This window comes from Sciurus carolinensis, chromosome 17 (genome assembly GCF_902686445.1).
Source record: "Sciurus carolinensis chromosome 17, mSciCar1.2, whole genome shotgun sequence".
NCBI classification, from domain to species: domain Eukaryota; kingdom Metazoa; phylum Chordata; class Mammalia; order Rodentia; family Sciuridae; genus Sciurus; species Sciurus carolinensis.
This window is the reverse complement of record NC_062229.1, coordinates 18,926,248-18,998,336: the sequence shown is the minus strand read 5'-3', so window position 1 is coordinate 18,998,336 and position 72,089 is coordinate 18,926,248. Positions and strand designations below refer to the sequence as shown.

The window sequence follows — 72,089 nt, the reverse complement described above, 5'->3', positions numbered from 1 at the left end:
TAGAGAAACAAACCAAAGAAATGAACAATCTATTTGAAGAAATAATATCAGAAAATTTCCCAAATCTGAAGAATGAAATGGAAAATCAAGTCCAAGAGGCTTATAGGACTCCAAATACACAAAATTACAACAGACCCACACCAAGGTACATTATAATGAAAATACCTAACATACAAAATAAAGACAGAATTTTAAAGGCTGTGAGAGAAAAGAACCAAATTACATTCAGGGGGAAGCCAATACGGATATCAGCAGATTTTTCAATCCAGACCCTAAAAGCTAGAAGGGCCTGGAACAACATTTTTCAAGCTCTGAAAGAAAATGGATGCCAACCAAGAATCTTATACCCAGCAAAACTTACCTTCAAATTTGACGATGAAATAAGATCCTTCCATGATAAACAAAAGCTAAAAGAATTTACAAAAAGAAAGCCAGCATTACAGAACATTCTCAGCAAAATATTCCATGAGGAAGAGATAAAAAACAAAGAAGCAAATCAGCAAAGGGAGGAATTATCCTAAAGGAACTATCAAATAAAGGAGGAACCAAGATGTGTCAAAAATTTTAAATATGAACCAAATGACTGGGAATACAAATCATATCTCAATAATAACCCTGAATGTTAATGGCGTGAATTCATCAATCAAAAGACATAGACTGGCAGATTGGATTAAAAAGAAAGATCCAACAATATGTTGCCTGCAAGAGACTCACCTCATAGAAAGAGATACCCATAGACTAAAGGTGAAAGGATGGGGAAAAACATACCATGCACATGGGCTCAGCAAAAAAGCTGGAGTATCCATCCTCATTTCAGATAAAGTGGACTTCAAGCCAATGTTAGTTAGAAGGGATAAAGAAGGACATTTCATACTGCTTAAGGGAAGCATAAATCAGCAAGATATAACAATCATAAACATCTATGCCCCAAACAGTGGCTCATCCATATATGTTAACAAATCCTTCTCAATTTTAGAAACCAAATAGACCATAACACAATAATACTAGGTGATTTTAACACGCCTCTTTCACCACTGGACAGATCTTCCAAACAAAAATTGAACAAAGAAACCATAGATCTCAATAACACAATCAATAATTTAGACTTAACAGACATTTATAGAATATACCATCCAACCAAGAGCGAATACACTTTCTTCTCAGCAGCACATGGATCCTTCTCTAAAATAGACCATATATTATGCCACAAAGCTAATGTCAGCAAATACAAGAAGATAGAGACACTACCTTGTATTCTATCAGATCATAATGGATTGAAGTTACAAATTAATGAAAGAGTAAAAAACAGAAACTACTCCAACACCTGGAGATTAAACAATATGCTACTATATGATGAATGGATAACAGAAGATATTAGGAAGGAAATTAAAAAATTCTTAGAGGTAAACGAGAACAAAGAAACAACATATCAAAATCTCTGGGACACTATGAAAGCGGTACTTAGAGGAAGATTTATTTCATGGAGCGCATTTAATAAAAGAAGTAAAACTCAAAAAATAAATGACCTAACACTACAGCTCAAAGCCCTAGAAAAAGAAGAACAGACCAACACCAAAAGTAGTAGAAGACAGGAAATAGTTAAACTGAGAGCTGAAATCAACGAAATTGAAACGAAAGAAACAATACAAAAAATTGACAAAATAAATAGTTGGTTCTTCGAAAAAATAAACAAAATTGATAAACCTTTAGCCACACTAACAAAGAGAAGACGAGAGAAAACCCAAATCACTAAAATTCGGAATGAACAAGGAAATATCACAACAGACACGACCGAAATACAAAACATAATTAGAAGCTATTTTGAAAATCTATACTCCAACAAAATAGAAAATTTCGAAGACATCAACAGGTTTCTAGAGACATATGAATTGCCTAAACTGAACGAGGAGGACATACACAATTTAAATAGACCAATTTCAAGTAATGAAATAGAAGAAGTCATCAAAAGCCTTCCAACAAAGAAAAGTCCAGGACCAGATGGGTTCTCAGCCGAGTTCTACAAAACTTTTAAAGAAGAACTCATTCCAATACTTCTCAAAGTATTCCAGAAAATAGAAGAGGAGGGAACTCTCCCAAACTCATTCTATGAAGCCAATATTACCCTGATTCCTAAACCAGACAGAGACACATCGAGGAAAGAAAATTTCAGACCAATATCCTTAATGAACATCGACGCAAAAATTCTCAACAAAATTTTAGCAAATCGCATACAAAAACATATTAAAAAGATAGTGCACCATGATCAAGTGGGTTTCATCCCAGGGATGCAAGGTTGGTTCAACATCAGGAAATCAATAAATGTCATTCACCATATCAATAGACTTAAAGTCAAGAATCACATGATTATTTCAATAGATGCAGAAAAAGCATTTGATAAAATACAGCACCCCTTCATGCTCAAAACACTAGAAAAAATAGGGATAGTGGGAACATTCCTTAACATTGTAAAGGCCATCTATGCTAAACCCATGGCTAATATCATTCTTAATGGTAAAAAACTGAAAGCATTCCCTCTAAAAACTGGAACAAGGCAGGGATGCCCTCTTTCACCACTTCTATTCAATATCGTCCTTGAAACTCTAGCCAGAGCAATTAGACAGACCAAAGAAATTAAAGGGATACGAATAGGAAAAGAAGAACTCAAACTATCCCTATTTGCTGATGATATGATGGTATACTTAGAGGAACCAGGAAATTCCACCAGAAAACTTTTAGATCTCATAAGTGAATTCAGTAAAGTAGCGGGATATAAGATCAATGCACATAAATCTAAGGCATTTTTATACATAAGCAATGAATCTTCAGAAAGAGAAATTAGGAAAACTACCCCATTCACAATAGCTTCGAAAAAAATAAAGTATTTGGGAATCAATCTCACAAAAGAGGTGAAAGACCTCTACAATGAGAACTACAGAACACTAAAGAAAGAAATTCAAGAAAACCTTAGAAGATGGAAAGATCTCCCATGTTCTTGGATAGGAAGAATTAATATTGTCAAAATGGCCATACTACCAAAAGTGCTATACAGATTCAATGCAATTCCAATTAAAATCCCAATGATGTACCTTACAGAAATAGAGCAAGCAATTATGAAATTCATCTGGAAGAATAAAAAACCCAGAATAGCTAAAGCAATCCTTGGCAGAAAGAGTGAAGCAGGGGGTATCGCAATACCAGATCTTCAACTCTACTACAAAGCAATAGTAACAAAAACGGCATGGTATTGGTACCAAAATAGAAAGGTGGATCAATGGTACAGAATAGAGGACACGGACACAAACCCAAATAAATACAATTTTCTCATACTAGACAAAGGGGCCAAAAATATGCAATGGAGAAAAGATAGCCTCTTCAACAAATGGTGCTGGGAGAATTGGAAATCCATATGCAACAGAATGAAACTAAACCCATATCTCTCACCATGCACAAAACTAAACTCAAAATGGATTAAGGATCTCGGAATCAGACCAGAGACCTTGCATCTTATAGAAGAAAAAGTAGGTCCAGAGCTTCAACATGTCGGCTTAGGACCAGACTTCCTCAACAGGACTCCCATAGCACAAGAAATAAAAGCAAGAATTAATAACTGGGATAGATTCAAACTAAAAAGCTTTCTCTCAGCAAAGGAAACTATCAGCAATGCAAAGAAAGAGCCTACAGAGTGGGAGAAAATCTTTGCCAATCATACTTCAGATAGAGCGCTAATCTCCAGAATCTATAAAGAACTCAAAAAACTCTACACCAAGAATGTAAGTAATCCAATTGACAAATGGGCTAAGGAAATGAATAGACACTTCACAGAAGAAGATCTACAAGCAATCAACAAACATATGGAAAAATGTTCAACATCTCTAGTAATAAGAGAAATGCAAATCAAAACCACCCTAAGATTCCATCTCACCCCAATTAGAATGGCAATTATCAAGAATACAACCAACAACAGGTGTTGGCGAGGATGTGGGGAGAAAGGTACACTCTTACATTGCTGGTGGGGCTGCAAATTAGTGCAGCCACTCTGGAAAGCAGTGTGGAGATTCCTTAGAAAACTTGGAATGGAAACACCATTTGACCCAGCTATCCCACTCCTTGGCCTATACCCAAAGGACTTAAAATCAGCATATTACAGAGATACAGCCACATCAATGTTCATAGCTGCTCAGTTCACAATAGCCAGATTGTGGAACCAACCTAGATGTCCTTCAATTGATGAATGGATAAAGAAAATGTGGTATATATATACAATGGAATATTACTCAGCCATAAAGAATGATAAAATTATGGCATTTGCAGGCAAATGGATGAAACTGGAGAATATCATGCTAAGTGAGATAAGCCAATCTCAAAAAACCAAAGGACGAATGATATCGCTAATAAGTGGATGATGACACATAATGGGGGGGGGGAGGGGTTAGTTTTAGGGTTAGAGTTGGGTTTAGGGAGGGGGGCAGGAATGGAGGAAGGAAGGACTGTATAGATGGAGGGGAGGGGTGGGAGGGGTGGGGGGGAAGGGAAAAAATAACAGAATGAATCAAACAACATTACCCTATGTAAATTTATGATTACACAAATGGTATGCCTTTACGCCATGTACAGACAGAGAAACAACATGTATCCCATTTGTTTACAATAATAAAAAAAAAGTATCCGTCTTCATCATGTATTTAAGAGTAGACAGTGTCACCTAGCAGTATTTCCCTCAGAGTTTTATTCCTAATTCCAGTTTATTCTTGTAGATGAATCTTAGAATCAGGCTACTTTTAAGGAAAATAGTATTATTACTTTATTGGAAATGTCCTTAAAATTTTAAACTAAGTTGAAAAGTTGTGAATCTGCACAACATTCAGATTCTCATATCAGTAATGGGAATTTACCTATAGGTAGTTCAATCCCTTTGTGGTAAAATTTCCCAGTTTTGAAGAGAAAATGTGGATTATGTTCATTTCTTTTTAATCATGTTGTGTGTATTTTAGGTTTAATGCTGTTAATAATTATTGTCCCTACATTATATCTACTGTTGGGATTATATCCAGAAAGTGTTTGGGTTTTATTTTGTGGTTGTTGATGAGGTAGCATATAGTTTTTCTGGACTGTCGCACTAATTTCATGATTTTTTTGTAATAGTGTACTTTAACTAAATAATATTAACTTATAACATCCAACATTTTTTTGGTTTTATTTTATTGCTTTGACATTGCAGATCCTTGTTAAGGTTTTGTGTAAGATATGGAATTACTTATATTGCCATGTAATATTGATGCTGAACTCATATTGTATTGCATGATATTAAGTATGTGATATTAGTCCTGGTAATGTATATTGCTTATTCCTGCATACTTTGGGAGAGCTTTTTAATATTTTTAGTAAGATTGTAATGACTTATTAACCATTTTAAATACATAATGTTAAAACCAGTCTCCATGTTCCCAAATAAATATCAAGCCTTCGCTGTGGGATGAGAGACAAAGCAGCTATAAAAAGAAAGCATAATATAAAAATAAAATAAACTTATACTTGGGCATAAATAATCTCTAAAAGTAATGGAATATTTTTTAACTACAATTTTTTTTGGTACAAGTAAAACAGAAACTTCAGTAATTAGAATTTTATATTGAAAATATCTGCAGGAAATATATACCACATAGAAAACTGCAAAATATTCTATTTGGTTAGTCAAAGTTAATGTATTTCAATCATAAGCATTCACTTATGAATATTAGAAATATTAATGCATTGCTGGGAAAGGGGTTGAGGGAGTTAAAGACTCATTAAAGGAAATGTAAAAAGGTATTAAATGTTTGAGAGGAATATCATTCTTACCATTGATTTGAAAAGGTGAAAAAAAATAAGATTCCATTTTCTTTGAAGTATTCAAGAAGCCCTTTTTGAAAAACAGTAACCATGCTAAATTCCGTGATGGGCAAAGGAAGTGACATTTCAGGTACTGATATGAGTGGATACTTGGTTGTCTATTCTGGGCTGGAGAAATTAAATTCACGAATAGCCCTTTTACAAATTCTGCTAGAGTCACCAGTAGATGACTGGGAATCTCCTTGAGCAGTGACATCATTGTTTCCTTTTGGAGTTGTTTCTTGGTATATCATATAAAAAACTGCAAATGAAAACATATGTCATCCATGCTTAAGAAATAGAAACTTCAAAATTTGAAACTATTGGGAATGAAAACACCATTAGGCAAAACTAAAGCATAAAATAAAGTTCATAGGAGAGCTACAGAACTAAAAAGGAGAAAGACCCTAGAATTGAAAAATGAATTCCAGAATGAATTCTATATCTTCCACATCTAGAAATGGTTAGATGTTATTTAGAATGAAAGGGAGAAAAACAGACCAGCAGAGGAAGGACCGGGGTCTGAGGTGCAGCAAATAAAATTCCACACATGTATGATTATGTCAAAAAGATCCTGATATAATATAAAAGTAAAATGCCTACTAAAACCCTTCAAAAAGACAAAAGGTAAACTGAAATGTCTAGGATGAGGAATGAGAAGAATGTGCACAGACATAAGGAAAAGTTGAATCTTACAATGTCATATTTCTTACATGTATGAAGCTATCCCAGAGTACATAGTATGAAGCTATCCCACAGTAGAACTTATTTTTGGAATTTGTCCAAAATTGATGGAGGACAACAAATCAACAACCAAGGAAAGAATTTTAAAAATTACAAGATTTACCACCAAAAAATGCTCCCGTAGGACCTTGAGGTTGGAGCAGAAGCAGAATAAAGTAAAGAAAAAAACACTAAGTTTCTCATTGCTAATTATTGTTCAGTGCCCTGGAGGTTCAGAGCAATCCAATAGATGGAGCAAAAGACACCAGACACCCGAGTATGGAAAAGGCAAGGTATCTATTTGGGGACTGGTATTGGTCAAATTCCATTGTTATATCAAGTGCATGTACAACGATGTACCAAGAAATCCCACCTATGTACAACCACAAAGCACAGTAAAAATCAGAGAAAAGGCAAGATATCATTGTTGATGGAGGATGAACTGGTTGCTGATGACAAATCGGTAGCTGTAAACCTATTTTAACTCAGGATGACTTTTTAGAGGCTGTTCATACAAAGCCAACGTGTAAAAAGTTGAAGCCATTCCAGTTGGCAACAGGGTGGATAGCACATTGAGATCTTTGGCAAATATTGCTTCTCTCTTGTTCTGAATTTCCATCTTTAGCTCTAACAGGGAAATTTTAGTATTCCCTGTAACCTTTCTACTCATCTAACTTATTCAAAAAATAAAACAGTTGGAAGAAAGGGGCAAAACTTGCATTTTGACATGCTGGTGAATTTATTAGAAAATAGATCTCCAAGATTCCAAATATTCATCACATTTACAACTCCTGGAACGGGGACTGGAATCTTACTAACACACAACAAGTGAGAGTTTTAATATGTATAATTACTTGAGGACCTGTCTGTGTTCACCCTTGTGTTATGTTTTATATACATTAATTAATTTTATCATCAGACTGTTTTTATAATTTGTCAACAAATGTGTTATAATAGTGGAATGATAATAATGAGTAAGAGGAGGCCGTACCACCTGATAGAGAGTGTTATTATTTTCTTCTGCTTGATTTGCTTTAACTTCACCCCAATACGATTCCTATGAAGTGGACCCTATTATGATCCTTACTTTATAAATATGGAAGCAGATACAAAAGCCATTCAATAACTTGATGTCAGAGGTTTTATGGATGGGCTTGTGTTAACTACAGAAGATACAAAAGGAGGTACCTTGAGTGAATGAAGGTGAAGTTGTATACATATAAGGAAAGAAGCTTCTCTGATACAGGAGAACAAAGTTACTTCTAGTGGCTCCAGAAAAGTGGTGGAGATGGCTGTGCAGGAAACACTTGAGAGATGGTCAATTCCATTATGAAGGCAAGACATCCTCAGAATGGGCTTCCAGGAAAGAGAAGTAAGATGGGAAGGAGCTGAGAGGGAGAGAAGTGGAGAGACACAGGAGCTGACTGCGCAGACTCCTCTAAGTGAGGGGCTCTCCTCACTGCACTGTCCGCACCTGGGCCACCAAGGCTCTTCCTGTGAGCACTGTGCTGCCTCCTACCTGCTCCCACACCAGCAGCCCAAGGGGTGGTGAGCTCCTGCTCTTCCTTCCCTGGGTGATGAGGGTCAGCTCAGCTCTGATGAAGGGCAGGAGGTGGTGTCAGGCAAGAGTGCTCTTTATGGTACAGGTGAAGCCACTCGTTTCTGGCTGGGCAGAACTCTGGTGAGAGGTTCAAGGGCATATTTACTATTTCCAGAACCTCAGGTTGAATTCTCATGAATGCTCATTAAATTAATTGTTGCATTGTTACTCTACTCTCCGAGCAATTGAGTTTCCATGAGTGAGGATACTGAACTATGTAGTTGTGCATACAGCTAGTTTTGCACCCCTGGGAAAAATTGTTTTGCCTGCTATGTCTGTCCTTCCCCTGGGCCTGTTTGCTTGTGATGTCATTTTGTCTCTGTACTTGATCTCTACTGTTTATTGTCCTTGCTCATGTGTATTTCTTCAACTTGCAAGATGGAGTTTCTTGGTCTCTCTCAGGCCTGAGCAGGCAGTGTCCAATCCCAAGTGTGTCCTGCACCTTAAGTAGGAGTTGTGCGCAGGACCACATCCAACTTTACAAACAACTCTTTCAATGACCTTGCCAATGCTTCTATATTCATTATTGGAAGTTTAGTGCAGATGAAGTTCCAGGCATTAGTTAAGGAGGTATATTGAGAGGTCGTTTGGCTGCAGAAGATGGAGTTTGTAGTTATCTAGAGATTTACAGTTTTCAAATAAGCTGGATGCATGGTCCTCAGTACTCCAGTGCAGAGAGTATGGACCATCTTTAACAATTCAAGGGCACTGATCTTTAAACCACGAATCAAGCATTGTAAAAGCAATTCCAGAAAAACGATAACAATAGGACAGAGAGCATTTTTTATGGGTGACTCTTTATTGTGAAGCAATATTTAACAGGTGAGTCCTTCTCACCAGAAGGGAAGACCTACCATTGGGGTCCTGATGCCCATGTGTTCCAGGGTTTCTATACACTTGGTCCATACCATGTTCCTTGATCCACTTCTCATTTTCCTCTTCCTAAGAATGAAGCCATCCCTTGCTCACACTTGTACAGACACAACAGTCTCTGTAGGAAAGAACTTGTTGAAATCTAATGTTGGATTCAAAGAAAGAAAACCATGGGAGAACTTCACAGATGGAGTGCAATGTGCAGTGACCCTTGTTTGGAAACAACGTGGCCAAGTCTTTTCATTGTCCATCTATCAGTGATGGTTCTTCTAGGGAGAACTACTATGTACTCATTTTAGCAATGTCCTGAGTATTGTGACACATAGTCCCTCTTCTCCCTTCTGATGTTGTAGTTCACAGGGCCAAGTCTGTGGTTCCAACTTAATGGCTGTGAAGGGATTTATGGTCCATCAATGTCACGTGTGCACATGATTTGGGTTAAAGAATTTGGATATGATTCAGAGTGGGAGGCAGGAACTTCTCAGGTGGACTATTAGGTGACTTTAATTGTAAGTTATTCTGGGTTTTTGAGTGGAGGAATCAGTGGACAGCCTTTTATTTTGTGAATTCCTTTCAGGCATGACGTCATCAAGATGGAGTAGCAGGAGACCCCCTCTTCAGCAGCTCACCTAAGCCAGGCAGAGACTGCTATGTACAAAGCAGGAAAGTGCAAGGTGGATCCAAGAGCCCATTTAGAAATGGGAGCCACATGGTGAGTAAAAGATGACAATATTTAATTAGAAAGGATCATGGAAATGTGAGTAGATGGCTAGGAAGAAAGAAGAAAAGTAGAGGCTATTTGTTTCACCCATGTAGTAGGATCCATGGTGATTGCTAGCAGCCTGCCCCACAGAGGACATCAGAACCTCTGCTCATGACATCACCAATGCTTATTTCTCCTGGGGAACTCCAGAGAGGGAAATGTGGCTCTAATATTCTCATCCTCTCAGGAACTAACTGCTATGGAATCTCTTTGGAAAAGATGCCATGTCCTCCTACACCCTACTGTAGTCCTGACTCCCATTCTGTTTCTGCCACCAGTTAGGAATCTGGTACATTTCAGGTACTGGACTTTTGTTATTGTGAGGTAGTTTGCACTCTCATATGCAGAATGCACATCTCAGGGCATGTGACCATGGGCAGTACAGTGGATCAGTTGCTGCAGAAAAGTATTCCTTAAGGGATCCTAAAGCTTCTCTAAGTCTGTGGAGGCCTGGATCTGCAATACCTGGATTATTCAGGCTTCAAAACATCCACATCTGACACATGTTACCAATGTATCATGGAGGTGGCTGCACCCTGTACCAACACCATTACTGTCCTGGATTCTAGAGCTCTATGCCCTCCATATATGCCTATTTTCATATCTCATGAACATGGCCACTACCTTGGTCCCCCTCAACTCATATCTTCCCAGTGTCACCATTAGTCAGACTGTAAGTCAGATCAGTGCCACAAGGAATATGCTCAACCCTATCATGATGGTCAGAGTATTCAGTTCATTGCTAGCTCCTCCATGGAGAGGCATGATGGAAGGATGTGGCCGAGGAAAGCTACTCAGCAAATGGTGGCTGGGAGGAAATAGAGAGAGGGAGAATGAAAGGGGATGGGGAGAGGATGAACCCTTCCAAGTCACACACCTGCAGTTACCTACTTCCACCATCTAAGTCCCTCCTCCATGTAGCCTATTCACTTACCAATGAATTATTTCATCAAATGCAGTGATCAACTGCTTTAGTTAGATTTTCTGCTGCTTTGAGCAAAAGATGTGACAGGAACCATTTTAGAGGAGGACATATTTGTACTGGATCTCACGATTTCAGAGGTTTCAATCCATAGTGGTCTCCATTGCCTTGGGCTCAAGGTGTGGTGGAACACCATGGCCAAAGAGCATAGTGGAGAAATGTGGCTCAGGACGTGGCAGTAGGAAGTAGAGACAGAGCCCTGCTCATCAAGAGCAAATTATATGACCGAAAGGTGCACCTCCAATGTCTTATGGCTACTACACCATACCTGCCTGCAGACACCACCCTGTTAGTTCCCAGTAGGAAATAAATGCACTGATTAGGTTCAAACTGTCACAACCCAATCATTTCACCTCTAAACCTTCTTGCATTGTCTCACATGTGAGCCTTTGGGGGGCACATCATAGCTTAACCATAATATCAGTGATGAGGTCAGAGACCCTGGGTCCAGTTGCTGCCTAAAAGGTGAACCTCTGAATCTTGCTACACTGGGGATCCTGCTTCCAACATATGTGCTTTTGGTGATACTCTATGTGCAAACCATAACGACACATCAGACTGTCCTGCAGAACACAGCCAAGTAGACACCTTGATTTTATCCCAGTGATACCCGCTCAGGACTACCCAGCTTCTGAACTTTAACATAATTCATTGGTGCACTTTTAACCTCCCAAACTTGTAATTGGTTCCAGCAGCAAGAGGTAATGACCTACCTGGCATTTCCCATGTTCTTGTTTTAAGTTGGTAAAACACTGCCCCTGGCCAATTTATGGTGTCTATGAAGCAGAGTTGGGAATGCATGTTGGAATGGCAGCTCAGGTGTGCTTTTCACCACAAAAAATTGGGGAAGATACTATTTAAGCAAAGAAGCACAATGAACCATTTTCCATCTTTTTTTTTACCATATGTAAATATATGATTACGCAAATGATATGCTGTTACTCCATGTACAAACAGAAACAACATGTACCCCATTTGTTTACAATAAAAATAAATAAAAAAAATAGAACTGGAGATACAGTTCAGTGGTTGAGTGCCCCCAAGTTCAATTTGCAGTACCCCCCAACCCCACGCCCCCCTCACAAAATGATTGTTCTGGATGACCTCGGGGTAGGGCCTACATAATTATAAGGGTCCTTAAACAGGGAAGAGAGGCAGATGGTTCAGAACCAAGACCTCTGCTGGGAGCCTCTATGGACTACTGCTAGCTTTGAGGATGTTTTGAGGCCAAAAGCCAAGCAATCTTTGTGAGCAGCTTTCAGAAGCCATGCAAGGATTTCCCCTAGGACTTCCGGAAAAGAACACGGCCCTGCCAACACCTTGAATTTAGCTCAGGGAAATCCATTTGGGACCTCTGACTTCTAGAACTGTAAAATAATAAACCACAACATTTGTGGCAATTTGTTACAGGAGCAAATAGGAAATTCATATAAGGACTGAGAAGAAGGAATCATCTCTTTGAGACTCAGTTTCTTCATCTGAAAAAGCCATCTTTTTATAAAATTACATAAATCTGTATTCATCTAGATATTGTAAATTAAGCCTCTTTCTATATAAATATATCAATTCCACAGAAAAAGAAAATACAAATCCGCTGAAATTAGGAGTCAAGTAAGTGGTATCAAATAAGTGCTGAGGAAAAGATTTTGAAATAAATGGAGCTTGGATAATTATTCATTGATTGTTTCAAAATGAGCTGAATTTCTGTCTAAATGCCAAAAATCATAATAAAAGGAAGTTGTAGTAAAGAGTTTAAATTGTAGTGGATTTTAGAAGAGAATATAGATGAACCCTCTGAGCCCATATGCACATGGAAAAGAAATGAGTAGCACTGAGAACATAACCGATGAATTCAAGCACATTAAAAAAGTGTAGGTCAAGAAATCAGAAAAGAAAAAGCAAATGCAAACCTAGGGAATCTATTTAGAACACGTTAAGCCTTATAAATCATGGCTGTGTAGATACATAAACTGCTTAAATTAAATTAGAATTGAAATACATATTATGCCACATGATTCAAGGAGGTGAGCCAAAATACAGAAAGAATAAATGCAAGGAGCTTATGATGCACTGTACATGTCTGTCAAGCCATCACCTGTCACCTGAATATGTGCCACCATGCTGGCTGTACTTCAGTAAGGCAGAAATGCAGATTAGCACAAAAGCTTGAAAAGGTGCTCATCTTCAGTAAGGATCCGAGGCAGTGCTGTGGTTTGGATATGTGGTGTTCCCCAGAGCTCAGGTGTGGGACAAGGTAGGAATGTTCAGAGGTGAAGTGATTTGATCATGGATCTGTAACATAATGGGTGGATTAGTCCCCTTAAAATGGATCAACTGGGTGACAACTGTAGGCAGGTGGGGTGTGACTGGAGGAGATAGGAATGTGCTTTTGGGTTTGTATTTTGTCCCTGGTGAGCGGAGCTCTCTCTCCTTCCTGGTTGCCCTGCTCTGAGCTGCTTGCCTTCTGCTCACCCTTCTGCCATGATGTCTTGTCTCATCTCAGGCCCAGAGCTGTGGAGTCAACTGACCATGGACCAAAACTCTTAAACTGAGAGCCAAATAAACTTTCCCTTCTCCAGATCTTCTTCTCAGTGCAAGGAAAAGCTGATTACAACAGGAAGTGAAATTAGAATCCTGTTGTGCCCTACATAACAACATTTTGGTCCCTCGGCAACCACACATAAGATGGTTATCTCATGAGTTTTCATCCCCTGGTGACACTGTACCAATCTTAGCTTGTGTACGTGGCTGTGATAAAGGAGCAGGGCTGTCCTCCCCCACATCTCTCTGGCTTCCCGTCTCTCCATGTGATCTCTCCCACTTGGGTGTGCTCCTGGCACAGCTCCATGCGGCTGGACGGGATGAAGTCAGAGGCTCCCTCACCAGAGCTGGAGTCATGCTAATCGGACTTGATAGCCTCCAACTGTGAGAATAATGGACTTCTTTATAATATACTCCATCCCTGGCACTTCGTTATAGTAATGCAAATGGACGAATATGTCACATTCGAGATATTTGGAAACTTAGTGATGTGATGTGTATAAAATATAGAAATAGTGCTGGCACCTATGGAGTGTTGTTATTAATATCAGCATTAATTACTCTGAATGTCTTCACCAGTTCCAAACCCTTTATTCATTTTATACCTTTATATTTTTGGTCCAGATTCTATTTTACATTTAATCATCTGTCCTGCTAATTTTCACTACATTCTAAAAATATTCACTGAGAAGAAACTCCTTTACAGCAACAGGATGAGGGATTGTGGCTGCAAAGGCGGAAAAGAGTCAGTTCTGAAATTGGAGGAATCTCTATAAAGGATGACTAGATAAATTCAATATAGTTGGTGTGATTGGAAGCACTTTAGTCTTCCAATTAACAAGATCTTGTCTTCCACAAGATGGGGTTAATTTATGCACACCCTCTCAGAAAACATTCCTGTAAATGAGTTTTCAAGACTACATGTACTCAATACGATAGGTACACATCCCATCATTTTGAGGATATATGTAAATCCAAAACACCAGAAACAAGGGCTGCAGGTTCTTGCTTTTTGGGGGAAGGGGGTAATGTTGATGTCACAGAAGTCAAGGGTGCAACAGTGGTCCCTGGAAGTCAGACAGGGTGAGGAGGACGTTGGGTAGAGGGTGTGAAGTCTTGTTTTATATGAGAAATAAAATCTAAAGTTCTACAACATTTTAGAGGACAATAGTTCATAACGATTGGTTTTATAATTTTAGAAAACTTGAAGAGAGGAATGTGAGATTTCCCAGTTAAAAGAAATGATAAATGTTTCAGGAGATGGAAATGCCAATTGTCTTGGTTTGATCAGAATATGTTGCAAACGTGCATGGAGATATCACCCTGTGCCCCCCATCAACATATGCAAGTATCATGTATCAATAAAAACACAAATGCCCATACCTCAGTATAAGTAATTGCAAATGAAAAGGATCAGTTGTATTTACACAAAATTACAATGACTGGTAAGATAGTGTACAGGTGATCCAATTTGTTGCATTATGAACAGTTCCTAGGTGGGAATAAACCCAAAGGAGGATGCAAAAAATGAATGTCTTAAAATACACCAAGCAGAGGTAACCACAGTGTTGGATGGAGAGGGTGAGGCTCTCTTGTCTCCAGTATGGCCCACATTGTGATTCATGAGAGAAGTGCATTCACTCTTTCCCTGAGAGGCAACACCTTGCTGAGGACTGTCCTCAGGGTCACCTTGATGTCCCTGTTCCTCAGACTGTAGAAAGGGTTCGGCATGGGGGTGACCATGGTGTACATCACTGAGACCATCAGACTCATCCTAGAAGGCAGTATGGCTACAGAACTGAGATAGACACCAAGGCCAGTGCCATAAAACAAGGAGACCACCAAGAGGTGAGACCCACAGATGGAAGAGGCTTTGTACTTGCCTCTGTCTGATGAGATCCTCAGGATGGATGAGAATATTTGAGAGTAGGAGAGGAGGATGCCAGTGAGAGGGAAAACACCCAGGATGATGGCCACAGAGTACACCACTATGTTATTGATGAGGGTGTCAGAGCAGGCAAGCTTCAGAACTTCAGGAAGATCACAGAAAAATGATATATCTCCAGTTTTGCACAGAGTGACTGCCTCAAGATGGTCATGCTCTCTGGACGGGCACCCAGGACACTGATCAACCAGGACCCGATAGCCATGATCTGACAGAGTCGTGGGTTCATGATGTCCATGTAGTTCAGGGGGTGACAGATGGCCTATGACCACTGTAATTTCTACATGTCCTATCTTGTGGGCCTTTATTGCTCCTTCTGCTAGAAATAGCAATAATCACCATGAGTGTTCATCACTTCCATTTCACTTTTACTATTTTTATGTGTATATTAGTACATTATAGACATAAGTAATATTGGGTTTCATTTTGGCATAATCACACAAGCAGGGAATATAATTTGCACTCCACTCCTCTGTTCTACCACTTTCACTACATAAATCCAATGAATATGGATTTGTCAAATACAGAAATGCTAAGCCATGTGTGGTGGGCACACCTGCAACCCCAGTGACTCAGGAGACTGAGGAAGGAGGATCATCAATTTGAGGTCAGCTTCAGAAACAGAGTGAGGCCCTAAGCAACTTAGTAAGAGCCTGTTTCAAAAGAAAAAAAGAAAAAAAGAAAAAAAGAAAAAGAAAGTAAAGAAAAGGCCTGGGGATGTACTGAGTGGTAAAGTGCTCCTGGGTTAAATCCCCAGTACCAATCTAAATAAATAAACAAACAAATAAATACAGAAATTCCAGGGTTTGTAAATACAAAAGTGAATCTTATGCACATTTTTCATCACCTGACACCATATTGAAATATTTTAGCACATGGAAATGGCTCTCTCAACCTTGCCTACTTGGACCATTTATATTATTTCTTTCTGAGTTTTCTTTCTGACAAATACAGTTTGGATTTATTTTATTTTTGTATTTTCTCTTCTTAGGATAACCTATAAATGACCTTCTTCAGTTTTAAAAAAATCAGGTATATCCTGTGTTATATTCATATAAATAACTATTAAAATGGACATTTGTCAGGCTATCAGATTCAGATTAAAAAAAATCTCTCTTTGTTAAATACTTAAATGATGAATAGGAAATGTTAGCCAGTATTATTTTCTTCATAATTTTGCTCCTGCTATTAGCTTATATACATAAATGGATTTTTAGAATAATCCCTGTTGGAAGGAAAAAAGGAAGTTACTTATCGATCCCTTAAAATTTGGAATTAATTTGGAATAATCTGATATCATTACAATGTTCCTATTCTCATTCCAGTGACAAGACGTTCCCTCTAGAATTTCCAGTCCCTTTTTGGGTAAACTTTCTTGAAGTTTTCTTCTAAACAAAATGTAAATTACTTTCTATTCTTGTTAGTAACATTTGACGTATTTTAGGTGTAATGCTGTTAAGAATGATTGTCCACATGGGTTTTTCAAGATGGCGGACTAGAGTGCGGTTGCATTTCACGTTGCTCCAGGATGCAAGATTCAAAAGAGGAGATAGTGAGAGACTTAGGACCAACTCAAAGCCGCCGGGTGAGTCTCTCCCGTTGGGGAGGCATCCTGGATGGGGCGGTAGCCCCGGAACGCAGGGAACTTTGTGAAGTAGGGTTGCTCGGAGAGACGCCCCTCCCCCGCTGGAGCGGTAAACACGGACAACTGGGATCATCGTAGAGGAGGCAGCTCAGCACAGCGCTTGGACTTGGAGCAACCACTGGGGCTCTGGGCGGCTACCTGAGGAGGAGCTGCGTGGCGAGCTGTTTGAACTCAGAACGACCTCTTCTGAACACCGGGGGACTTCCCGGAGAAAGAGGAGGAGCATGGCGGGTCGCTTGGCCTAGGAGTGACTGCATCAGAGCCACAGGCAGTTGCCAGAGGAGGAGCTGCGTGGCGAGCTGTTTGAACTCAGAACGACTGCTCCTGAACACTGGTGGCCTGCCTGGAGGAGGAGAGCGGCGGGTCGACTGTTCTAGGAGTGACTGCATCAGAGCCACAGGCGGTTGCCAGAGGAGGAGGCGAGTGGTGAGTTGATTGGACTAAAAGCGACCGCTCCTGAACACCGGTGGCCTGCCTGGAGGAGGAGCGCGGTGGGTCACTTGGTCTCGGAGCCACCGCTCCTGAACACCTGGGGGGCTACCCCGAGGAGGAGGAGGAGGAACAGGGCGGGTCACTTGGACTTGGAGTGACTGCCTAGGGCTACGGGCGGTTGGCGGGAGGAGGAGACGTGAAGTGAGTTGCTTGGACTCCTAGTGACTGCGTTGGAAACCTGGCGGCTGTCCGGAGGAGGAGGTGTGTGGAGGGTCTCTGGGTCTCGGAGCTATTGTACAGGAATCCAGGTGGCGGCTCAGAGGAGGGGCCGCATAGCCAGGCGATTAGGCGCAGAGGAGGGTCCCAGGAGCTAGGTGGCTTCTTGCTGGAAGAGCCGCACAGAGACACACCTAGGGGTGGAGCGAAGTTTCCAGGACTGCGGGCAGATTCTCTGGGAGAGGCAGCTTAAGGAGACACGTCTGCGAAGGGTGAGGCTCCAAGGCCCAGAAGGCAGGTCCGGGCCCCTGGGAACGTTGCAGAGGAAGACAGCCCAGCCCAGGCGGTAGTTGTAGATTGAGGGGAACCTGTAGGAGGGCAACTGACCAGCGAGACCTCCCCACCGGGTGAGTCTTCCCTGCCGGGTGAGGTTTTCCCACAGGGACGGTAAAACCAGAGACACAGGCACAAACAGGCCTTGCCTCAGCCCGCAGCCTAGTTCCCCGTTGGATGACCATTGGTCATCAAGTGGAGGCACCTCTGCCCACTAGCAGGGAATATATCCCACCTGAGGGTCACCACCCCTAGAGAGGCAGCTTCTTCGTGGACCTCCGCATTATCAACTTCCTCCAAGACTTCAGGCTACTGAAGGATAAGAGGGGATATACTAGCAATCTTCAGGGACATTATAAGTTGATAGAGGAAATCTGCAATATCTTAATGACCCACTGATTCCTGAACAATATGAGAAAACAAGGGAAGAAAATGCCCCAAACAAATCTAGATGTTACATCAATAAAATCCAATGACAGCATGGCAGAAGAAATTACAGAAAGGGAGTTCAGAATGTACATAATTAAAATGATCAGAGAAGCAAACGATGAGATGAAAGAACAAATGCAGGCATTGAATGATCGCACCAATCGACAGTTAACAGAGCAAATTCAGGAAGCAAAAGATCATTTCAATAAAGAGTTAGAGATATTGAAAAATAACCAAACAGAAATCCTTGAAATGAAGGAAACAATAAACCAAATTAAGAACTCCATAGAAAGCATAACCAATAGGATAGAACAGCTGGAAGACAGAACTTCAGATATTGAAGACAAAATATTTAACCTCGAAAACAAAGTTGAACAAACAGAGAAGATGGTAAGAAATCATGAACAGAATCTGCAAGAACTATGGGATATCATGAAAAGGCCAAATTTGAGAATTATTGGTATTGAGGAAGGCTTAGAGAAACAAACCAAAAAAATGAACAATCTATTTGAAGAAATAATATCAGAAAATTTCCCAAATCTGAAGAATGAAATGGAAAATCAAGTCCAAGAGGCTTATAGGACTCCAAATACACAAAATTACAACAGACCCACACCAAGGCACATTATAATGAAAATACCTAACATACAAAATAAAGACAGAATTTTAAAGGCTGTGAGAGAAAAGAACCAAATTACATTCAGGGGGAAACCAATACGGATATCAGCAGATTTTTCAATCCAGACTCTAATAGCTAGAAGGGCCTGGAACAACATTTTTCAAGCTCTGAAAGAAAATGGATGCCAACCAAGAATCTTATACCCAGCAAAACTTACCTTCAAATTTGACGATGAAATAAAATCATTCCATGATAAACAAAAGCTAAAAGAATTTACAAAAAGAAAGCCAGCATTACAGAACATTCTCAGCAAAATATTTCATGAGGAAGAGATAAAAAACAAAGAAGCAAATCAGCAAAGGGAGGAATTATCCTAAAGGAACTGTCAAATAAAGGAGGAACCAAGATGTGTCAAAAAAATGAATACATAAATAAATAAAATTTTAAATATGAACCAAATGACTGGGAATACAAATCATATCTCAATAATAACCCTGAATGTTAATGGCCTGAATTCATCAATCAAAAGACATAGACTGGCAGATTGGATTAAAAAGAAAGATCCAACAATATGTTGCCTGCAAGAGACTCACCTCATAGAAAGAGATACCCATAGACTAAAGGTGAAAGGATGGGGAAAAACATACCATGCACATGGACTCAGCAAAAAAGCTGGAGTATCCATCCTCATTTCAGATAATGTGGACTTCAAGCCAATGTTAGTCAGAAGGGATAAAGAAGGACATTTCATACTGCTTAAGGGAAGCATAAATCAGCAAGATATAACAATCATAAACATCTATGCCCCAAACAGTGGCTCATCCATGTATGTCAAACAAATCCTTCTCAATTTTACAAACCAAATAGACCATAACACAATAATACTAGGTGATTTTAACACACCTCTCTCACCACTGGACAGATCTTCCAAACAAAAATTGAACAAGGAGACCATAGATCTCAATAACACAATCAATAATTTAGACTTAACAGACATTTATAGAATATACCATCCAACCAAGAGTGAATACACTTTCTTCTCAGCAGCACATGGATCCTTCTCTAAAATAGACCATATATTATGCCACAAAGCTAATGTCAGCAAATACAAGAAGATAGAGACACTACCTTGTATTCTATCAGATCATAATGGATTGAAGTTACAAATTAATGAAAGAGTAAAAAACAGAAACTACTCCAACACCTGGAGATTAAACAATATGCTATTATATGATGAATGGATAACAGAAGATATTAGGAAGGAAATTAAAAAATTCTTAGAGGTAAATGAGAACAAACAAAGATCATATCAAAATCTCTGGGACACTATGAAAGCAGTACTTAGAGGAAAATTTATTTCATGGAGCGCATTTAATAAAAGAAGTAAAACTCAACAAATCAACGACCTAACACTACAGCTCAAAGCCCTAGAAAAAGAAGAACAGACCAACACCAAAAGTAGTAGAAGACAGGAAATACTTAAACTCAGAGCTGAAATCAATGAAATTGAAACAAAAGAAACAATACAAAAAATTGACAAAATAAATAGTTGGTTCTTCGAAAAAATAAACAAAATTGATAAACCTTTAGCTACACTAACAAAGAGAAGATGAGAGAAATCCCAAATCACTAAAATTCGGAATGAACAAGGAAATATCACAACAGACACGACTGAAATACAAAACATAATTAGAAGCTATTTTGAAAATCTATACTCCAACAAAATAGAAAATTTCGAAGACATCAACAGGTTTCTAGAGACATATGAATTGCCTAAACTGAACAAGGAGGACATACACAATTTAAATAGACCAATTTCAAGTAATGAAATAGAAGAAGTCATCAAAAGTCTACCAACAAAGAAAAGTCCAGGACCAGATGGGTTCTCAGCTGAGTTCTACAAAACCTTTAAAGAAGAGCTCATTCCAATACTTCTCAAAGTATTCCATAAAATAGAAGAGGAGTGAACCCTCCCAAATTCATTCTATGAAGCCAATATTTCCCTGATACCTAAACCAGACAGAGACACATTGAGGAAAGAAAATTTCAGACCAATATCCTTAATGAACATTGACGCAAAAATTCTCAACAAAATTTTAGCAAATCGCATACAAAAACATATTAAAAAGATAGTGCACCATGATCAAATGGGTTTCATCCTAGGGATGCAAGGTTGGTTCAACATCAGGAAATCAATAAATGTCATTCACCATATCAAAAGACTTAAAGTCAAGAATCACATGATTATTTCAATAGATGCAGAGAAAGCATTTGATAAAATACAGCACCCCTTCATGCTCAAAACACTAGAAAAAATAGGGATAATGGGAAAGTTTCTTAACATGGTAAAGGCCATCTATGCTAAGCCCATGGATAATATCATTCTAAATGGTGAAAAACTGAAAGCATTCCCTCTAAAAACTGGAACAAGGCAGAGATGCCCTCTTTCACCACTTCTTTTTAATATCGTCCTTGAAACTCTAGCCAGAGCAATTAGACAGACCAAAGAAATTAAAGGGATACGAATAGGAAAAGAAGAACTCAAACTATCCCTATTTGCTGATGATATGATTATATACTTAGAGGAACCAGGAAATTCCACCAGAAAACTTTTAGATCTCATTAGTGAATTCAGTAAAGTAGCAGGATATAAGATCAATGCACATAAATCTAAGACATTTTTATACATAAGCAATGAATCTTCAGAAAGAGAAATTAGGAAAACTACCCCATTCACAGTAGCTTCGAAAAAAATAAAATACTTAGGAATCAATCTCACAAAAGAGGTGAAAGACCTCTACAATGAGAACTACAGAACACTAAGGAAAGAAATTAAAGAAAATCTTAGAAGATGGAAAGATCTCCCATGTTCTTGGATAGGAAGAATTATTATTGTCAAAATGGCCATACTACCAAAAGTGCTATACAGATTCAATGCAATTCCAATTAAAATCCCAATGATGTACCTTACAGAAATAGAGCAAGCAATTATGAAATTCATCTGGAAGAATAAAAAACCCAGAATAGCTAAAGCAATCCTTGGCAGAAAGAGTGAAGCAGGGGGTATCGCAATCCCAGATCTTCAACTCTACTACAAAGCAATAGTAACAAAAACGGCATGGTATTGGTACCAAAATAGAAAGGTGGATCAATGGTACAGAATAGAGGACACGGATACGAACCCAAATAAATACAATTTTCTCATACTAGACAAAGGGATCAAAAATATGCAATGGAGAAAAGATAGCATCTTCAACAAATGGTGCTGGGAGAATTGGAAATCCATATGCAACAGAATGAAACCAAACCCATATCTCTCACCATGCACGAAACTAAACTCAAAATGGATTAAGGATCTCGGAATCAGACCAGAGACCTTGCATCTTATAGAAGAAAAAGTAGGTCCAGAGCTTCAACATGTCGGCTTAGGACCAGACTTCCTCAACAGGACTCCCATAGCACAAGAAATAAAAGCAAGAATTAATAACTGGGATAGATTCAAACTAAAAAGCTTTCTCTCAGCAAAGGAAACTATCAGCAATGAGAAGAAAGAGCCTACAGAGTGGGAGAAAATCTTTGCCAATCATACTTCAGATAGAGGCCTAATCTCCAGAATCTATAAAGAACTCAAAAAACTCTACACCAAGAATGTAAATAATCCAATCTGACAAATGGGCTAAGGAAATGAATAGACACTTCACAGAAGAAGATCTACAAGCAATCAACAAACATATGGAAAAATGTTCAACATCTCTAGTAATAAGAGAAATGCAAATCAAAACCACCCTAAGATTCCATCTCACCCCAATTAGAATGGCGATTATCAAGAATACAAGCAACAACAGGTGTTGGCGAGGATGTGGCGAGGAAGGTACACTCATACATTGCTGGTGGGGCTGCAAATTGGTGCAGCCACTCTGGAAAGCAGTATGGAGATTCCTTAGAAAACTTGGAATGGAACCACCATTTGACCCAGCTATCCCACTCCTTGGCCTATACCCAAAGGACTTAAAATCAGCATATTACAGAGATACAGCCACATCAATGTTCATAGCTGCTCAGTTCACAATAGCCAGATTGTGGAACCAACCTAGATGTCCTTCAATTGATGAATGGATAAAGAAACTGTGGTATATATATACAATGGAATATTACTCAGCCATAAAGAATGATAAAATTATGGCATTTGCAGGCAAATGGTTGAAACTAGAGAATATCATGCTAAGTGAGATAAGCCAATCTCAAAAAACAAAGGAAGAATGATATCACTAATAAGTGGATGATGACACATAATGGGGGGTGGGAGGGGTTAGTTTTAGGGTTAGAGTTGGGTTTAGGGAGGGGGGCAGGAATGGAGGAAGGAAGGACTGTATAGAGGGAAAAGAGGGGTGGGAGCGGTGGGGGGGAAGGGAAAAAATAACAGAATGAATCAAACAACATTACTCTACATAAATTTATGATTACACAAATGGTATGCCTTTACGCCATGTACAGAGAAACAACATGTATCCCATTTGTTTACAATAAAAAAAAAAGAAATGATACATGTCTGAGGTGATAATTAAGTTGAAATTCATTTAAACATTGCAAAATGTATACATGTATTGAAACATCAGCATTTACCTCATTGATATGTACATATATATTTATCATTTCCAGTTTTATATGTTTAAAAATAAATTTAATTTTAGAAGTTAAAAAAAAAAAAAGAATGATTGTCCTGGTGATATAACTCAAACATGGCAGTAGGAAGGTCAGAGTTCCTCAGAACTGGGTTCCAGCAGAGAAAAGAAGCTTTTTCATTTGAAATTACTTACACTGAGGTATGGACATTTGTATTTCTATTGACACATGATACTGCCATATGTTTATGGGGTACAGTGTGATATCTCCATGCGTGTGTGAAACATATACTGATCAAATCAAGGCAATTGTCATTTCCATCTCCTGAAACATTTATCATTACTTTTCATGGGACACCTCACTTTCTCTCTTCAAGTTTTCTAAAATTATATAATCAATTGTTATGAATTATGGCCCTCTATGAGCTGTAGAGCTTTATAAATCATTTCTCTTATAAAACTGAATTTCATGCCCTCTACCCAACATCCTCCTCACCCCACCTGAGTTCTAGGGACCACTGTTGTACTCTCAACTCCTGTGACATCAACTTCACCCCCATCCTCACGTGAGCAAGAACTTGCAGTCTTTGCTTTCTGTTCTTTTGGACTGACATATATCAGAAGTGATGGGATGTGTACTTCTAGTGTTGAGTTAATGTTGTCTGAAAAATTCATATACAACAACATTTCTTAGAGGGAGTGGAAAAATTCACCCTATCATATCAAATTACTGTGCTTCCCATCACAGGTTCTTCAAATTCAGAAAAGGCTCTTTCCCAACTTTGAAGACAAATGCTTCAACCTGTTGTTGGAAAGAACTTTTTTCCTCAGGGAATATTTGTCAAATGTAGTGAAAATGGCAGGGCAGAGAGTTAAATGTAAAATGGAATCAAGAACAGGAAATACAAAGTTTTAATATGAATAAAAGATTTTGAGCTGGAAAAGAAATTTGGAGTAATTTATGCTGATATTAATAACAACAGACATAAAGAGGCACAGGAGCTGACTGCACAGACTGCTGTAAGTGAGGGGCTCTCTCACTGCAATGTCCCCACCTGGGCCACCATGGCTGGTCCTGTGAGCACTGTGCTGCCTCCTACCTGCTCCCACATCAGCACCCCAGGCGTGGTGAGCTCCTGCTCTTCCTTCCCTGGGTGATGAGGGTCAGCTCAGCTCTGATGAAGGACAGGAGCTGGTGTCAGGGAGGACGGCTCTTCAAGGTCCAGGTGAAGTCACTCATTCCTGGCAGAGCTGAGCTGTGGCTGAGTGGATCACGGGGCATATTTACTATTTCCAAGACCTCAGAGGTTGACTTCTCATGAATGCTCATTAAATTAATTATTGCATTGTTACTCAATCGACTTTTCATAAGTGAGAAAACCAAACTAGGAAGGTAATTGTGCATGCCGTCAATTTTACATCCCTGGGGACCATCTATTTTGCCAGATATGCACATTCTTTCTCCCCGGGGTTTCTGGCTCATGGTGTTGCTTACTCCCTGGACTTGATCTCAATGGATGATTGTCTTTCCCCATGAACATTTCCTCAAGAAGTGATTCGGAGCGTGTCTGTCACAAACAAGAGCAGACATCTTTCCAAGCCCACAAATAGCTTTCCTAGAACTCACACACACTTTGTCACAGCTTCTGTTCTCACCACCTAGGGACAGTGTAGCAATGTTTCAGCTGTGTTGTTAGAGATGTATGAGAAGAACTTGTGCAGGCAGGCATCTGCATGAATCCACAACTTCCTTTACAAGCTCACATCAAGTCCATTGTTTGGTCCTCAATATTCCAAGTCAGAGATTGAGGACCATCTTTAACAAATTATAAGGTATGCCTTTTACAGGTCAAGTCAAACATTACTAGAAACCAGTTCAGAACAATAGTACACCAAGCATGACTTTCATGTCCTGGAGTTTAGCATGAAGGAGTAGGCAGCAGGTGAGGCCTTCAGAAGATGCTACATCCTGTGGGGATCCCAGTGCTCAGGTGTTCGAGAATTGCAGCACTTACCTGGTTCACGCTGTATTCCTGGGTTTGCTTCCCATTCTCTTCCTCTCAAGAGGGGTGCCATTCCTCACTCTCATGACATGTAGGCATCAGCCTCTAAAAAGGTGTATTATAGGAAACAGCCCTGTGAAATCCTATTTTGGAGCCAAACAAAGAACATCAGTGTAGTTTTGAGGACAAGGTGCAGCGATTTCTGTTTGAAAACCATGTGGCTAAGTGTTTTCATTGTCTACGTACATGGAATGATTTTTTCTTGAGGACTGGTATGTGCTGATCTTAACCATGTCCTTTAACTTGTTATTAATACACTCTCTCATTCTTCTTCAGAATGTGGTAGATCATTCTATGAAATCTGGGCTCCACTTTCACCTTTGGGAAAGGACACACATTCCATTATTTTCATTTGTAAAACTGTCTTTGGGAAAAGAAGCAGGAGAGAAATTAGAAAAGAAGGCCAAATGTCTTAGGTAGACTCCCACACGGCCCTGGGACTCTGACACTTTCTGTAAGTGATGCTGGGTTTTTGAATGTAATCACTGAACAGACTTTTCTTCTTCGAAGATCATTCAGGAATGACATGATCAGACTAGTGGAGGAGTTAACAACTTCATCATACCACTGAAACCAAGTAGAGACAACTCTCTACAAACCATAAAATCCCAGAGAACATCCAGAACAATAGAGTGTAGGTGGAAGAAAAAAAAAAAAAAAAGAAGAGGGTACTATTTACATGGAAAGGATTGCTGATGATATTGACATACTTAAAATGCCAACAGAGGCTGGGAACAAAGAAAAGCAGAGACTACTGGGATGGTATTAAGGCAATGTTCATTGGGTGAGAACTTCTCACCAGAAGGGAAGATCTACCGTGTGGCTCCCTATGCCCACGCGTTTCAGGGTTTCTACACACCTGGTCCATACTGTGTTCTTGGACCCAATTGCCATTCTCCTCTTCCTAGGAATGAAGCCATCCCTTGTTCACACTTGGTACAGAGACACCAGTCTCTACAAAGTCATACTATAAGAAACAGACTGTTGAAATCTAATGGCAAACTCAAAGAAAGAAAATCATGATAGAACTTCAGAGAGTGCAATATTCAGTGACCCTGTTTGGGAGCAATGTGGCCAAGTCTTTTTATTGTTCATGTATCTTGAATGGTTGCTCTAGTGAGAACTCGTATGTGCTCATTTTAGCAATGTCCTGAGTATTGTAGCACATAGTCCCCCTTCTCCTTTCTGTTGTAGTAGAGCACAGGTCCAAGTCTGTAGTTCTACCTTAACAGCTGTGCAAGGTCCTAAGGTCCATCACTGTCATGTTCATACATGATTTGGTTTAAAGGATTAGGAAGTGAATAAAAATGGAGGAAGGCATTCCTCAGGTGACTGGGAGGGTGTGACTTTAATTGTTATTGATGCTAGGTTTTTGAGTGGAGGAATCACTGGACAGCCTTTAATTTTGTGAATACCTTTCAGGCATTACATCATCAAGGTGGTGTAGCAGGAGACCCCCAGCTTCAACAGCTCAGCCAAGCCAGGTGGAGACTATGATCTCCAAAACAGGAAAACCCAGGGTGGAACCAAGAGCCCATTAAGAATTTGGAACCACATGGTGGGTAAAAAAAGAAGAGTGTTTATTTAGAAAGGATAATGGAAATGCCAGCAGATGGCTAGAAACCAAGAAGAAAAGTAGAGGGTATTGATTTCACTCATGTAGTAGGACACATGGTGATTGATAGCAGCCTGCCCCACAGAGAACATCAGTACCTTCAGCCCATGACATCACCAATGACTATTTCCCTTGGAGAACTCCAGAGAGGGAGATGTGGCTCCAAGGTTCTCTTCTCCTCAGGAATTGACTGCTTTGGATTCACTTTGGAAAAGATGTCATATCATTCCACACCCTGCAGAGTCTTGACTCCTATGCTGTTACTGCTGTCCACTAGAATTCCATTGTCCAAACCCTGCCCTGTGGCTGACCTGGGCATGACTACATTTCAGGTACTGTACTCTATTCATGAGGAGGTAGTGTGCACTCACATATCCAGAGCTGAGATATCACTGCATGTGACCATATGCTGGACAGTGGGTCAGTTTCTGCAGTGAGATATTCCCCAGGGGATCCCAAAGCTTCTTCAAAGTTGTGGAGGAGGCCTGGGTCCTCCAGTCCTGGATCATTGACTGCTTCTGAACATCCACATCTGGCACAGTGTTACCAATGTGTCAGTGGAGGTGGCTGCATCCTGCACCAGCACCATTACTATTCTGGATTCCGGAGCTGTATGCCCTCCATATATGCCTATGATTCAGGTCTCAGGTACATGACCACTACCCATGTTCTCCTCATCTGACATCCATCCATTGTCACCATGAGTCAAACCATAAGCCAGATCAGTGCCAAGAGGATTATGCTCAACACTAACACCATGGTTCAGAGGTATCAGGTCTTTGCTAGATTCTCTAGGGAGAGACATGGTGGAAGGTTGTGGCAGATGGAAGCTACTCAGCACATGGTAACTGGGAAGCAGAGAGAGAACGGGAGCATGAAGAGGACAAGGAGAGGATGAACACTTTGAGATCACACCCCAGTGACCTACTTCCTTCACTAGGTCCCACTTCCAAGTAGCCCATTCATTAATCAACTGTTTTAGTTAGCTTTATTGCTGCTCTGAGTCGAAGAGCTGACAAGATTAGTTTTAGAGAAAGAAAATTTATGATTTCAGAGGTGTCAGGCCAAAGACAGCAGCTTCATTGCCCTGGGCCCAAGGTGTGGTGGAATACCATGGCAGAAGAGTGTGATGGAGGAAAGTGGCTCACGACATGGCATTAAGTAGCAGAGAGAGAGAGAGTCCTGCTCATCAAAAGCAAAATATGTGCCCTAAAGCCACACCTCCAATGACTCATCTTCTCCAGCCACACCCTACCTGCCTACAGAACCTCTCTGTTAGTTCCCACTAGGGGATTAATGCCCTGAGTATATTCAAACTGTCACAACCCAATCATTTCACCTCTAAACTTTCTTGCATTTTCTGACATGTGAGTCATTGGGGCCAACATATCGCTAAACCAGAACATCCAGTGATGAGGTCAGAGCTCCCACAACCAGATGCTGACTAATAGCTGTACCTCTGAACCTTGCTGCACTGGGGATCCTGCTTCCAATACATGTACTTCTGGGGATACTGCAGATGCAAACCATAACAACACCTCACACCCTCCTGAAGGAACACAGCTAAGAAGACAGCTTGATTTTATCCCAGTGATACCCATTCTGGACTACGAGTCTTCTCAACTATAACATAATTAACCGGTGCTCTTTTAATTAACCAAGCTTTTCATTGGTTCCAGCAGCAAGAGGAAATGTCCATACCTGGCAATCCCCATGTTCTTGTTTTAAGCTGGTCAGCCACTACCCCTGGCCAACTCATGGTGTCTATGAAGCAGAGTTGAGAAGGCATGTTGGAATGGTAGTTCAGATGTGCTTTTCACAAGGATAAATTGGGTAAGGTAGTTTTTAAGCAAAGGAGCACAATGGACCATTTTTTATCTTTTTATGAAACTATGTATAAATCTGTATTCATTTAGACTTTATGAATTTGTCTTTTCTCTAAATACATCAATTCAGAATATGAATAGAATATGAAAATACAAATTCAATAAAATCAAAAGTTATATTAGTGGTATAAAAATAAGTGCAGAAGAAAAAGATTTTGAAATAAAGGTCGCTCAGATTTTTTAAAAGTAATTGGATCAAAATAAAGTAGATTACTGCTTTAATGCCCAAAATAAGGAAGTTGTAGGAAAGATCTTCAACTGTACTGGGCTGTAGAAGACAGTGTCAATGAACACTCTGAGCATACTCAGGTGGAAGAAAAGGAAATAAGTAGAACTGAGAACATAACAGATTAATTCTATTTTGTTAAATAAACAGGAAAGAAAAAAACAAATGGAATCCTAGGGAATGTATTTAGAACATGTTATGCATTATAAAACAGAACCTTGTAGATGTATACACTGCTTAGTCAATTAGAGTAAAAATACATATTATGCTATATGATCCAATGAGGTGAGCCAAAAATAGAGAAAGAATCAATGCAAGGAGCTCATGCCTCACTGATCGTGTCTGTCAAGCCATCACCTGTCACCTGAATGTGTGCCACCATGCTGACTGTACTTCAGTAAAGCAGGAATGCAGAATAACACAAAATCACGAAAAGGTGCTCATCTTCCCTAAGGATCCAAGGCAGTGCTGTGGTTTGGATATGAGGTATCTCCCAGAGACCAGGTGTGGGACAAGGCAGAAATGTTCAGAGCTGAAGTGAGTAGGTCACAGAGCTGTAACCCAATGGGTGAATTGTCCCTTAAATGGATCAACCGGGTGATACTGTAGGCAGGTAGGGTGTGGTGGAGGAACTAGGTCATCAGGGGCATGCCTTTGGGTTTGTACTTTGCTCCTGGGAGTGGAGCTCTCTCTGCTTCCTGGTTACCCTGCTTTGAGCTGATTTCCTCCTGCTCACCCATCTCCATGATGTCTGGCCTCATCTCAGGCCCAGAGGTGTGGAGTCAGCTGTCCATTGACTGAAACTCTGAAAGTGAGAGCCAAAATAAACTCATCCTTCTCTAAATATTCTTGTCAGTACTTTAGTTCAGAGCAAGGAAAAGCTGACTAAATCAGGAATTGAAATTAGAATACAGTTGTGCCTGTATAACAGCATTTTGGTCCCTCACGAACCTCACTTAAGATGGTGATCTCATGAGTTTGCATCCCCTGGTGACACCACGCCAACATTAAATTGTGTATGTAGCTATGATAAAGGAGCAGGACTGTCCTCCCCACATCTCTCTTGCTTCCCGTCTCTCCATGTGATCTCTCCCACTTGGGTGTGCTCCTGGCACAGCTCCAGCCAGTAGAATGAGATGAAGTCAGAGGCTCTCTCACCAGAGCTGGAGTCATGCCAATTGGACTTGATAGACTCCAAACTGTGAGAATAAAGAACTTCTTTTTTTTTTTTTCTTCTTAAACCAAAAATTTTATTGGAACAATTAAATAAGGATGTACTGTATTTGTTTTATCTTGTAAACAGAATACAACTTCTCCCTTGATCCACTCAGTCTATGTATGCAAAACTAGCTAGTCTTCCTGATATCATGTTCTCTTTTTTTTTTTAATTTTTTTAATTTTTTTACATTTACATAGGGTAATGATGTTTATTTTATTTTTCCCCTCCCCCCACCCCTCCCACCCCTCTTTTCCCTCTACACAGTCCTTCTTTCCTTCATTCTTGCCGCTGTCCTTAGCCTAACTCTAAACCTAACCCTAAACCTAATGCTAGCCCCTCCCACCCCCCATTATATATCCTCATCCGCTTATCAGCGAGATCATTCGACCTTTAGTTTTTTGAGATTGGCTTATCTCACTTAGCATGATATTCTCCAATTTCGACCATTTGCCTACAAATGCCATAATTTTATCATTCTTCATTGCGGAGTAATATTCCATTGTATAAATATGCCACAGTTTCTTTATCCATTCATCAACTGAAGGGCATCTAGGTTGGTTCCACAATCTGGCTATGGTGAATTGAGCAGCAATGAACATTGATGTGGCTGTATGTATGCTGATTTTAAGTCCCTTGGGTATAGGCCAAGGAGTGGGATAGCTGGGTCAAATGGTGTTTCCATTCCAAGCTTTCTGAGGAATCTCCACACTGCTTTCCAGAGTGGCTGCACTAATTTGCAACCCCACCAGCAATGTATGAGTGTTCCTTTTTCACCACATCCTCGCCAACACCTATTGTTGCTTGTATTCTTGATAATCGCCATTCTAATTGGGGTGAGATGAAATCTTAGGGTAGTTTTGATTTGCATTTCCCTTATTACTAGGGATGTTGAACATTTTTTCATATATCTGTTGATTACTTGTACATCTTCTTCTGTGAAGTGTCTGTTCATTTCCTTAGCCCATTTGTTGACTGGATTATTTGTATTCTTCGTGTAGAGTTTTTTGAGTTCTTTATAGATTCTGGAAATTAGCACTCTATCTGAGGTATGGTTGGCAAAGATATTCTCCCACTCTGTAGGCTCTCTCTTCACATTTCTGATAGTTTCCTTTGCTGAGAGAAAGCTTTTAAGTTTGTATCTATCCCAGTTGTTGATTCTTGCTTTTATTTCTTGTGCTATGGGAGTCCTGTTAAGGAAATCTGATCCTGAGCCAACAAGTTGAAGATTTGGACCTACTTTTTCTTCTATAAGATGCAGGGTCTCTGGTCTGATTCCGAGGTCCTTGATCCATTTTGAGTTGAGTTTTGTGTAGGGTGAGAGATAGGGGTTTAATTTCAATCTATTGCATATGGTTTTCCAGTTTTCCCAGCACCATTTGTTGAAGAGGCTATCTTTTCTCCATTGCATATTGTTGGAACCTTTGTCTAGTATGAGAAAATTGTATTTATTTGGGTTTGTGTCCATGTCCTCTATTCTGTACCATTGATCTACCTGTCTATTTTGGTACCAATACCATGCCGTTTTTGTTACTATTGCTTTGTAGTAGAGTTGAAGATCTGGTATTGCAATACCCCCTGCTTCGCTCTTGCTACTGAGGATTGCTTTAGCTATTCTAGTTTTTTTATTCTTCCAGATGAATTTCATAATTGCTTGCTCTATTTCTGCAAGGTACATCATTGGGATTTTAATTGGAATTGCATTGAATCTGTATAGCACTTTAGGTAGTATAGCCATTTTGACGATATTAATTCTGCGTATCCAGGAACATGGGAGATCTTTCCATCTTCTAAGGTTTTCTTGAATTTCTTTCTTTAGTGTTCTGTAGTTCTCATTGTAGAGGTCTTTCACCTCTTTTGTGAGATTGATTCCCAAGTATTTTATTTTTTTCGATGCTATTGTGAATGGGGTAGTTTTCCTAATTTCTCTTTCTGAAGATTCATCACTTATGTATAAAAATGCATTGGATTTATGAGCATTGATCTTGTAACCTGCTACTTTACTAAATTCACTTATGAGTTCTAAAAGTTTTCTGGTGGAATTTCCCGGTTCCTCTAAATATATAATCATGTCATCAGCGAACAGGGATAGTTTGAGTTCTTCTTTTCCTATTCGTATCCCTTTAATTTCTTTGGTTTGTCTGATTGCTCTGGCTAGAGTCTCAAGGACGATGTTGAATAGAAGGGGTGAAAGAGGGCATCCCTGCCTTGTTCCAGTTTTTAGGGGGAACGCTTTCAGTTTTTCACCATTTAGAATGATATTAGCCATGGGCTTAGCGTAGATTGCCTTTATAATGTTTAGGAATGTTCCCACTACCCCAATTTTTTCTAGTGTTTTGAGCATGAAGGGATGCTGTATTTTATCAAATGCTTTTTCTGCATCTATTGAAATAATCATGTGATTCTTAACTTTAAGTCTGTTGATATGGTGAATGACATTTATTGATTTCCGAATGTTGAACCAACCTTGCATCCCTGGGATAAAACCCACTTGATCGTGGTGCACTATCTTTTTGATATATATTTGTATGCGATTTGCTAAAATTTTGTTGAGAATTTTTGCATCGATATTCATTAAGGATATTGGTCTGAAATTTTCTTTCCTCGATGTGTCTCTGTCTGGTTTAGGTATCAGGGTGATATTGGCTTCATAGAACGAGTTTGGTAGGGTTCCCTCCTCTTCTATTTCATGGAATACTTTGAGAAGTATTGGAATGAGCTCTTCTTTAAAGGTTTTGTAGAACTCGGCTGAGAACCCATCTGGTCCTGGACTTTTCTTTGTTGGTAGGCTTTTGATGACCTCTTCTATTTCATTGCTTGAAATTGGTTTATTTAAGTTGTCTATGTCCTCCTCGTTCAGTTTAGGTAGTTCATATGTCTCTAGAAATTTGTTGATGTCTTTGAGGTTTTCTGTTTTGTTGGAGTATAGATTTTCGAAATAGCTTCTAATTATGTTTTGTATTTCACTCGTGTCTGTTGTGATGTTTCCTTGTTCATTCCGTATTTTAGTAATTTGAGTTTTCTCCCTCTTTCTCTTTGTTAGTGTGGCTAAGGTTTTATCAATTTTATTTATTTTTTCAAAGAACCAACTATTTATTTTGTTAATTTTTCCAATTGTTTCTTTTGTTTCGATTTCGTTGATTTTGGCTCTGATTTTAACTATTTCCTGTCTTCTACTACTTTTGGTATTGGTCTGCTCTTCTTTTTCTAGTGCTTTGAGCTGTAGTGTTAAGTCGTTTATTTGTTGATTTCTACTTCTTTTTTTGAATGCACCCCATGAAATAAATCTTCCTCTAAGTACTGCTTTCATAGTGTCCCAGAGATTTTGATATGATGTGTCTTTGTTCTCGTTTACTTCTAAGAATTTTTTTATTTCCCTCCTGATGTCTTCTGTTATCCATTCATCATATAATAGTGTATTATTTAATCTCCAGGTATTGGAGAAGTTTCTGTTTTTTATTCTGTCATTTATTTCTAATTTCAATCCATTATAATCTGATAGAGTACAAGGTATTATCTCTATCTTCTTGTATTTGCTAACAGTAGCTTTGTGGCATAAAATATGGTCTATTTTAGAGAAGGATCCATGTGCTGCTGAGAAGAAAGTGTATTCGTTCTTTGTTGGATGGTATATTCTATATATGTCCGTTAAGTCTAAATTGTTGATTGTGTTATTGAGATCTATAGTTTCTTTATTCAATTTTTGTTTGGACGATCTATCCAGTGGTGAGAGAGGTGTGTTAAAATCGCCTAGTATTATTTTGTTGTGGTCTATTTGAATTCTGTAATTGAGAAGGATTTGTTTGATGTACGTGGATGAGCCAATGTTCGGGGCATAGATATTTATGATTGTTATGTCTTGCTGATTTATGCTTCCCTTAAGCAGCATGTAATGTCCTTCTTTATCCCTTCTGACTAGTTTTGGTTTGAAGTTCACATTATCTGAAATGAGGATGGATACTCCAGCTTTTTTGCTGTGTCCGTGTGCATGGTATGTTTTTCCCCATCCTTTCACCTTTAGTCTATGGGTGTCTCTTTCTATGAGGTGAGTCTCTTGCAGGCAGCATATTGTTGGATTTTTCTTTTTAATCCAATCTGCCAGTCTGTGTCTTTTGATTGATGAATTCAGGCCATTAACATTCAGGGTTATTATTGTGATATGATTTGTATTCCCAGTCATTTGACTCATATTTGTTTTTGACATGATTTGGTTTCTCCTTTATTTGGCTATTCCTTTAGGCTAGCGCCTCCTGTTGCTGATTTGCATCGTTGTTTTTCATCTCTTCCTCATGGAACATTTTGCTGAGAATGTTCTGTAATGCTGGCTTTCTTTTTGTAAATTCCTTTAGCTTTTGTTTATCATGGAAGGATCTTATTTCATCGTCAAATTTGAAGGTAAGTTTTGCTGGGTATAAGATTCTTGGTTGGCATCCGTTTTCTTTCAGGGCTTGGTATATGTTGTTCCAGGCCCTTCTAGCTTTTAGGGTCTGGATTGAAAAATCTGCTGATATTCTTATTGGCTTCCCTCTGAATGTAATTTGATTCTTTTCTTTCGCGGCCTTTAAAATTCTGTCTTTATTTTGTATGTTAGGTATTTTCATAATAATGTGCCTTGGTGTGGGTCTGTTGTAATTTTGTATGTTTGGAGTTCTATAAGCCTCTTGTACTTGGTTTTCCATTTCATTCTTCAGATTTGGGAAATTTTCTGTTATTATTTCATTGAATAGATTGTTCATTCCTTTGGTTTGTTTCTCTAAGCCTTCCTCAATCCCAATAATTCTTAAATTTGGCCTTTTCATGATATCCCATAATTCTTGTAGATTCTGTTCATGATTTCTTACCATCTTTTCTGTTTGGCCAACTTTGCTTTCAAGATTAAATAATTTGTCTTCAATGTCTGAGGTTCTGTCTTCCAGGTGTTCTATCCTATTAGTTATGCTTTCTATGGAGTTTTTAACTTGGTTTATTTTTTCCTTCATTTCAAGGATTTCAGTTTGTTTTTTTTTCAGTATCTCTAACTCTTTATTGAAATGATCTCTTGCTTCCCGTATTTGGTCTTTTAACTGTTGATTGGTGCGATCATTTAATGCCTGCATTTGCTCTTTCATCTCCTCCTTCAATGCCTGCATTTGCTCTTTCATCTCCTCATTAGCTTCCCTGATCGTTTTAATTACGTACATTCTGAACTCCCTTTCTGACATTTCTTCTGCTGTGCTGTCATTGGGTTTTATTGATGTAGTATCTAGGTTTGTTTGGGACATTTTCTTCCCTTGTTTTCTCATATTGGTCAGTTGTCAGTGGGACCCTGGGATATTGCAGTTTTCCGCTACTGGCTTATAGTGTTCCGGTAGATTTCCAGTGTATCACCTCCCAGCCTTCAGTAGCCTGATGTCTTGGAGGAATCTGATAAAGCAGCGCATCCGAAGAAAACTGCCCCTAGCCCCCTACTGGTTCCACGGTTTGGAACTGGCTCTGTGCGGAAATGCTCTCACTGTGGGCCTGCGCCGTGCAGCTGGTCGTGTGGGAGGAGCCCACTGCCGGAGTGTGGAAGGCTACCTTGGGAAGACTCTAGCTGCCCTGCCCGGCTCCAATAAGCCACCTCTATCTGGGCCTGCCACCCGGACTGAGCTTTACCCAGTGGGCAGACTCACCCGTGGCTCTATTTCAGTCCGAGTCTCTCAATGCCTCCCTTTCTTAACTCCAGGGTTCTGGAGCGACTAGGGGTGCAGTCTCCCTCTAGGCCACCATCTTGAATCGCCCCGTGAAGAGAGCCTGCAGACGGAGTGGGCAGAGCCGCCTGAAGAGGTCTCTGGCTGCCCTGCCCTAATCCCAGAGGCTGTTTGCGGATTGCGGCTCTCCGCTGGTTCGTTGCTAGAGTACACTGCGCTGCAGGGGCTCCGGGACTCGGAGCTTGTTCTGGTCAGAAAGGCTCTCACTAGCGGGCCAGTTCCGTTCCGAGAACCTGGAGAAGCTGGCTGTGTGGGCGGGGCCCACCGCCGGAGTGTGCAGGGCTGCCTGTGGATGACTCTAGCTGCCCTGCCCGGCTCCGATAAGCCACCTCTATCTGGGCCTGCCACCCGGGCCGAGCTTTTCCCAGTGGGCAGACTCACCCGTGGCTCTATTTCAGTCCGAGTCTCTCAATGCCACCCCTTCTTAACGCCAGGGTTCTGGAGCGACTGGGGGTGCAGTCTCCCTCTAGGCCGCCATCTTGGATCGCCTAAAGAACTTCCATCTCTGGCATTTTGTTAGAGTAATGCAAATGGACTAATATGTCACATAAAGGAGATATTGGGAAACAGTGATGTGATGTGTATAAAACATGGAAATACTGCTGTCACCTACTGAGTGCTGTTGTTATTAATATCAGCATTTATTACTCTGAATTTATTCTCCAGCTCAAATCTTTTAGTCAGTTTAAAACTTGGTATTTTCTGTTGTAGATTTTATTTTATATTTAACCATCTGTCCTGCTAATTTCACAACATTTGACAAATATTCACTGAGAAAAAGTCATTTCCAATGATAGGATGAGGCATTGTGATTGCAAACGTGGGAAAGATGCATTTCTGAAATTTGAGGAATTGGTAGAGAGGATGAGTAGAAAAATTCAATATAGTTGGTGTGATGGGAAGTACAGTAATGTGATATAATGGGGTTAATTTATTCAAACCCTTTTAGACAACATTCCTGTAAATGAGTTTTCAAGACAGCATTCATTCAGTACTGTAGGTACACATCACATAATTTTGAGGATATATGTCAGTCCCAAAGACCATAAGCAAGAGCTGCAAGTTCTTGCTCATATGAGGAAGCACATGAAGTTAATGTGACAGAAGTTGAGAGTAGCACAGTGGTCCCCAGAACTCAGGTGGAGTGATGGGGAGGTTGGGTAGAGGGTGTGAAGTCAAGTTTCATGATTGAAATGATTTTTAAAGCTCTACAGCATTATAGAGGAAAATTGTTCATAGCAATTGATTTTAAAACTTTAGAAAACTAGAAGAGAAGAAAGTGGGACACCCTGGTGAAAGAAATGATAAATGTTTGAGTAGATGGAAATGCCAATTGCCTTGATTTGATCAGTATATGTGTCACACATGCATGGAGATATCACACTGTGCCCAATCAATGTATGCCAGTATCATGTATCAATAAAAATACAAACGTCCATACCTCAGTGTAAGTAATTGCAAATGAAAAAGCCCAGTTGTATTTATACAAAATTACAATGTCTGCTAAGATAGGGTACAGGTGATCTAATAGGTTGCATTATGAACAGACCTTAGGTGGGAATGAGCCCAAAGGAATATGCAAAGAATGAGTGTCTTAAAATACATGAAGCAGAGGTAGCCACAGTGTTGGATGGAGAGGGTGAGGCTCTCTATTCTCCAGTATGGCACATACTGTGACTCATAGGAGACATGCATCCATACTCTCTCTGAGAGGCACCATCTTGCTGAGGACTCTCCCCAGGGCCACCTTGATGTCCCTGTTCCTCAGACTATAGATGAAAGCGTTCAGCATGGGGGTGACCATGGTGTACATCACTGAGTCTATCACACTTATCCTTGAAGGCAGTGTGGCTACAGAACTGAGTTTGACTGCAAGGCCAGTGCCATAGAACAAGGAGATCACCAAGAGGTGAGACCCACAGGTGGAAAAGGCTTTGTACTTGCCTCTGTCCGATGAGATCGTCAGGATGGAGGAGAAAATCTGAGAATAGGAGAGGAGGATGCCAGTGAGAGGGAAAACACTGAGGACAATTGTCACTGAGTGCATCACAATGTTATTGATGAGAGTGTCAGAGCAGGTGAGCTTCAGAACATGAGTAAGATCACAGAAAAAATGAGGTATCTCCATGTTTGAGCAGAATGACTGCCTCAGGATGGTCATGGATTCTGGAAGGGCACCCAGGACACTGATCAACCAGGACCTCAGAGTCATGATCAGACAGAGTCGTGGGTTCATGATGGCCATGTAATGCAGGGGGTGACAGGTGGCCACAAAGCGGTCATAGGCCATCACTGTCAGGAGCATATTGTCCTGGCATCCAAACACAACAATAAAAAAATAAATCTGTGAGATGCAGCCTGCAAAGGTGATAACTCTGCTCTGCGTCTGGATGTTCCTCAGAGCCTTGGGGATGGTGGTGGAGGTGAAACCAATGTCATCCAAGGACAGGTTGGAGAGGAAGGTGTACATGGGCATGTGTAGGCAGGAGTCTGAGATGGTGGCCAGGATGATGAGCAGGTTCCCCAGCACAGTGACCAGGTACATGGATAGGAGCAGACCAAAAAGGAGGGACTGCAGGTCAGAGTCATCTGTGAATCCCAGTAGGATGAAGTTTCCAGTTCCTGTTTGGTTTCCTCTTTCCATGGGGTTTCTGGGATTCTCAAGAAGGAGGGAACAGAAACTCAATCTTCACTCTGAGAAGGCATTCCCAGGATGCCCCCAGTATCTTTTTTTGAAACCTCGGATCTCAAAAACTCAAATATTTTGTCTTATCTTTGTGTGTTTTTGGTGGGAATTTGAAATTACTATGTTTAACTCCAGGCAAACTGGGTCTGTGTCAGTGGTTCTCAAATGGTGTTCCTGGAACAGCCACCTGGGTGTCACCTGGAAACTTGGTGGGAATGTGCATCTTCAGGCCTACAGAACCACCTGAACCTCACATTCTGGGTCTGGAGCCCCCTCTTGGTTGTTAAGCCCTCTTGGGATTCTGATGTGCATGCCTGTTTGTAGGTTCCAGCTCTAGTGCTTGCTGCATCCCTGGCACTCAGTCCTCCCTCAGCGGTCCTGGTGGCTGCTCTGGTCTGTTCATCCTACTGCACGTGGGCAAGTGAGCTCTCTACCTCCAGGCAGGAGCATCAGTGAGTAGAGGACTCTTTATTGTATAATGCTGCTTCTCTGAAATTTCTACATGTCCTATCTTGTGGGCCTTTAGTGCTCCTTCTGCTAGAAATATCAAGCACCACTGTGAGTGTTCATCACTTCCATTTCACTTTTATTATTTTTATTTGTTTATTAGTGCATTATAGTCATATGTAATATTGGGTTTCATTTTGGCATAATCATCTAAGCAGGGAGTATAATTCGCTTCACTCCAGTCCTCTGTCCTACCACTTTCGCCAGATGGATTTGCCAAACGCAGCATTCCTAATCCATGTGTGGTGGTGCACACCTGCAATCCCAGTGACTCAGGAGACTGAGGAGGCAGTATTACCAATTTGAGGTCAGCCTCAGAAACAGAGCAAGGACCTAAGCAACTTAGCAGGAACCTCTTTAAAGAAAAAGAAAGAAAGAAAAGGAAAGGTCTGGGGATGTATCTCAGTGCTAAACTATCCTTGAGTTAAATCCCTAGTACCAAAGTAAATATACAAACAAACAAGTAAATATAGAAATTCCAGGGTTTCTAAATATAAAAGTGAATCTTATGCATATTTTTCATCATCTGACACCACATTAAAATATTTAAGCTCATGGAAATGGCTCTTTCGACCTTGCCCACTTTGGCAATTTATATTCTTTCTAAGATTTCTTTTTGACAAATATAGCTTGAATGTATTTTCATTTTACATTTTCTCTTCTGAGGATACCTCATAAGTGACCTCTGTAAACCTTAAAAATTCAGGTATTTCCTGTGTCATATGTATATAAATAACTGATTAAATAGGGTCATTTGTCAGGCTCTCAGATCCAGATTAAAAAAAATCTGTCTTCATTGTATATTTAAAAGATGAATGGAATTTTTAGCTGGTATTCTTTCTTCCTAATTTTGCTCCTGTTACCAGTTTATTTTCATAATTGAATTTTAAAATAAGCACCTTTGGAAGCAAAAAAAGAAGTTGATAAGAGATCCCTTAAAATTTGAATTAATTTGGAGTAGCTGATATCATTACAATGTTCCTATTCTCATTCCAGGGGCGGAATTTCCCTCTAGACTTTTCAGTCCCTTTTTGGGTAACCTTTCCTGAAGTTTTCTTCTCAATAAAATGTAAATTTCCTTCTTTTTTGTTAGTAACATTTGATTTGTTTTAGGCTTAATGTTGTTAAGAATGATTGTACTAATGATATACCTCCAGTATTGCACTCATATTCAGAAAACTTTTGATTTTTAAGTTTGATGAGGTGTCATGGAACTTTTCTAGATTTTCTCACAAATGCTGTGATTTCTTCTAAGAGTCCAATTTGATCATAAAATTTAAATTTATAACATATCTCTTTTGGCCTCACTGTAGTGTCTTGAAATTCCAGATCTTTGTAAGATATGTAATTTTCTTAATTCCTTCCTTTCTTTCAAGGAAATAACCCTAGGGTGTTGTCCTTTAGTGTGATGTTCATTCTCATTCTAAATTGTTCACATTGAATATGTTCTGTTTATTCTTGTAAATGTGAATTATTCACCCTTAGGTTCTTCAGAGGGGATTTTTTTTATTATTATTTTTTTATTGTAAACAAATGGGATACATGTTGTTTCTCTGTCTGTACATGGCGTAAAGGCATACCATTTGTGTAATCATAAATTTACATAGGGTAATGTTGTTTGATTCATTCTGCCATTATTCCCTTCCCCCCCTCCCCTCCCACCCTTCCCCTCCATCTGCACAGTCCTTCCTTCCTCCATTACTGCCCCCCTCCCTAAACCCAACTCCAACCCCAACACTAACCCTTCCCACCCCCCATTATGTGTCATCATTCACTTATTAGCAATATCATTCTTCCTTTGGTTTTTTGAGATTGGCTTATCTCACTTAGCATGATATTCTCCAGTTTCATCCATTTGCCTGCAAATGCCATAATTTTATCATTATTTATGGCTGAGTAATATTCCATTGTATATATATACCACATTTTCTTTATCCATTCATCAATTGAAGGACATCTAGGTTGGTTCCACAATCTGGCTATTGTGAACTGAGCAGCTATGAACATTGATGTGGCTGTATCTCTGTAATATGCTGATTTTAAGTCCTTTGGGTATAGGCCAAGGAGTGGGATAGCTGGGTCAAATGGTGTTTCCATTCCAAGTTTTCTAAGGAATCTCCACACTGCTTTCCAGAGTGGCTGCACTAATTTGCAGCCCCACCAGCAATGTAAGAGTGTACCTTTCTCCCCACATCCTCGCCAACACCTGTTGTTGCTTGTATTCTTGATAATTGCCATTCTAATTGGGGTGAGATGGAATCTTAGGGTGGTTTTGATTTGCATTTCTCTTATTACTAGAGATGTTGAACATTTTTCCATATGTTTGTTGATTGCTTGTATATCTTCTTCTGTGAAGTGTCTATTCATTTCCTTAGCCCATTTGTCAGTTGGATTATTTACATTCTTGGTGTAGAGTTTTTTGAGTTCTTTATAGATTCTGGAGATTAGCACTCTATCTGAAGTATGATTGGCAAAGATTTTCTCCCACTCTGTAGGCTCTTTCTTTGCAATGCTGATAGTTTCCTTTGCTGAGAGAAAGCTTTTTAGTTTGAATCTATCCCAGTTATTAATTCTTGCTTTTATTTCTTGTGCTATGGGAGTCCTGTTGAGGAAGTCTGGTCCTAAGTCGACATGTTGAAGCTCTGGACCTACTTTTTCTTCTATAAGATGCAAGGTCTCTGGTCTGATTCCGAGATCCTTAATCCATTTCGAGTTTAGTTTCGTGCATGGTGAGAGATATGGGTTTAGTTTCATTCTGTTGCATATGGATTTCCAATTCTCCCAGCACCATTTATTGAAGAGGCTATCTTTTCTCCATTGCATATTTTTGGCCCCTTTGTCTAGTATGAGAAAATTGTATTTATTTGGGTTTGTGTCCGTGTCCTCTATTCTGTACCATTGATCCACCTTTCTATTTTGGTACCAATACCATGCCGTTTTTGTTACTATTGCTTTGTAGTAGAGTTGAAGATCTGGTATTGCGATACCCCCTGCTTCACTCTTTCTGCCAAGGATTGCTTTAGCTATTCTGGGTTTTTTATTCTTCCAGATGAATTTCATAATTGCTTGCTCTATTTCTGTAAGGTACATCATTGGGATTTTAATTGGAATTGTATTGAATCTGTATAGCACTTTTGGTAGTATGGCCATTTTGACAATATTAATTCTTCCTATCCAAGAACATGGGAGATCTTTCCATCTTCTAAGGTTTTCTTGAATTTCTTTCTTTAGTGTTCTGTAGTTCTCATTGTAGAGGTCTTTCACCTCTTTTGTGAGATTGATTCCCAAATACTTTATTTTTTTCAAAGCTATTGTGAATGGGGTAGTTTTCCTAATTTCTCTTTCTGAAGATTCATTGCTTATGTATAAAAATGCCTTAGATTTATGTGCATTGATCTTATATCCCGCTACTTTACTGAATTCACTTATGAGATCTAAAAGTTTTCTGGTGGAATTTCCTGGTTCCTCTAAGTATACCATCATATCATCAGCAAATAGGGATAGTTTGAGTTCTTCTTTTCCTATTCGTATCCCTTTAATTTCTTTGGTCTCTCTAATTGCTCTGGCTAGAGTTTCAAGGATGATATTGAATAGAAGTGGTGAAAGAGGGCATCCCAGCCTTGTTCCAGTTTTTAGAGGGAATGCTTTCAGTTTTTCACCATTTAGAATGATATTAGCCATGGGTTTAGCGTAGATGGCCTTTACAATATTAAGGAATGTTCCCACTATCCCTATTTTTTCTAGTGTTTTGAGCATGAAGGGGTGCTGTATTTTATCAAATGCTTTTTCTGCATCTATCGAAATGATCATGTGATTCTTGACTTTAAGTCTATTGATATGGTGAATGACATTTATTGATTTCCTGATGTTGAACCATCCTTGCATCCCTGGGATGAAACCCACTTGATCATGGTGCACTATCTTTTTAATATGTTTTTGTATGCGATTTGCTAAAATTTTGTTTAGAATTTTTGTGTCGATGTTCATTAAGGATATTGGTCTGAAATTTTCTTTCCTCGATGTGTCTCTGTCTGGTTTAGGAATCAGGGTAATATTGGCTTCATAGAATGAGTTTGGGATAGTTCCCTCCTCTTCTATTTTCTGGAATACTTTGAGAAGTATTGGAATGAGCTCTTCTTTATAAGTTTTGTAGAACTCGGCTGAGAACCCATCTGGTCCTGAACTTTTCTTTGTTGGAAGGCTTTTGATGACTTCTTCTATTTCATTACTTGAAATTGGTCTATTTAAATTGTGTATGTCCTCCTCGTTCAGTTTAGGCAATTCATATGTCTCTAGAAACCTGTTGATGTCTTCGAAATTTTCTATTTTGTTGGAGTATAGATTTTCAAAATAGCTTCTAATTATGTTTTGTATTTCGGTCGTGTCTGTTGTGATATTTCCTTGTTCATTCCGAATTTTAGTGATTTGGGTTTTCTCTCGTCTTCTCTTTGTTAGTGTGGCTAAAGGTTTATCAATTTTGTTTATTTTTTCGAAGAACCAACTATTTATTTTGTCAATTTTTTGTATTGTTTCTTTTGTTTCAATTTCGTTGATTTCAGCTCTCAGTTTAACTATTTCCTGTCTTCTACTACTTTTGGTGTTGGTCTGTTCTTCTTTTTCTAGGGCTTTGAGCTGTAGTGTTAGGTCATTTATTTTTTGAGTTTTACTTCTTTTATTAAATGCGCTCCATGAAATAAATCTTCCTCTAAGTACCGCTTTCATAGTGTCCCAGAGATTTTGATATGTTGTTTCTTTGTTCTCGTTTACCTCTAAGAATTTTTTAATTTCCTTCCTAATATCTTCTGTTATCCATTCATCATATAGTAGCATATTGTTTAATCTCCAGGTGTTGGAGTAGTTTCTGTTTTTTACTCTTTCATTAATTTGTAACTTCAATCCATTATGATCTGATAGAATACAAGGTAGTGTCTCTATCTTCTTGTATTTGCTGACATTAGCTTTGTGGCATAATATATGGTCTATTTTAGAGAAGGATCCATGTGCTGCTGAGAAGAAAGTGTATTCGCTCTTGGTTGGATGGTATATTCTATAAATGTCTGTTAAGTCTAAATTATTGATTGTGTTATTGAGATCTATGGTTTCTTTGTTCAATTTTTGTTTGGAAGATCTGTCCAGTGGTGAAAGAGGCGTGTTAAAATCACCTAGTATTATTGTGTTATGGTCTATTTGGTTTCTAAAATTGAGAAGGATTTGTTTGACATACATGGATGAGCCACTGTTTGGGGCATAGATGTTTATGATTGTTATATCTTGCTGATTTATGCTTCCCTTAAGCAGTATGAAATGTCCTTCTTTATCCCTTCTAACTAACATTGGCTTGAAGTCCACATTATCTGAAATGAGGATGGATACTCCAGCTTTTTTGCTGAGCCCATGTGCATGGTATGTTTTTCCCCATCCTTTCACCTTTAGTCTATGGGTATCTCTTTCTATGAGGTGAGTCTCTTGCAGGCAACATATTGTTGGATCTTTCTTTTTAATCCAATCTGCCAGTCTATGTCTTTTGATTGATGAATTCAGGCCATTAACATTCAGGGTTATTATTGAGATATGATTTGTATTCCCAGTCATTTGGTTCATATTTAAAATCTTTGACACATCTTGGTTCCTCCTTTATTTGACAGTTCCTTTAGGATAATTCCTCCCTTTGCTGATTTGCTTCTTTGTTTTTTATCTCTTCCTCATGAAATATTTTGCTGAGAATGTTCTGTAATGCTGGCTTTCTTTTTGTAAATTCTTTTAGCTTTTGTTTATCATGGAATGATCTTATTTCATCGTCAAATTTGAAGGTAAGTTTTGCTGGGTATAAGATTCTTGGTTGGCATCCATTTTCTTTCAGAGCTTGAAAAATGTTGTTCCAGGCCCTTCTAGCTTTTAGGGTCTGGATTGAAAAATCTGCTGATATCCGTATTGGCTTCCCCCTGAATGTAATTTGGTTCTTTTCTCTCACAGCCTTTAAAATTCTGTCTTTATTTTGTATGTTAGGTATTTTCATTATAATGTGCCTTGGTGTGGGTCTGTTGTAATTTTGTGTATTTGGAGTCCTATAAGCCTCTTGGACTTGATTTTCCATTTCATTCTTCAGATTTGGGAAATTTTCTGATATTATTTCTTCAAATAGATTGTTCATTCCTTTGGTTTGTTTCTCTAAGCCTTCCTCAATCCCAATAATTCTCAAATTTGGCCTTTTCATGATATCCCATAGTTCTTGCAGATTCTGTTCATGATTTCTCACCATCTTCTCTGTTTGTTCAACTTTGTTTTCGAGGTTAAATATTTTGTCTTCAATATCTGAAGTTCTGTCTTCCAGCTGTTCTATCCTATTGGTTATGCTTTCTATGGAGTTCTTAATTTGGTTTATTGTTTCCTTCATTTCAAGGATTTCTGTTTGGTTTTTTTTCAATATCTCTAACTCTTTATTGAAATGATCTTTTGCTTCCTGAATTTGCTCTGTTAACTGTCGATTGGTGTGATCATTCAATGCCTGCATTTGCTCTTTCATCTCATCGTTTGCTTCCTTAATCATTTTAATTATGTACATTCTGAACTCCCTTTCTGTCATTTCTTCTGCCATGCTGTCGTTGGATTTTATTGATGTAACATCTAGATTTGTTTGGGGCATTTTCTTCCCTTGTTTTCTCATATTGTTCAGGAATCAGTGGGTCATTAAGATACTGCAGATTTCCTCTATCAACTTATAATGTCCCTGAAGATTGCTAGTATATCCCCTCTTATCCTTCAGTAGCCTGAAGTCTTGGAGGAGGTCGATAATGCAGAGCTCCACGAAGAAGCTGCCTCTCTAGGGGTGGTAACCCTCAGGTGGCGTATATTCCCTGCTAGTGGGCAGAAGTGCCTCCACTTGTTGACCAATGGTCATCCAATGGGGAAGTAGACTGTGGGCTGAGGCAAGGCCTGTTTGTGCCTATGTCTCTGGCTTTACCGTCCCTGTGGGAAAACCTCCCCCGGCCGGGAAGAGTCACTCGGTGGGGACGTCTTGCTGGTCAGTTGCCCTCCTAGAGGTTCCCCTCAATCTACAACTACCACCTGGGCTGGGCTGTCTTCCTCTGCAACGATCCCAGGGGCCCGGACCTACGTCCTGGGCCTAGGATCCTCACCCTTCGCAGGCGAGTCTCCTTAGGCTGCCTCTCCCAGAGAATCTGCCCGCCGCCCTGGAAACTTCGCTCCGCCCCTAGGCGTGTCTCTGTGCGGCCCTTCCAGCAAGAAGCCACCTAGCTCCTGGGACCCTGCTCTGCACCAATCGCCTGGCTATGCAGCCCCTCCCCTGAGCCACCACCTGGAGCCCCGTACAATAGCTCCGAGACACAGAGACCCGCCACACACCTCCTCCTCCGGACAGCCGCCCGGTTTCCGACACAGTCACTAGGAGTCCAAGCAACTCACTTCGGGTCTCCTCCTCCCACCAACCACCCGTAGCCCTAGGCAGTCACTCCAAGTCCAAGTGACCCGCCCTGTTCCTCCTCCTCCTCCTTGGGGTAGCCCCCCGGGTGTTCAGGAGCGGTGGCTCCAAGACCAGGTGACTCACCACGCTCCTCCTCCAGGCAGGCCACCGGTGTTCAGGAGCGGTCGCTTTTAGTCCAATCAACTCACCACTCGCCTCCTCCTCTGGCAACCGCCTGTGGTTCTGATGCAGTCACTCCCAGACTAAGCGTCCCACCGCTCTCCTCCTCCAGGCAGGCCACCAGTGTTCTGGAGCAGCTGCTCCAAGTTCAAACAGCTCGTCACGCAGCTCTTCCTCTGGCAACCGCCCACAGCTCTGATGCAGTCACTCCCAGGTCAAGCAACACGCCGCGCTCCTCCTCCTCCTCCGGGCAACCTCCCGGCACTCAGGAGCGCTCGCTCTGGGTTCAAACAGTTCACCACGCAGCTCCTCCTCTGGCAACCGCCCGTGGCTCTGATGCAGTCACTCCTAGACCCAAGCGACCCGCCGGGCCTCTCCTCCTCCTCCGGGCAACCCCCCGGTGTTCAGAAGCGGTCACTCTGGGTCCAAACAGCTCGCCATGCAGCTCCTCCCCAGGCAGCCGCCTGGAGCCCCAGCGGCTGCTTGAGTCCAAGCGCTGTGCTGAGCAGCCTCCTCTACCATGATCCCAGTTGTCCGTGTTTACCGCTCCAGTGGGGGGAGGGGCGTCTTGCCGAGCAACTCCACTTCACAAATTCCCTGCGTTCCGGGGCTACTGCCCCATCCGGGACGCCTCCCCAACAGGAGAGACTCACCCGGCAGCTTTGAGTTGGTCCCAAGTCTCTCACTATCTCCTCTTTTGAATCTTGCGTCCTGGAGCAGCGTGAAATGCAGCCGCCCTCTAGTCCGCCATCTTGGCCCGCCCCCCAGAGGGGATTTTTAAGGGCAATAATAAGTGTGTAATAATTCAGTAAGTATTTCAAAAAATAATGTAGAGTCCAACATTATGTTCTGAAGTAAATTTCAAACATTCTATGTGGCACAGCAGCTGACTGCAAAATACACAATCAAAGCAACACCCATTTATAGATGGATATAAATAAGCTTTGAAAGTAGAAGCCCTCTATGAATAAATGTTTTTGGTGTAGATAAAAGAAGAAAAAAAAACCAGTAATTAGAAGTATACCTTGAAAACACCTGAAGGAGAAAATATCATGTGCAGAAAATTAGAGTGCAAAAATAATCTATTTGGTTCATCAACAATGAGAGCTTTGACTTTATTTATTTATTAGTTATTGGTACTGTGGATAAAACCTGGGGTACCTAACTGCTGAACCACATGCCGAGCCCAAAGGGAGGCACCTTGGGGAATGAATGAACACATGAGTAGAGTGGTATAGATAAAAGACAAAGAAGCATCGTTGGTAGAGGAGATCAAGGCACTTGTGGTGGTTGCACAAGGTGCCCAACATGGCTGGGGAAATACTTGAGAGGGCTGGGAGCAAAGAGGTGGACAATGTCAGGAGGTGAGAGATTCTCAGAACTGGGCTCCAGAATAAAAGGAAACAGGAAGAAAAGAAGCTCAGAGGGAGAGACACAGGTGCAGACTGCACAGAGTACTCTAAGGGAGGGGCCCTTCTCTCTGCAGTGTCCCCACTGGGCCAACAAGGCTCATCCTGTGAGCACTGTGCTGCCTCCTACCTTCTTGCCCATCAACAGCCACAGGGGTGGTGAGCTCCTGCTCTTCCTTCCCAGGGTGATGAGGGTCAGCTCAACTCTGATGAAGAGCAGGAGGTGGCATCAGGCATGAGTGGTCTTCAAGGCCCAGGTGAATATACTCATTCCTGGCAGATCTGAGCTGTGGGCTAGAGGATCAAGGAGCATATTTGCTATTTCCAGGATCTCAGAAGGTAGATTCTCATGAGTGTTCATTAAATTATTTCTTTCCTTGTTGCTGTATTCTCTGAGCAATTACATTCCCATGAGCAAGGAAACCAAACTAGAAAGGTAATTGTGCATGCAGCTAGTTTTGCATCCCTGGGACCATCTTGTTTGCCAGCTATGTCTGTCCTTCCCCTGGGGCTGTTGGCTCATGATGTCATTCTGTCTCTGAACTTTAATGATTATTGTCCTTTTTCATGTGTATGTCCTCACCATGTGAGATGGAGTTTCCTGGTCTCTCCCAGGCATGAGTAGGCAGTATCCAAGCCCATGTGAGTCCTGCACCTTAAGTGGGAGCTGTTAACAACACCATATCCAACTCTACCTGCAGCTCTTCCAATGACCTTGCAAAGCTTCCATGTTCACCATTGCAAGTTCCAGGCATTCCTTTAGGGAAGTCCATGTGAGGAGGATGACTGCACTTTTTCAGCATTGGAATATTTTATTTAGAAAAATCCATCTGCAATTATTGAACTAATTTAAAAAATATTTTTGTCTTTTGCTTATTCCATGTATGCATGTTTTGAAATCATATATAATACATGATATAAATATTATCCATACAATGCTATGTCCTGGAATACGCACTTAAATATAACAATAATTTTCTTATGTTTATTTTCTCTTTTTTTAGGGTACCATTTTCTTTTCTTTTTTAAAAGTATTTTAAAATTTTCAATGGAATTTTATTTTATTTATTTATATGCAGTGCTGAGAATTGAACCCCGTTCCTCACACGTGAGGCAAGTGCTCTACCACTGACCTTCAATTGCTGTCCCCCAGTTTATTTTCTTTTATGTATGCTAGATCATCAGTGAGTAGAAACTTGTGGAGACAACCAGTGTCTTTTAAGGAGAAACATGATACTCTTTGAAGTTATACAAGTTTATGTCATGGTCTATATGATTACTTGATTTTATAACTACTTAAAAAGAACCATTTCCTTTTGCTTATGTGATATGCAATTACTACTATAACTTCTTTCAGTAAATCATTAAAATCAAAATTCAAAAAATGTGATCTGTAAAATATTATGCCCAAAATTGAAAGCCTGTTTGACCTATTGATCATATTTCTATTTATCTTAACAAAGATCTGTCACTCAAGAGATAATTAAAGGTATCAATGGAACTTGAACTAGATAACCTAGTTCTTTGTTCTCTGGGACAATATGATTCTTAACAGTGTAATTTAAGAATAATGAAATGATAAGTATCATGACAGCAATATTAGAATTGTATGTGCATTTGCACTAATCATTTTTTTTATTTTAAAATAAAAAAATAGGAGTTTTATTGAATTCCTCAAATTACTACTCCCATGTTTTTCTTCTTGGTGGAAGTTTTTAATCAACCATTCATAATTTGACCAAAAAAAAGAGATATTTTGTAAATGTGTCATAGACACATGGAAAAGAACCCTACTTTTTGTAGAGGACTTAAATCTGAATAAAGTCATGAGTTTTCAGTAAAACTCCACTGGGTTTTCTGGTAATTTTATAAAAATAAGCCCATCAATGTCCACGAAGAATAGGCTCAATAGATAGATGATCTTTCAGTTTATCCATGATTTCACTCATCTTGCTTCTGGAATTAACATCACAGTTAGCAAGGGCTTCATTGGTGTATCATCAAAAGACCTCCTGCCTCCCTGGCAAGTGTCACTCTCCTCTTGCACTGAATAGTTGAACTTCAGGACTGCCTTCTCATAGAAAAACTCTTCCTCTGCATTTGCAAACATTAATTCATCCTTCTGGTTGCTCCGTCTCTTTTTGGAATTGGTTTTTCCTGCTTCCACAAATGTCTTACTAATCAGAAGGTAGAAGGAGCACTTCCCACATGGCCTATTAATTTTGTGTGATTCTGCTAGTTCTTTCTGAAGCTGCTGGTGCTTGGGCAGAGCAATCTGAGGAGGGACATTGATGAATCTTTCACTTAGTAGAAAGCCCACAGGCTTGGTGGTGACATTTAAAAGCTTGTCCAGCTGTTCAACCACACTCTTTTCACAGTTCTTCTCACAAAAGCTTAGAACCAACTCTTTAATTTGTTCAGCACACTGGGTACCCTTTCTTTAAGTTAAATTTAAATGGCTTATGAAACCAAAAATTTCATCTTCATCCACATCAACATCAACATCGCTGTCTTCCGAAACATTTGTTTGATTGTCGGATGGTCTAAAAGTATCCACTGTAGTTAGTAACGAAGATATTGGTAAGTCATTCAGTGTCAGAACTTAATCACACTCCCAATATGGTTCTGTTGAATTAAGAGATCTGTTAGTTCTGCAGTGTTCACAGGAGCTTTTAGAAAAAGCTGCTGTAGTAATTTCTTAATTGCATCATAATCATTATCTGAGATGGAATAAGCTTCAAATTCAACATTCACTTCCTCGTCAACGACCTCGTTGTCTTCATCCTCCTCTTCTTCACTATCCTCATCGTATTCGTCCTCATCCTCAGCTTCGTTTTCCTCTTCTTCCTTGTCACGCCTGACAGGGTCTTCAGGAGGCTGTGGAGCCTGGCTTCCCACCGCCCGCCGTTTGGCCCGGGACCTGCACTAATCATTTTTGACATGCCATCCTTACATCTTTACATAGGATGTAAGGATAAATATGGTTACTGATTTTTTGATCTCAAACCAATTGAATATGTGCCTGCATTTATGCATTAAAGGAAATCTATTTCCCTAAGTGGTACAGAATTTCTACCAGAGAGTTCAAATCCTTTGGTTAACGTGGAATATTTTTTATGCATATTATTATTTGTTGTTTTTAGATATACATGACAGTGGGGTGTATTTTGACATATTTCACACACATTTTAAAAACAATTCTAGAAAATCATTGCAGGAGGTCAGAGAGCATTCCTTTTGGGTGACAATGTTTAGCATGAAGGAGTAGGCAACAGGACGAGACCTTCTTGTGAGAGGGAAGACCTACCACAGGGATTGAAAAGAAAATCATTGGAGAACTTTGCAGAGTGCAATGTGCAGTGACCCCTGTTTGGGAACAATGTGGCCATGTGTTTCCATTGTCCATGGATCAGAAATGCTTGCTCTAGGGAGAACACATATGTACTCATTTTAACAATGTCCTGAGTATTCGGATACACAGTCTCCCTTCTGATGTTGTAGATCACAGGGCCAAGTCTGGGGTTCCAACTGAGCAGCTGTACAAGGATTTGGTCCATCTCTGTCATGTGTGCACATAATTTGGGTTAAAGAATTAGAATGTGAGTCAGGGAGGGAGGCAGGAACTTCTAAATTGGACTCTAAGGTGACTGGGGAGGGTGTTCCTTTAATTGTTAGTGATCCTGTGCTTTTGAGTGAGGGAATCACTGGACAGTCTTTTATTTTGTGAATGTCTTTCAGGCATGATGTCATCACAATGTTGTCATAGGACAGCCCCGACTTCACCAGTTGCCTTAGACAGGTAAAAAGCCCAAGGCAGACCCAAGGTCCCATTAAGAAATGGGAGCCTCATGGTGGATAAAAAGGACATTGTTGGCTAGGAAAAAAGAAGAAGAAAATCAGAGGCTACTGGTATGGTTTCACCCATGTAGGTGGAATAATGGTGATTATTAACTTGCTGCATAGAGGACCCCAGCACCTCTGCCCCTGACTTCATCAGTGTGGCGATGGTGGCCAGGGGTGGAGAGGTTAAGAGGTGGACTATGGGGCAGGGCTGTAGGTCATTGGGTTGCTGCCCCTAGAAGTTATTGTTGCAATTCTACTGATACCTTGGTTGCTATGAAAGTGCAAGACTTCCCTCCAGTCTCTCTGGCTTCAGTCTTTCCATGTGACCTCTGCTTTGTGCATGTGCTTTGGCCCTGACTCCTTCTACCATGATATGATATGACTAGAGAGTCACTTGAAAACTAGTGCTATACTATTTGGACTTTCATTTTCCTAAACCGGGACCTATAGAATATTCTCTGCTGCACAGAGTACCCAGTCTCAGGTCCTTTGTTACAGCAATGGAAAATGGGCTAATATTACATCCCATAAGGGAGTTACAAGAAAAAGAAATGTGATGATGTGGATAACACACTGAAGTAGCTGCTGGCACATCTTGAGTGTTGTCTTTATTGATATCAATATCAACAGCTTTTCATTTCTTTTCTAGCTCAAAATCTAATATTAACCTTATGAATTTGTATATTTTTGTCCAGAGTATATTTGATACTTAGCCATCCACTTCTCTGATTTTCTTTCCATTTGATGAAGATTTACCGAGCATCTTTTTTTTTTCTTTCTTTCTTTTTTTTTTTTTTTACAAAGAACTCCATTAGGCATCTTTGGTTCAAAAGTGGAGAAGATATAATTCTGATGGATGACTATAATCCAAAAATTCATCATGTATTTTACAAAGAACACGAGGAGTTCAAAACTTCCCAACTCCAGCAATTTTGAAATATTTAAGGAGATGGAAAAATTATAGATTTGATTGTTACATCTTCTTTATATTTGTCAAATTATAACAAATGTACTCATAAGTATGCTAGATTATTATGTGAGCCTCTGCTCTTACTTCCCAGGTTGAGGAGGGTCAGCTCAGCTCTGATGGAGGGAGGAGGTGGTATCAGGCATGAGGGCTCTTCAAGGTCCAGGTGAAGCCACTCATTCCTGCAGAGCTGAGCTGAGGGCAAGATGATCATGGGGCATATTTACTATTTCCAGGACCTCAGAGGTTGAATTCTCATGAACGCTCATTAAATTAATTGTTGCATTGTTACTCAGTTGAGTTTCCATGAGTGAGAAAACCAAACTCGAAAAGTAATTGTGTATGCATCTTGTTTTGTATCCCTGGGACCATCTATTTTCCAGATATGCCCATTCCTTCCCCTGGGACTCTTGGCTTATGGTGTTGATTTCTCCCAGGACTTGATGTCAACTGATCATTTGTCTTTCCCAATGAGAACTGCAAAAAGCGATTCAGAGCATGTTATCACAGACAAGAGCACATACAGTTTTCAAGGCCACACAAACCCGTCCTAGCCCCCTCCCCTACTTTATCACGGCTTCTGTCCTCACTACTGAGAGCACAGTGTAGACAAAGTTCCAGGTGTGTGGTTAGCTGGTTAGAGAAGTTGGGAGAGGAGCTTGTGCAGGCCGGCATCTGCATGAATCTGGAGCTTTAATTCCAAGCTCACAACATGTCCACTGTGGTCTTCAGTATTCCAAGTCAGAGAGTAAGGACCACATTTAACCATTTAGTTGGCACTGCCTTACACAGGCCACAACAAGCATTATTAGGAAGCAGTTCCAGAAAATCAGAGCAGGAGGACATCAAGCATTCCCTTCATGTCCTTGTGTTAGCATGAAGGTGTAGGTATCAGGTGAGGTTTTCAGAAGGTGCTACCTCCCATGGGGCTCCCAGTGCCCAGGTGTACAAGACTTGCAGCACTTACCTGGTCCATACTCTATTCCCAGTTCATTTCCCATTCTTTTCCTCTCAGGAGAGGTGCCATTCCTCACTCACCTATGACACGTAGGCATCAGTCTCTAAAAAGGTGTATTATAGGAAACAGGCCTGTGAAATCCTTCCTTAGAGCCAAACAAAGACAATGTGCAGAAATTTCTGTTTGAGAACCACGTGACTGAGTGTTTTCATGGTCTACATACCTGGAATGATTGTTCCCTGAGGACTGGTATGTGCTTATTTTAACCATGTCCTTTAACTTGTTATTAATACACTCTCCCTTCCCTCTTGTGGATGTGGTAGATCAGAGTACAAAGTCTGTGGCTCCACTTTAAACTTTGGACAAAGATACGTGTTCCATTATTTTCATTTGTAAAATTGTCTTGGGGAAAAGAAGCAGGAAAATTATCAGAAAAGAAGGCTGAATGCCTTAGCTAGAGTCCCACATGCTCCTGAGACTCTTACCAGTACTGTAAGTGACCCTGTGGTTTTGAATATAGTCACTGAACAGACTTTTCTTCTTTGAAGATCATTCAGGAATGACATCATCAGGATGGTGGAGGTGATACTAGCTATATCATCTCACCTAAAATCAGGTAGAGACAACTCTTTACACACCATAAAATTCCAGGGAACATCTGCAACAACATGGTGGTGGTGAAAGAAGAGGATAATATTCACATAGAAATGATTTCTGGCGATATTGACCTACTTAAGACACCAACAGATGCTGGGAACAAAGAAAAGCAGAAGCTACTGAGATGGTATGAAAATAATTTTCCACAGGTGAGATCTTCTCTTGGGAAGGGAAGTCCTACCATGTGGATCCCAATGCCCATGTGTTCCAGCATTTCAACACACTTGTTCCATGCTGTGTTCCTGGATCTACTTCCCATTGTCCTCCTCCCAGGAATGAAGCCATCCCTTGCTCACACTTGGTAAAGAGACACATTCTCTACAAAGGCATACTATAGGAAACAGACTGTTGAAATCTAATGTTGAATTCAAAGAAAGAAAATCATGATAGAACTTCAGAGAGTGCAATATGCAGTGACCCTGTTTGGGAGCAATGTGGCCAAGTCTTTTTATTATACATGTATCAGGAATGGTTGCTCTACAGAGAACTCCTATGTGCTCATTTTAGCAATGTCCTGAGTATTGTGACACATAGTCCCCCTTCTCCCTTCTGATATTGTAGATCACAGGGCCAAGTCTGTGTTTCCAACTTAACAAATGTGTAAGGACGTAAGATCATGTGTGCACATGATTTGGGTTAAAAAATTTGGAGTGAATCAGAGTGGGAGGCAGGACTTCTCAGCTAGACTCCTAGGTGACTGGGGAGGGCATGACTTTAATTGTTATTGATGCTGGGTTTTTGAGTGGAGGAATCACTGAACAGCCTTTTATTTTGTGAGTACCTTTCAGGCATGATATCATCAAGATGGTGTAGAAAGACACCCCACCTTCCCAACTCACCTAAGTCAGGCAGAGACTGTTATCTACAAAGCAGGAAAGCCCATCGCACAACCAAGAGCCCATTAGGAACTGGGAGACACATTGTGGGTAACAAAAGGACAGTGTTTATTTAAAAAGGATGATGGAAATGCCAGGAGATGGCTAGGAACCAAGAAGAAAAGTAGAGGCTATTGGTTTTACTCATGTAGTAGGACACATGGTGATAGCTAGCAGCCTGCCCCACAGAGGACACCAGCACCTTTGGCCCATGACATCACCAATGACTATTTCCCCTGAGAAACTCTAGAGAAGAAGATGTGGCTACAATGTTTTCTTCCCCTAGGGAACTGACTGATTTGGATTCACTTTGGAAAAGACGCCATGTCCTCCCACACCCTGCCAGAGTCCCGACCTCCATGCTGTTGCTGCTGCCCATTAGGATGCCTGATCCTGCCCTGTGACTGAACTTTGCATGAGCATATTCAGGTACTGGACTCTTGTCATGGTGAGTTCATTAGCAGTCTCATATCCAGAGTTGATGTCTCAGTGCACGTGACTATATGCTGGACAGTGGGTCAGTTGCTGCAGAAAGCTCTTCCCTGAGGGATCCCAAAGCATCTGTAAGTTCGTGGATGCCTGGGTCCTCTAGACCTGGATCATTGGCTACCTCACCATATCCTCATCTGACACACTATTACCAATGTGTCAGTGGAAGTGAATGCACCCTGCACCAACACCATTACTCTCCTGGATTCCAGTGCTGTATGTCCTCCATATATGCCTATGATTCAGGTCTCAGTTCCATGGCCACTACCCGTGGCCCCCTCATCTGACATCTGTTCAGTGACACCATAGTCAGACTGTGAGCCAGATCAATACCAAGAGGAATGTGTTCAAAACTAACACCATGGTTCAGAGGATTTAGTTCATCGCTAGCTCCTCCAGGTAAAGACATGGTGGAAGGGTGTGGCATAGGAAAGCTACCTTGCACATAGTAGCTGGGAAGCAGAGAGAGAGAGGGAGCATGAAAGGGGACAGGGAGAGGATGAACACACCCAGGTGACACCCCAGTGTCCTGCTTCCTCTATCTATGTCTTCTTCCAAGTAGCTCATTCAGGTGCCAATGAATTAATGCATCATGGATTCATGCACTGTTTTAGTTAGTTTTTTTGTTGCTTTGTGCAAAAGATGTGACAGGAACAGTTTTAGAGGAGGACAACTTTTCCAGGGGCTCACGGTTCCAGAGGTTTCAGTTCATAGACAGAAGCTCCATTGACTTGGGCCAAAGGTGTGTTGGAATACCAATGCAGAACAGTGTGGTAGAGCAATGTGACTCAGGATGTGGCACTTGGAAGCAATGAGAAAGTCCCTGCTCTCCAAGAGCAAAATATGTGCCCCAAAGGCACACCTGCCAATGACTCATCCAACAATACCCTACCTGCCTACATACAACACCTGGTTAGTCCCCACAGTAGGATCATGCACTGATTAGGTTCAAACTGTCACACCTCAATCATTTCACTTCTAGGTTTTCTTCATTTTCTTACATGTGAGCTTTTGGGTGATACGTCATAGCTAAACCATAATGTCAGTGATGAGGTCAGAGATCCCAGATCCAGTTGCTCATTAAAAGCTGGATCTCTGAAACTTATTGCGCTGGCGATCCTGCTTCCAGCACATATGCTTTTGGGGATATTCCATATCCAAACCATAACAGCCCTACAGATTCTCCTGAAGGAACACAGCCCTGTAGACACCTTGATTTTATCCCAGTGTAATACCCGTTTTGTACCTCCAGTATTTGGAATAGAAAAAAAATTCATTGGTGCTCCCTTAATTTATCAAGTTGTAATATGTTCCAGCAGCAAGAGGAAATGACCATACCTGGCAATCCCCATGTTCTTGTTTTAAGCTGGTCAACCAATACCCCTGGCCAACTCATGGTGTCTATGAAGCAGAGTTGAGAAGGCAAGTTGAAATGGCAGCTCAGGTGTGCTTTTCACCGTGAACAATGGGGCAAGATAGTTTTCAAGCAAAGGAGCACAGTGGACCATTTTCCATCTTATTATGAAATTATGTCTACATCTGTATTCATCTAGTCATTGTGAATTTGTCTTTTCTTTAAATATCTCAATTCAGTAAAATATGAAAATACATAACCAATAAAATTAAAAGATATACTAGTGTTAAAAAAATTGGTGTAGAAGAAAAAGATTTTGAAACAAATGTTGCTCAGATTTTTTAAATTAATTGGATCAAAAAAGTAAATTAGGGCTGGGGATATAGCTCAGTTGGTAGAGTGCTTGCCTAGCATGCACAAGTCCCTGGGTTCAATCCCCAGCACTGCAAGAAAAAAAAAGTAAATTATTGCCTCAATGCCAAAATAAGGAAGTTGTAGAAAAAATTTTCAGTTGTACTGGGCTCTGGATGACAGTATCACCATGTCTCTGAGCATACGCTCAGATGTAAGAAAAGGAAATAGGTAGAACTGAGAACATAACTGATGAATTCAATTATTTTAAATAAGTGTAGGTCAAGAAAACAGGAAAGAAAAAAATGGAATCTAGGGAATGTATTTAGAACATGTTAGGCATTATAAAACATGAACTTATAGATGTATACTCTGTTTAGTAAATTAGAGTAAAAATACATATTATGGCATATGATCCAAGGAGGTGAGCCAAAATTACAGAAAGAATCAATGCAGGAGCTCCTGAGGTACTGTATGTTTCTGTAGAGCCATCATCTCTCACCTGAATTTGTGCCTCCGTGCTGGCTGCACTTGAGTAAAGCAGGAACGCAGAATAACTCAAAACCATGAAAAGGTGCTCATCTTCACTGAGGATCCAAGGCAGTGCTGCAGTTTGGGTATGTGGTGTTTCCCACCCTCAGGTGTGGGACAAAGTAGGAATGTTCAGAGTTGAAGTGATTAGCTCACAGAGCTGTAACCTAATGGGTGGATTAATCCCTTAAAACCGGTGATAACTGTTGGCAGGTAGGGTGTGATTGGAGCAGCTAGGTCATGAGGGGCATGATTTGGGTTTATACTTTGCACCTGGGAGTGGCGCTCTCTCTGCTTCCTGGTTGTCCTGCCCTGAGCTGCTTTTCTCCTGTTTGCCCTTCCAGCATTATGTTGTGCCTCATCTCAGGCTCAGAGAGCTGTGGTGTCAACTGACCAAGGACTGAACCTCTGAAACTGAGAGACAAAATAAACTTTTCCTTCTCCGAATCTTCTTGTCAGTACTTTTGGTCAGAACAAGGACAAGCTGACTAAATCGGGAAGTGAAATTAGAATAAAATTGTGCCCTACATAACAACATTTTGGTCCCTCAGCAACAACACATAAGTTGCATTACCTGGTGACACCATACCAATCTTAGCTTGTGTACATGGTTGTGAGAAAAGAGCAGGAATTGTCCCTTTCTGATATCTCTGTGACTTCCTGTCTGTCCATGTGATCTCTCTCTCTTGGGAATGCTCCTTGCACAGATCCATTAACCTGGATGGGATAAAGTCAGAGGCTCCCTCACCAGAGCTGGAGTCATGCTAGTTGAACTTGATAGCCTCCAAACTGTGAGATAGTCTTCTTTATAACATACTCAGTCTCTGACACCTTGTTATAGTAATGCAAATGGACTAATATGTCACATAAAAGAGATACTGGGAAACATAGTGATGTAATGTGTATAAACCATGGATATAGTGCTGGCACCTACTGAGAGTTGTTGTTATTAATATCAGCATAAATTACTCTGAATTTCTTCTCCAGATCCAAATCTTTTATTCAATTTAGACTTTGCATTTTCTGTTTCATATTCTATTTTACTTTTAACCATCTGCCCAACTAATATTCACTACATTTGACAAATATTCACTGGGAAAAAAGTCTTTTCCAAACTCAGGATGAGGCATTGTGTTTGCAAAGGTGAGAAAGAGGCATTTCTGAAATGCGAGGAATCTTAGAGAGTGTGATTAAAAAAAAGTCAATAGCATTGGTGTGATGAGAAGCACAGCAATGCCATATAATGGGGTTAATTTATTCTCACCCTCTTAGAAAATATTCCTGTAAATGAGTTTTGAAGACAGAATTAACTCAATACTGGAGGTAGAATCCCATCATTTTGAGGATATATAGCAGTCCAAAAGACCAGAAAGAAAGGGCTGCAGGTTATATTTCATGTGAGGAAGGAGATGAAGTCACAGAAGTTGAATAGTTTTTGTACTAACAGTGGTGCCTGGAAGTCAGGTGGGGTAAGAGGGAGGTTGGGTAGAGGATGTCGGTCCCGTTCATGAACAAAATGATTTCTAAAGTTCTACAGCACTGTAGAGGAGAATATTTCATAGCAATTGATTTTTAAATTCTAGAAACTAGAAGAGAGGAATGAGAGGTGTCCCAGTAAAAATAAATGATAAATGTTTCAGGAGAACTATATGCCAATTGCCTTCATTCGATCAGTACATGTTTCACACATACATGGAGATATCACACTGTGCCCAATCAACATATGCCAGTATCATGTATCAATAAAAATACAAATGCCCATACCTCAGTGTAAGTAACTCCAAATGAAAAAGACCAGTTGTTTTCATACAAAATTAAAATGACTGGTCAGAGAGTGCCATAGAACAAGGTGACCACCAAGAGGTGAGACTCACAGGTGGAAAAGGCTTTGTACTTGCCTCTGTCTGATGAGATCCTCAGGATGGAGGAGAATATTTGAGAATAGGAGAAGAGGATGCCAGTGAGAGGGAAAACACCCAGGATGATGGCCACAGAGTACACCACTATGTTATTGATGAACTTGTCAGAGCAGGTGAGCTTCAGAATTTCAGTAAGATCAGAGAAAAAGTGAGGGATTTCCCTGTTTGTGCAGAATGACTGCCTCAAGATCGTCATGGTCTCTGGAAGGGCACCCAGGACACTGATCAACCAGGACCCTGATCAACCAGGACCTGATAGCCATGAGCTGACAGATGTGGGTTCATGATGGACACATAGTGGAGGGGGTGACAGATGGCTACGAAGCGGTCATAGGCCATCACTGTCAGGAGCAAATTGTCCTGGCATCCAAAAAGAACAAAAAAATAAATCTGTGAGATGCAGCCTGCAAAAGTGATAACTCTGCTCTGAGTCTGGATGTTCCTCAGAGCCATGGGGACGGTGGTGGAGGTGAATCCTATCTCAGCCAGTGACAGGTTGGAGAGGAAGAAGTACATGGGCATGTGCAGGCAGGAGTCTGAGATGGTGGCCAGGATGATGAGCAGGTTCCCCAGCACAGTGACCAGGTACATGGGGAGAAGCAGACCAAAGAAGTGGGACTGCAGGTCATGGTGATCTGTGAATCCCAGGAGGATGAAGTTTCCAGCTCCTGTTTTGTTTCCTCTTGCCATGGAATTTCTGGGTTTCTCAAGAAGGAGGGAATAGGAACTCAGTCTTCTCTCCCAGAAGGGATTCACAGGATGCACCCAGTGTCTTTTTACTGAAACCTCCAGATCTCAGAAATTGTATATTTTCTTATCATTGGGTGTTTTTGCTGACAAGTTGAAGTTACTATGTTTAACTCCAGGCAAACTGGCTCTAGGTCAGTGGTTCTCAAATGGTGTTCCTGAAACAGCCACCTGGGTGTCACCTGGAAACTTGGTGGAATGTGCATCTTCAGTCCCACAGGACCACCTGAGCCTCATATTCTGGGTCTGGAGCCCCCTCTTGATTGTTAAGCCCTCTTGGGATTCTGATGTCATGCCAGTTTGTAGGTCCTGGCTCTAGTGCTTGCTGCGTCTCTGGCATTCAGTCCTTCCCCAGTGTCCTGGTGGCTGCTCTGGGCTCTTCTTCCTACTGCACTTCAGCATGTGAGCTTCCTACATCCAGGCAGGCAGATCAATTCTTGGAAGACTCTTTATTTTATAAAACATTTATGTGGGACAGGAGTCTAAAGCGGCTGACTGCAAAATACAGAAAAAAATCAACTTAAATATATACATGGATATAAATTATCTTTGTTGGTAAAAGTACTATCTGAGTAAGATTTTTGTTATAAATAAAAGAAAAAAAAACAGTAATTAGAAGCATACGTTGAAAACACCTGAAGGAGAAAATATCATGTGCAGAAAATTAGAGTGCAAAAATAATTTGGTTAGTCAAAGATAAGAAGAGCTTTGATTTTATTTATTTCTTCTTTATTGGTGCTGTGGATAGAACCTGGGGTGCTTATCCAGTGAGCCACATCCTCAACCCAAAAGGCACCTCAAGGGAATGAATGAACTTGTGAGTAGAGTGTTACAGATAAAAGACAAGGAAATATCTTTGGTAGAGGAGAGGCACGGCACTTGTGATGGCTCCAAAATTACCCAACATGGTAGGGTAAGAACTTGAGAGAGTTGGGAGCTAAGAGGTGGACAATGCCAGGAGGAAGACTAGATATCTTGAGACCTGGGCTCCAGAAAAAAAGAGAAAGTAAGATGAGAAGGAGCTGAGAGGAAGAGAAGTTGAGAGACACAGGAATTGACTGCATGGGCTCCTCTAATTGAGGGGCCCTCCTCAGTGCAGTGTCCCCACCTGGGCCACCAAGGCTTGTCCTATGAGCACTGTGCTGCCTCCTACCTGTTTCCACACTGGCAGCCCTGGGGGTGGTGAACTCCTGCTTTTCCTTCCCAAGGTGATGAGGGTCAGCTCAGCTCTGATGAAAAGCAGGAGGTTGTGTCAGGCTCGAGTGGTCTTCAAGATCCATGGGAAGCCTCTCATTCCTGGGAGAGCTGAGCTGTGTGAGAGGATCAAGGAACATATTTGCTATTTCCAGGAACTCAGAGGGTGAATTCTCATGAGTGCTCATTAAATTATTTCTTTCCTTGTTGCTGTATTCTCTGGGCAATTACATTCCCATGAGCAAGGAAACCAAACTAGAAAGGTAATTGTGCATGCAGCTAGTTTTGCATCCCTGGGACCATCTTGTTTGCCAGCTAGGTCTGTCCTTCCCCTGGGGCTGTTGGCTCATGATGTCATTTTGTCTCTGGACTTGATCTCTACTGATTATTGTCCTTTTTTCATGAGTATTTCCTCACGATGTGAGATGGAGTTTCTTGATCTTTCCCAGGTATGAGCAAACAGTATCCAAGTCTATGTGAGTCTTGCACCTTGAGTGGGAGCTGTGCATAGACCACATCAAACTCCACACACAACTGTTCCAATAACCTTGCAAAGCTTCCATATTCAGCATTGTGTTTCACTGCAGATGAAGTTCCATGCATTTATTTAGAATAGTGAATTTAGAGTGGATTGTGTAGACATCTAGAGTTTTACATTTCCAAACAAGCTGGCTGCATCATCCACAGTACTCAGTGCAGAGAATATGAACCATCTTTAACAATTCACAAGACCCTTACTTCTTCATCCCAAATCAAGCATTTTTTTCAGCATTGGAATATTTTATTTAAAGAAAAAAATTGCAACCATTGAACTACTTTTCAAAACTTTTTGGTCCTTTGCTTATTCCTTGTATGTATTTCTTTAAATAATATATAAAGCATGATATAACTAATACCTGCACATTCTGCATCCTGGAATATGCCCTTAAAACACAACAATCATTTACATAAATTTCTTTTCCTTTTTTTGTGTATGAGCTTATTTTCTTTTATATATGCTAGATCATCAGCAATTAGAACCTTCTGGAGATAATAAGTGGGTTTTAAGGAAAAACGTGACACTCTTTTGAAGTTATAAAAGTGTATGTCATTTTCTCTGTTATTTGATGTTATAACTAGTTAAAAAGAATCAATGTCCTTTTGCTTATGTGAGAGGCAGTTGCTAGTATAACTTCTTTCAGTAAATCAATAAAATCAAAATTCAAATAATGTGATCAGTAAAGTATTATGTCTAAAATTGAAAGCCTTTTTGGTCTATTGGTCATCTATCTATTTATCTTAACAAAGATCTGGTCATTCAGAAGATAAATAAAGAACTCAATGGAACTTGACCTAGACAACTAGAACTTTGTTCTCTGGAACAGTATGATTCTTTCAATAGTGTAATTTAAGAATAAAGAGGAGATCCAAGATGGCAGGAGATCCAAGATGGCAGACTAGTTTGGGGCAGCATTCCTTGTCGTTTTCTAACTCTGTATTCAAGCAGAAGAATATCTGTTTCTCTGTGAGACAATGTTTGCTTCTCATTGATCCCCTGCTGTTTACCTCATTTGTCCACCTCAATCTCCTGCAGTCTACCAGCATATTGACTACTTTTTGAGAGTAGATCATTCACTGACTGCTGCCTGTCATCCACCATTTGTCCATTTGCCTGCCTCTTCCCTGCCCATTGCTTGCCTTTCACCTACCCATCACCCATCGCCTGCGGTCCACCTGCCAATCATCCACTGGTAGCCTGCAGACTGCTGGCAGACTGCCAGCAGATCACCATGTGCCTGCTGTTTCCTGGAAGTCCACTGTGTCAGTACTTACAGGTTTGGTTACACATGGCTGCCTGAAGGACCCCTGGCCCAAATGACTTCACCTGCCTCCAGGACCACTCAGCTTGACCAACCTTGCTCACTCACATACAACACGTAGGCATCAGCCTCTAAAAAGGTGTATTATAGGAAACAGCCCTGTGAAATCCTTTTTTGGAGCCAAACAAAGAGCATCAGTGTAGTTTTGAGGACAAGGTGCAGTGATTTCTGTTTGAGAACCGTGTGGCTGAGTGTTTTCATGTCAACATACGGGAATGATTTTTCCTTGAGGACTGGTATGTGCTGATTTTAACCATGTCCTTTAACTTGTTATTAATACACTCTCCCTTCCCTCTTCTGGCTGTGGTAGATCATAGCACAAAGTCTGTGGCTCCACTTTAAACTTTGGGCAAGGATACATGCTCAATTATTTTCATTTGTAAAATTGTCTTAGGGAAAAGAAGCAGGAGAAGAATCAGAGAAAAGGTGAATGTCTTAGGCAGATTCCCACATGCCCCTGGGACCCTGACCTGTACTGCAAGTGACACTGGGGTTTTGAATGTAATCTTTGAACAAACTTTTCTTCTTTGAAGTTCATTTAAAAACGACATCATCAGGATGGTGGAGGAGATACCAGCTTCATCATCCCACCCAAACCAGGTAGAGACAACTCTCTACATACCATAAAGTCCCAGGTAGCATCTGCAACAATGCAGTGGGGATGAAAGAAAAGAAGAGGATACCACTGACATAGAAGAATTGCTGGTCATATTGACATACTTAAGATGCCATCAGATGCTGAGAACAAATAAGCAGAGGTTACTTGGATGGTATTAAGGCAATGCTCCATGGGTAAGACCGTCTCACCAGAAGGGAAGACTTACCATGGGGCTCCCTACGCACAAGTGTTTTAGGGATTCAACACTCCTGGTCCATGCTGTTTTCCTGGATCCACTTTCCATTCTCCTCCTCCTAGGAATGAAGCCATTCCTTGCCAACACTTGCTAAAGAGACACCAGTTTCTACAAAAGAAACAGACTTTTGGAGTCAAAGAAAGAAAATCATGGGAGAACGTCACAGACTGTAAAGTGCAGTGACCCCTGTTTGGGAACAATGTGGCCAAATATTTTATTGTCCATGTATCGGGAATGGTTGCTGTAGGGAGAACTCCAATGTGCTCATTTTAGCAATGTCCTGAGTATTGTGGCACATAGTCCCCCTTTTCCCTTCTGATGTTGTAGATCACAGGGTCAAGTCTGTAGTTCCAACTTAACAAATGTGTAAGGACTTACGATCTATCACTGTCAAGTGTGCACATACTTTGGGTTAAAGAATTAGGAAGTGAATCAAAATGGGAGGCAGGAACTTTTCAGGTAGACTCCTAGGTGATGGGAAGGGTGTGCCTTTAATTGTTAGTGATTCTGGGTTTTTGAGTGGAGGAATCACTGGACAACCTTTTATTTTGTGAATTCCTTTCAGGCATGACAACATCAAGATGGTGTAGCAGGCAACCCCTGCCTTTACCAGCTCACCTAAGTCAGGCAGGAGATTGTTATCCATAAAGCAGGAAAGCCCATGGTGGAACCAAGAGCCCATCAAGAAATGGGATTCACATGGTGGGTACAAAAGGACAGGATGATGGAAATGCTATGACATGACTAGTAGCGATGCATAAAGCAGAGGATATTGGTTGCACCCATGTTGTAGGACCCATGGTGATTGATAGCAGCCTGCCCCACAGAGGACACCATCACCTTGTGCCAGGACATCATCAATGACTATTTCCCCTGGGGAACTCCACAGAGGGAGATGTGGCTCCCAGGTTCTCTTTTCCTCAGGAACCGACTGCTGTGGAGTCACTTTGGGAAAGATTCCATATTCTCCCACACCCTGCCAGAGTCCTGACTCCAATGCTGTTGCTGCAGCCCATTAGGAGTCCACTGTCCATATCCACCCCTGTGGCTGAACTTGGCATGACCACACTTCAGATACTGGTCTCTTGTAATGGTGAGGTAGTTTGCACTCTTATATCAAGAGATGAGATCTCAGTGCATGTGACCATATGCTGGACACTGGGTCACTTGCTGCAGAAAGGTATTCCCTGAGGTGTCCCTAACTTTTGTAAGTTTGTGGAGGCCTGGGCCTTCCAGTCCTGGATCATCGTCTGCTTCACAACATCCACATCTGACACAGTGTTACCAATATGTCAGTGGAGGTGACTGCATACTGTACCAATGCCATTACTCTCTTGGATTCTCGAGCTGCATGTCTGCAATGTATGGCTATGATTCAGGTCTCAGGTACATGGTGACTACACAGGTACCCCTCATCTGACATTTGTCCAGTGTCACCATGAGTCACATTGTAAGCCAGATCAGTGCCAAGAGGACTCTGCTGAACCATAACACCATGGTTCATTGCTAGCTCTTCCTGGGAGAGACATGGTGGAAGAGTGTGTAAGAGGAAAGTACTCAGCACATGGTAGGTGGGAAGCAGAGAGAGAAAGGGAGCATGAAAGCGGATGGGGAGAGGGTGAACCCTTCCAAGTCACACCCCAGTGACCCATTTCCTCCATCTAGGTCTCACTTCAGAACCCCTTTAGGTACCAATGAATTAATTCATCAAATGGAGCAATCAACTGTTTTCATTAGTTTTATTACTGCTTTGAACAAAAGATGTGACAGGAACAATTTTAGAGTAGGAAAAGTTTATACTGCAGCTCACAATTTCAGAGTTGTCAATCCAAAGACAAAGCTATATTGCCTTGGGTCCAAGCTGTGGTGGAACACCACAGCAGAAGAGTGTGGTGGAGGAAAGTGGCTCTGGACGCATGGCACCACAAACAGAGAAAACCCTGCTCATCAAGAACAAAATATACGCCCCAAGGGCACACCTCCAATGACTCATCTCCTCCAACCACACCCTAACAGCCTACAGATACCACCCTGTTAGTCCCCACTAGGGATTAATGCAATCATTAGGTTCACATTGTCAGATCCAATCGTTTCATCTCTAAACTTTCTTGGATTATCTCACATGTGGGTCTTTTGGGGATACCATGTAGCTAAACCATAATATCCACTGATGATGCCAGAGCTCCTGGAGCCAGTGGCTGACTAAGAGCTGCACCTCTGAACCTTGCTGCACTGAGGATCATGCTTCCAACACATGCGCTTTGGGGAGATCCCAGATCCAAACCATAACAACTCCTTAGATGCTCCTGGAGGAACACAGCCCTGTAGACACCTTGATTTTATCCCAGTGATATCCATTCTGGACTACCATTCTTTTGAACTGTAAACTATTTCATTGGTGCACTTTTAATCTTCCAAGCTTGTTGTAATTGGCTCCAGCAGCTAAAGGAAATGACCATACCTGGCAATCCCCATGTTCTTCTTTTAAACTGATCAACCACTACCCCTGGCCAACTCATGGTGTCTATGAAGCAGAGTTGAGAAGGCATGTTGGAATGGCAGCTCAGGTGTGCTTTTCACCGTGCACAATGGGGCAAGAGCGTTTTCAAGCAAAGGAGCACAATGGACCATTTTCCATCTCATATGAAATTATGTTTAAATATGTATTCATATAGACATTGTGAATTTGTTTTCTCTAAATATATCGGTTCACTAGAATATGAAAATACAAATCCCCCAAAATTAAAAGATATACTAGTGTTAAAAAATCAGTGTAGAAGAAAAAGATTTTGAAATAAATGTTGTTCAGATTTTTTTTAAAGTCATTGGATCAAAATAAACTAAATTATTGCCTTAATACCAAAATAAGAAAGCTGTAGTAAAGATCTTCAACTCTACTGGACTCTAGAAGACAGGGTCAATGAGCCCTCCGAGCATATGCTAGGGTGTAAGAAAAGGAACTGAATGGAACCGAGAACATAAATGATGAATCAACCATGTTAAACAAGTGTAGGTCAAGAAAACAAAAGAAAAAAAACAAATGGAATTCTAGGGAATGTATTTAGAACATGTTAGGCATTATAAAACATGAACATGTAGATATGTACACTGTTTAGTCAATTAGAGTGAAAACACATACCATGCTATGTGATCCAAGGAGATGAGCCCAAAATACAGAGAATAAATGCAAGGAGCTCATGACCCAGTGTATGTGTCTGTCAAGTCATCGCCTGTCACCTGAATATGTGCTACTGTGCTGTCTGTACTTCAGTAAAGTAGAAATGCAGGATAACACAAAATTATGAAAAGGTGCTCAACTTCACTAAGGATCCAAGGCAGTGCTGTGGTTCGATTTGTGGTGTTTCCAAAGCTCAGGTGTGGGAGAAGTCTGCAATGTTCAGATGTTAAGTGATTGGATCATGGATCTGTAACCTAATTTGTGTACTCAGCCTGTTAAAGTGGATCATCTGAGTGATAAGTGTAGGCATGTAGGGTGTGGCTGGAGGAGCTAGGTCATCAGGGGCATGCCTTCTGTTTGTATTTTATTTCTGGGGAGAGGAGCTCTCTCTGCTTCCTGGTTGCCCTGCTTTAAGCTGCTTTCCTCCTGCTCACTCTTCCAGCATGATGTGTGGCCGCGTCTCAGGCCCAGAGCTGTGGAGTCAGCTGACCATGGACCAAAACTCTGAAACTGAGAGCCAAAATAAACTTTTCCTTTTCTAAATATTCTTGTCAGTAGTTTTGGTGAGAGCAAGGAAAAGCTGACTAATACAGTAAGTGAAATGAGAAACCTGTTGTGCCCTGCATAACAACATTTTGATCCCTCATCAACCACACATAAGATCATGATCTCATAAGTTTGCATCTCCTGGTGATGCCACAGCAACATTAACTTGTCTATGTGGCTGTGTTAAGAAAGCAGGACTGTCCACCCCCATATCTCTCTGGCTTCCTGTCTCTCCATGTGATCTCTCCCTCTTGGGAGTGCTCCTTGCTCAGCTTCATCCACCTGGATGGGATGAAGTCAGAGGCTCCCTCACTAGAGCTGGAGTCATGCTAATTGGACTTAATAGACTCCAAACTGTGAGAATAATGGACTTCTTTATAACTTACACCATTTCTGGCACTTCATAATAGTAACTTAAATGGACAAACATGTCATATAAAAGAGATATGGGAAGCTTAGTGATGTGATGTGTATAAAACATGGAGATATCACACTGTACCCCATAAACATATGGCAGTATCATGTATCAATAGAAATACAAATACCCATAACTCAGTGTAAGTAATTGCAAATGAAAAAGCAAAGGTGTATTCACACAAAAATGGTAAGACAGTGTACATGATCCAATATGTTGCATTATGAACAATCCCTAGGTGGGAATGAGTCCTCAGAAGATGCAAAGAATGAGTTGTCCTAAAATACACAAAGCAGAGGTAGGCACAATTTGGATGGAGAGGGTGAAACTCTCTGGTCTCCAGTATGGCGCACACTGTGACTCATGAGAGGCGTGCATTCATTCTTTCTCTGAGAGGCAACATCTTGTTGAGAACTCTCCCCAGGGTCACCTTGATGTGTCTGTTCCTCAGACTGTAGATGAAAGTGTTCAGCATGGGAGTGACCATGGTGTACATCATTGAGGACATCAGACTCATCTTAGAAGAAACTTTGGCTATAGAACTGAGGTTAAACGCAAGGCTAGTTCCATAGAACAAGGAGACCACCAGAAGGTGAGACCCACAGGTAGAAAAGGCTTTGTACTTGCCTCTGTCTGATGAGATCCTCAGGATGGAGGAGAAAATCTGAGAGTAGAAGAGGAGGATGCCAGTGAGAGGGAAAACACCCAGGATGATGGTTGTGGAGTATACTACTATGTGATTGATGAGAGTGTCAGAGCAGGCAAGCCTCAGAACTTCAGGAAGATCACAGAAAAAGTGAGGGATTTCTATGTGTTTGCAAAAGGACAGCCTCAAAATGGTCAAGGTGTCTGGGAGGGAGCCCAGGATACTGATCAACCAGGAGCCTAGAGCCATGAGCTGGCAGAGTCGTGGGTTCATCATGGCCACATAATGCAGGGGTGACAAATGGCTGTGAAGCCTGTTAAAATGGACCATCTGAGTGATAAGTGTAGGCAGGTAGGGTGTGGCTGGAGGAGCTAAGTCATCAGGAGCTTGCCTTCTGTTTGTATTTTCTTTCTGGGGAGCGGAGCTCTCTCTGCTTCCTGCTTGCCTTGCTCTAAGCTGCTTTCCTCCTGCTCACTCTTCCAGCAGGACGTGTGGCTGCATCGCAGGCCCAGAGCTGTGGAGTCAGCTGACCATGGACCAAAACTCTGAAACTGAGAGCCAAATTAAACTTTTCCTTTTCTAAATATTCTTGTCAGTAGTTTTGGTGAGAGCAAGGAAAAGTTAACTAAAACAGTAAGTGAAATGAGAAACCTGTTGTGCCCTGCATAACAACATTTTGGACCCTCATCAACCACACATAAGATCATGATCTCATAAGTTTGCATCTTCTGGTGATGCCACAGCAACATTAACTTGTCTATGTGGCTGTGTTAAGAAAGCAGGACTGTCCACCCCCATATCTCTCTGGCTTCCTGTATCTCCATGTGATCTCTCCCTCTTGGGAGTGCTCCTTGCTCAGCTTCATCCACCTGGATGGGATGAAGTCAGAGGCTCCCTCACTAGAGTTGGAGTCATGTTAATTGGACTTGATAGACTCCAAACTGTGAGAATAATGGATGTCTTTATAACTTACACCATCTCTGGCACTTTGTTATAACAATGCAAATGGACTAACATATCATATAAAATAAAAGAGATATGTTAAGCTTAGTGATGTGATGTGTTTAAAACAAGGAAATAGTGTTGACACCTACTGCGTGCTGTTGTTATTAATATCAGCATAAATTACTCCGAATTTCTTTTCCAACTCAAAATCTTTTATTCATATTAAAACTTTGTAATTTCCTGTTCTTGATTCCATTTTACATTTAACTCTCTGCCCTGCCATTTTCACTACATTTGACAAATATTCCCTGAGGAAAAAAGTTCTTTCCAACAATAGGTTGAAGCATTTGTCTTAAAGGTTGGGAAAGAGCCTTTTCAGAATTTGAAGAATCTGTACAGAGGAAAAAGTAAATTGAGTAAAAAAATTGAATATATTTGGTGTGATGGGAAGCACAGTAATTTGATATGATAGGGTGAATTTTTTCATTCCCTCTAAGAAATGTTCCTGTATATGAATTTTTCATACAACATTAACTCAACACTAGAAGTACACATCCCATCACTTTTGATATATGTCAGTCCAAAAGACCAGAAAGCAACGATTGCAAGTTCTTTTTCACGTGAGGATGGGGATGAAGTTGATATCACAGGAGTTAAGAGTACAACAGTGGTCCCTGGAACTCAGGTGGGGTGAGGAGGATATTGGGTAGAGGGCATGAAATTCAGTTTTATAAGAGAAATGATTTATAAAGCTCTACAGCACATAGAGGACCATAATTCATAACAATTGATTTTATAATTTTAGAAAACTTGAAGAGAGAAAGTGAGGTGTCCCAGTGAAAAGAAATGACAAATGTTTCAGGAAATGGAAATGCCAATTGCCTTGATTTGATCAGTATATGTTGCACACACGCATAGAGATATCACACTGTACCCCATAAACATATGGCAGTATCATGTATCAATAGAAATACAAATGCCCATACCTCAGTGTAAGTAATTGCAAATGAAAAAGCCCAGGTGTATTCATACAAAAGTGGTAAGAGAGTGTACATGATCCAATATGTTGCATTATGAACAGTCCCTAGGTGGGAATGGATGCTAAGAAGATGCAAAGAATGAGTTGTCCTAAAATACACAAAGCAGAGGTAGGCACAATTTGGATGGAGAGGGTGAAACTCTCAGGTCTCCAGTGTGGTGCACACTGTGACTCATGAGAAGTGTGCATCCATT

The 72,089-nt window shown here is 40.6% G+C and overlaps 2 protein-coding genes and 1 pseudogene across 2 annotated transcripts; all 3 read right to left on the bottom strand.

The window, feature by feature from the left end:
- Nucleotides 1–38,004: 38,004 nt before the first annotated feature.
- LOC124968198 (olfactory receptor 7C2-like) lies at nt 38,005–38,970 on the bottom strand. Its single transcript, XM_047530491.1, has one exon. It carries the CDS (start codon nt 38,968–38,970, stop codon nt 38,005–38,007), a length of 966 nt encoding a protein of 321 aa, XP_047386447.1.
- Nucleotides 38,971–50,411: 11,441 nt separating this feature from the next.
- Nucleotides 50,412–54,314, bottom strand: LOC124968197 (BRCA2 and CDKN1A-interacting protein-like; annotated as a pseudogene).
- A 15,312-nt stretch (nt 54,315–69,626) lies between these two features.
- LOC124968196 (olfactory receptor 7C2-like) lies at nt 69,627–70,241 on the bottom strand. The gene has a single exon (XM_047530490.1). The coding sequence runs from the start codon at nt 70,239–70,241 to the stop codon at nt 69,627–69,629; it is 615 nt and encodes a 204-aa protein (XP_047386446.1).
- Between the last annotated feature and the right edge of the window lie 1,848 nt (nt 70,242–72,089).

Excerpts from the sequence above, each read along its gene's own strand:
- LOC124968198 (XM_047530491.1), bottom strand. The coding sequence starts at position 38,970 with ATGGAAAGAGGAAACCAAACAGGAACTGGAAACTTCATCCTACTGGGA.
- LOC124968196 (XM_047530490.1), bottom strand. The coding sequence starts at position 70,241 with ATGGTCCATTTTAACAGGCTTCACAGCCATTTGTCACCCCTGCATTAT.